General features: G+C 41.3%; 5 protein-coding genes and 2 pseudogenes across 5 annotated transcripts; 5 read left to right on the top strand and 2 right to left on the bottom strand.

Annotated features, from left to right (window-relative positions):
* Positions 1 to 2,384: 2,384 nt before the first annotated feature.
* On the top strand, positions 2,385 to 11,481 carry LOC114582577 (vomeronasal type-2 receptor 26-like). The gene is made up of 6 exons (XM_077917988.1): positions 2,385 to 2,880; positions 4,991 to 5,168; positions 6,083 to 6,943; positions 8,204 to 8,431; positions 9,052 to 9,178; positions 10,517 to 11,481. Exons 1-6 carry the CDS (start codon positions 2,660 to 2,662, stop codon positions 11,416 to 11,418), a joined length of 2,517 nt encoding a protein of 838 aa, XP_077774114.1. The 5' UTR covers positions 2,385 to 2,659; the 3' UTR covers positions 11,419 to 11,481.
* Positions 11,482 to 15,655: 4,174 nt separating this feature from the next.
* Positions 15,656 to 24,669, top strand: LOC114583295 (vomeronasal type-2 receptor 26-like; annotated as a pseudogene).
* A 4,436-nt stretch (positions 24,670 to 29,105) lies between these two features.
* Positions 29,106 to 35,967, top strand: LOC114583294 (vomeronasal type-2 receptor 26-like; annotated as a pseudogene).
* Positions 35,968 to 38,234: 2,267 nt separating this feature from the next.
* Positions 38,235 to 48,056, top strand: LOC114583293 (vomeronasal type-2 receptor 26-like). The gene is made up of 6 exons (XM_077918097.1): positions 38,235 to 38,254; positions 39,621 to 39,912; positions 41,721 to 42,581; positions 44,277 to 44,504; positions 46,170 to 46,296; positions 47,143 to 48,056. The coding sequence occupies exons 1-6, from the start codon at positions 38,235 to 38,237 to the stop codon at positions 48,054 to 48,056; spliced, it is 2,442 nt and encodes an 813-aa protein (XP_077774223.1).
* A 2,663-nt stretch (positions 48,057 to 50,719) lies between these two features.
* LOC114583290 (vomeronasal type-2 receptor 26-like) lies at positions 50,720 to 58,146 on the top strand. The gene is made up of 5 exons (XM_077918098.1): positions 50,720 to 51,046; positions 51,330 to 52,190; positions 54,321 to 54,548; positions 56,090 to 56,216; positions 57,233 to 58,146. The coding sequence occupies exons 1-5, from the start codon at positions 50,720 to 50,722 to the stop codon at positions 58,144 to 58,146; spliced, it is 2,457 nt and encodes an 818-aa protein (XP_077774224.1).
* A 1,623-nt stretch (positions 58,147 to 59,769) lies between these two features.
* Positions 59,770 to 60,720, bottom strand: LOC114583289 (olfactory receptor 11H6-like). The gene has a single exon (XM_028704625.2). It carries the CDS (start codon positions 60,718 to 60,720, stop codon positions 59,770 to 59,772), a length of 951 nt encoding a protein of 316 aa, XP_028560458.2.
* A 5,385-nt stretch (positions 60,721 to 66,105) lies between these two features.
* LOC144325302 (olfactory receptor 11H6-like) lies at positions 66,106 to 67,077 on the bottom strand. The gene has a single exon (XM_077918099.1). The coding sequence runs from the start codon at positions 67,066 to 67,068 to the stop codon at positions 66,106 to 66,108; it is 963 nt and encodes a 320-aa protein (XP_077774225.1). The 5' UTR covers positions 67,069 to 67,077.
* Between the last annotated feature and the right edge of the window lie 4,369 nt (positions 67,078 to 71,446).

Genomic DNA, 71,446 nt, shown 5'->3' on the forward strand with positions numbered 1-71,446 from the left:
CTCCTCCTCCTCCTCCTCCTCCTCCTCCTCCTCCTCCTCCTTCTTCTTCTTCTTCTTCTTCTTCTTCTTCTTCTTCTTCTTCTTCTTCTTCTTCTTCTTCTTCTTCTGTGAAAGTGTTGCCAATAAATTGAAAGTAACTTTTCCACTTCATGATTCCACTGTGTGAAATAGATGTGTTTAATTTTGTTAAGAGTTAACGCTGTGAAAATCTTAAGGTGGAGAAGGGAGATTTAATCAATTTTTATTCACCATTTTATACATCTCAGCACTGATGTCGGCAGACAAATGGGGAGTAGGGTCTGACTACGAGAATGAGAGAACAGAGGCACAGCCAGAGTGGGCGAATTTGGACACACACCCCCCGTTGCACTGTTAAAGCAACAGACACAGGAAACGAGCAATCTGGGAACGAAGGAGGAGATTACCTTGAGCGTGTTGCTAGGCAACCAGAGGGAAGGCAGTGAACAGCGTATACTTCGGTAGATAGTACAGATGAAGTCTGTCCTATTTCTCTTTGAAGCAGACAAGAGGAAAGGGTTAAGAGTCATCAGAAGGACAGGCGGGGAAGGACCGGATATTGTCGGGCTCCGTGTTGCTTGTGAGGCGGGGACTCAGATTGAGCACCTCGTAGCCAAGAAATGGCAGGCTTTTGCCGCTCTCTGAATATTAATTGTAAATAAACATACCATAAATCTGCAGAGTCTAATTACTTCTTATTGGAGCTTGTTGCCTGCCTGAGATCATTACATCTGAGCTCTTTCTGTTGCTCATCCAGTAATTGCTGCATGATACCAACACGCAATGGAGTGTTCAACAACATTTTTGCCACCCTAACAGTCTCTGCCTTGAACACTTGTGTCTCTCTTCTTAGGGAGGAGCACATTCGCCCTGTGGAATGCTCTACCATCAGATGTCAAAGAAATAAACAACTATCTGACTTTTAGAAGACACCTGAAGGCAGCCCTGTTTAGGGAAGCTTTTAATATTTGATGAATTATTGTATTTTGCTGGAAGCCGCCGAAAGTGGCTGGGGCAACCCAGTCAGATGGGTGGAGTACTTTGAATTATTTTGAGTTTTGTGTAAGGAATTAAGTGGTGGAATGGGAAAGGGAAAGGGAAGAGAGAGAAAGGAAATGGGCAGCTTCTGACTAGGCACTGGGCCTTGATGTTTGAAGAAGCCATCCACATTAACCTAGAATAGTGGTTGTGCTGTGGGTGGATGTGTTTAAACTATCTCTTCAAGCCTAAAAACCAGGACAAACTCAAAGCTTCCTCTCCTCATTTTAGTGAACCCCCTTTTATTTCAGTGATTATGGGGTAAGTGGGTAGGTGGAGTCTTCAATTTTTTTCTAGGGCAGAAATTACTGGAAATACAGAGGCAAAAGCACATTTTCATAGATGTCACATTATCTCCACTGTGCTGTACTTGGAACAAGGGAGCGGGTGGGGCTGTCGTCTAAACCACCGGTTCTCTTGGGTTTGCCAATTGTAAGGACAGCAGTTTGAATCCGTGTAATGGGTGAGCTCCTGTTCCTCAGTCCCAGCTCCTGCCAACCTAGCAGTTCAAAAGCATACCAGCGCAAGTAGAACAGCATTTCCATGAGCCCTATCACTCATCCCGGCGTCCAGTTGTGCCAGAAGCACTTTAGTCATGCTGGCCACGACCCAAAAAGCTGTCTGTGGACAAACACCGGCTCCCTTGGCCTGAAGCAAGATGAGCGCCGCACCACATAGTCAAGTTTTACTTAACCATCCAGGTGTCCTTTACCTTTGCCTTTACTTGGAAGGGCATATGTCAAAATCAAGCACTATCTCAGGGGCATTGTGGGAAAGGATAGGTGGGGTATAAATAAGTTGTTGTTGTTTCCCACAGTTTCCCACAGATTTTGGTTTCATTTTGCAGCCAGCACTTCCACAAAAGGGACAAAGAGTTAAAAGTAATATAAAATGAAAATTCTTAACAATCTAATTTCCAATTAGCAGACAAATCACATCAGTTGTAATTTGTCACAGTCTCAAAAGAAAATTAAAGAATGCAGATTTAGCTGACCAACGCTCTGTTAATCTTTGGGGCTATTACATGGCGTTTGGGCACAATGGAGGTTCCATGCACTACATCATTCACCCCATTTGAAAATCCATAACTCCCTTGATTTTAATGGGCCTTCTCTGGTTATGACTTGGATTAGACGTCACCATTTTAGAAACATGTGAGTATAATTAATCATTTTTATTGATTTAAAGTCCTTCTGTTTCCTGTTTTCTTTCTAAAATCTAGTTGTTCATGAAAGACAAGAAAGGAAGAAGGGACTTAGAAAAGGCTTTGGCTGAGATAAACATGTTTGCCTTAAAATATTACACAGAATCTGTAATTCAAAGCAAGTGATTACCTCTCCTGTAATTATTCAGAATTACATCTTCTCCCCTTCCCTAGGGACCTCCTCTGCCCACATGAAAAACAATGAAACTAAGACTGGAAGGTCTTATTAATAACTATCAACTATACAGAGTTGGGTCTATAGACATACGGAGATTGATCAGTCTGACTTTGAATCAGCTGTGTGAGTGACCATACAAGTTAGCCTTTGCTGCTCAGGATATCAGGAATGGCAGTAACAGATGAGGTGAACTTGTGCCTAAATGAAGAATCCCTTTCAAGATGGTAGTGTTTCAGTTGCTAGTGCTCTTACTGTTGGTGCAGGGGATGTACACGTTTCTGGATATTTCTCAATGTTCCATCAGAGAACCTGTCCCTGTTCTTCACAAATATTATCAGTCAGGAGATCTCATCATTGCCGGCATTATTTCTCAGATCTACATATTTTCAGATACCTTAACCTTTGAAAAACACCCATCTCAGGAATTTTCAGATGACCATATGTAAGTAGCTGGATTTGGAGGGAGGCGGGGACATAGTATATCATAAATAAATTTACAGCCAACCCAGCCTGCCTGTTGGGATTTGCCTTCACCTGGATTTGCCTCCAATGGAATGAGAAATAGTTGGACCTCATTTCTTAACATCCACCACATTTGATCTTACATTTATACAGGCAGGAACCTGATATCTAAACCCATTCTCTGGAGGTTATGTAAACACAAAATGGCAATAAACAGTGTACTGGGAAAGACAATATTTGTGCACTCTCTCCATTTCACTTTGTAAAATACATTTATTTGCTGTGAAATGAAGGTATATCCTGACTAATTGGCATTGCTTACTCAAATTCGTGAAGGAATAAATCAGATTTTATCTTGCAAGATTTACTGTATTTCACAGAACACAGCAGTCAAAACTGCTAAACTATTGGCCAAGTTCAACCATTATTATTTTTTAGCCTTCCCCCTTTACTAAAGCCTAAGCAGTTGATTAAGAAAGCACGTTCACTGCTGGGGATAATAATCATTTGAAGAATAGACAGAGAGTGATTTTCCTACTCATAGCAATGCTGGCTTGGTCACACATTAGTCTATATAGGTCAGTCGAAGAATTTAAATTCATATTTTGATTTACCCATTTCAAATACTCATTTTTCTATTACAAGCTTTATTTAATTTTTTTAAACATTTACCAAGGATAAATATTGGCTTCCAGAACAAATGCTTATACAGATGTTGAGTCTTGCACGCAGACATCCACATGGCATCAAAACAGTCTTGAAAAATAATTTACATTAGAAAGTAAACACACCCACAGGGTATACTTAAAACTAGAGCATGAAGATAATTTCTCCATAGTGGCTGCTGTGAGCCTATGTATTTTTTAACCCATTCTTAGAAAAACCCAAACAAAAATGCTACATTGGTATTTGCTTATTAGGCTGTGTATTCTGTGTGAATGAAGAACATGCAGACTAGAAGAGGAGGTTAAGGGGTGATATGATAGCCATGTTCAAATATATAAAAGGATGTCACATAGAGGAGGGAGAAAGGTTGTTTTCTGCTGCTCCAGAGAAGCGGACACGGAGCAATGGATCCAAACTACAAGAAAGAAGATTCCTCCTAAACATTAGGAAGAACTTCCTGACAGTAAGAGCTGTTCGACAGTGGAATTTGCTGCCAAGGAGTGTGGTGGAGTCTCCTTCTTTGGAGGTCTTTAAGCAGAGGCTTGACAACCATATGTCAGGAGTGCTCTGATGGTGTTTCCTGCTTGGCAGGGGGTTGGACTTGATGGCCCTTGTGGTCTATTCCAACTCTATGATTCTATTCTATTCTATTCTATTCTATTCTATTCTAGAAGCAAAGTTTATAGTTTTACCCACACCAACCACACCCATAATCCTCCATCTTTTTGAGGGAAGGGAAGCTTGCAAAGTTTCAGGGATCTTCTTCCTCTCCAACATGTTATCCCTCCCCTGTAAAGGCCCACAGAGCTTCCTGCGAATCAGAAGAGAGGAAGCGTACACATACAAGAGGACTTTAAACACAAATTTGAGCACCTTGAATTGGAACTGGAAACGAACTGGCAACCAATGCAGCTGCTTTAAAATGTAGTGGCCCTTGTGGTCTCTTCCAACTCTATGATTCTATGATTCTATGATTCTATGATTCTAAGACTACAAGTAACTTTTGACCAGCAGATATTAAACATACAAAACACCTCATCCAGATTCCCTAGAGGCCAGAATAAATAAAAACACCTTATTGAATTATGTCTTCTATAGATATACTAAGAGACTCTCTAAGAAGTCCTGGAAGTTGAGATGGTTTTAAGAGACGTCATAGATTCGTGAGCCAGTTTACTTTTACACGCCTGTGAAATGTTAGATTACAACCTGCTTTTGTACAATATCTGAACTGATACTGAACTGAAAAGTAATCAATGTTACAATCTGAAGCAGATGAACCTTGATGCAGCATGTAACTCTCAATACAGGGTGCTGACTCACCTCTACCAGCACATCCTGGCCTTGGCATTTGCTGTAAAGGAGATCAATGAAACTCCCCAGATCTTGCCCAACGTCACCCTGGGCTTCCACATTTATAACAGCCATTTCAGTGCAAGCTGGACCTATGAAGCCTCAATGGAGCTTCTCTCAAGAAGGGCCAAGGCCATCCCTAACTATAAATGTGATGCTGAGAGCCCTCCAATAGCAGTCATTGGGGGACCTAACTCTAATGTCTGCCTTCACATGACACCCATCCTGTCTACCTACAAGATACCGCAAGTAAGATCTAAATACATTCACACCTGAATTTCACTGAATGCACGCTTTCAGAAGCAATACATGCAATGCAGCCATTCTTTGAAATTCCCACTTCTCTTGATTTTGCAAAGCAGTTCTCCAGTCAAATAATGTGTCCAAAAAAGCACAGATTAAGGTAAATTGTGCATAAAAAAATCACATTTGTAAAAATATCCTTCAAATGCATTGTATTCATGAAATTGCTTTGCAGAAATGTGCATGTTAGGTAAAATTTGCATCCAGGTTTTGTATTTTGGGTGAAATTTAATCCTGCAGTCTGTAGGGTCTACTTAACCAGCATGGTGCCTGTCAGAAATGAACAGAATAGGGAGACTAGCATGATGGTATCATGGTATCATCTACTCCTCACTGGAGAATTCACTCCTGCAGAGTCCAGGGGTCTGCTAAGCAACTAGTTCTGAGATTTTGAATCACTTGAGTTTGCACTGAAATAGTGATTGCAATATTTTTAAAAAAAATTAATGCTGTCATTATTGTGAGCAGTTTTGAGGTCAGTTTTGTTGTTTGGAAAGCAAATGTAAATATTACTTAGAAATCACAACTCAAATAAAATATGTTCCCTCCAGGGAATGTACTGGCAAAAAAGTATCCTACAAGATTGAATCTACTCATCTCTGCAGTATTATGGTAGTGATTCAGCCATACGTTTATGTTATATTGCCTCCCACTGATAGAAGAAATTGGCCTTCATTCACATTAATGCCTCCTAATATAAACATTGAAGGATGGATTGGGTTTCTGATGATGTTTGAGTATAATCACCACAATATGGCAAGCCTCTCACTAAAAATTCACAGAGAACACAAATACACACAAGCAAATGTTTTATATTGATAATAACTTTTCCTCTCCCACTTCTTTTTTAAAACCTTTAGGTCATATATGGTTCTTCACCAGTCATGAATAAACAATCTCAAGGAGTTTTCTTCCACCAGATGTTTCCAAATGGGGACCATCAATATAGAGGAATCATCAAGTTACTGCTGCATTTCCAGTGGACGTGGATTGGAGTGGTTTCTCAAGATGGGGAAAATACAGAAGGTTTTATAGAGAATGTACTTCCACTGTTTTCCCAGAGTGGCATCTGCTTTGACTTCATTGAAACTTTCCCAAAGCTAACATCTTCCAGTGGTGTCACGGACATGGTGGGGGAGGGCTTTCACGGTGTCAGTGTTATTATGGGAAGCACTACGAATGTTGTGGTTGTACATGGAGAAATTCAGACAATGATGGTAATGAAAATGATGCCCCAGGTTGTAAAATTTGAGCATATACCAATGAGGACCAAGGGTAAAGTCTGGTTCCTGACAGCCCAGATGGATATCACATCATTTCCATTCCAAAGAAATTGGGACATAAGTTTCCTTCATGGTTCTCTTTCCCTTGCCATTCACTCAGTGGATCTGTTAGCTTTCCAGAAGTTCCTTCAGATCAAGAACCCAAGCACAGAAAAAGAAGATGGTTTTATCAAGGACTTCTGGGAAGAGTCATTTAACTGTTCATTCTCCAGTTCTGTTACAGATAATATAGGTAGGCAAATTTGCACTGGGGAGGAGAAGATGGAGGCACTTCCTGTGTCTGTTTTTGAAATGAGAATGACTGCCCATAGCTACAACATCTACAATGCAGTCTATGCGGTGGCACATGCTTTGCACATCAGACATTCATCCCAATTCAAGCTCAGGGGAATGGCAGAGGGAGTAAGATGGGAGCTTGCAAATCAACAACCGTGGCAGGTAATGTCCTGAAGATACTTCCATATATTTGGGGGTGGGGAAATGGGCAAGCTCTCTCAACCTTCTATGGGATTAACAAGTTGTTGGACTTTTATTGTTTTATTCAGCTATATAATTTAGGTCTGATTGTGTATTGCAATTCACTCTGGGATTTATTAGCGTAGAGTGAGTTTTTTTAAAAAAAAAGATTTTGTTTTTTAAAAAACATATAACCACATTGGGGTTAGGATATCCAAAATTTCTCAAGCATTTCTGTCATTGCATAGAAACCTGTGTTATATCAAATACAGAGCACTGGTCCATGTTGATCAGTATTGTCTACACTGACTGACAGAAACTCCCCAGGATTTCAGGCAAAAACCATTCCTGGGCCTACTTGGAGATGCCTGGGATTGAACCTGGAACCTTCTGCATTCAAGCATATAAAGATAAAGGTAAAGTGACCCCTGACCATTAGGTCCAGTCGTGACCGACTCTGGGGTTGCAGCGCTCATCTCGCTTTTTTGGCCGAGGGAGCCGGCGTATAGCTTCCGGGTCATGTGCCCTGCATGACTAAGCCACTTCTGGCGAACCAGAGCAGAGCATGGAAACGCCGTTTACCTTACCTTATCTACTTGCACTTTGATGTGCTTTCGAACTGCTAGGTTGGCAGGAGCAGGGCCCGAGCAACGGGAGCTCACCCCATCGCAGAGATTTGAACTGCTGACCTTCCGATCATCAAGTCCTAGGCTATGTGGTTTGACCCACAGCGCCACCCAAGTCCCATTCAAGCATGTACTCTACTGCTAAATCAAAGCCCTTCTCCAGGGTCCTTACTGGGAAAAGCAGAGGAGGGTATAACTCCTCATTTTTGCCCATACTAGAAACAGCAACAGGACTGCCATCAGTAGCATTACCAGCCATGATATCTCACCCCATAATAGTTGCATCCATACCACAGACTTAAATCATGGGCACTGCAGTCTAAAGGTAGTAGAGGTATTTTGATAGAGAGACCTAAAGCTCTCTTGATAAGCCTACAATGTGCAAGGCTCTTTAGTGTAAGCCAAAACAGTGGAAGTTAAAGTAGTGGTGCAGTTGTGGCCAATATTCCATGATGTAGGATTTTATGTGACCTTTTCCTGTTTCTAACATTAGCTTGCACAAAGCTTTCAAGAGATCGTACTCCCAAGCCTTCCTGCTGCATGTATTTTTACCACATGGTATGATAGCATAGTTTGAACTTTTATATGTATCTTCCTTCTTATTTTCATTATTTAGCTCCATCACATTCTCAGAAGTATTTCATTTAACAACACTGCAGGAGAAAAGGTGCATTTTGACCCAAATGGTGAATTAATTGCTGGCTTTGACATTATAAACTGGCTCACGTTTCCAAATCAGTCCTTTCTTAGAGTAAAAATTGGGAAGATAGACTCCCTGGGTACCCAGGAGAAATCATTCACCATTCATGAGGATGCCATTGTATGGCCCAACCAATTTAACCAGGTGGGTTCTCTGCACTATTCAGGGTTCATTCCATCACTTGACCAATGATCAGGAAGAAGATAGTTCCCTATGTGGCTGTTTCTCAATATTCTGTAAATATAGTGAGCCCTATTCAAACTACAGCTTTCAATCTGAACATTCATGTTGTAGTTACATATTAATGTGCCACATAATGTTCATTTTGCACTTTCAAGGAATCATTCATTCAGAGTGGTAGCACTCTGAAACTCCTTTACCATTATATTAGGCATCTTCTTTCACTGTTATTTGGGGGTTGGTTGGTTGGTTGGTTGGTTGGTTGGTTAGCTAAAACCCATTTTTCATTTGTGAAACCTACTCAGCAATGCCAATGATGGCAGGACAAGTAAGTACCATTATCTCTCCACATCAACCATTACCACCATTTGGTTCGAGAACTGATGTGATAGATGATAGATGATAGATAGATAGATTAGATAGATAGATAGATAGATAGATAGATAGATAGATAGATAGATAGATAGAGATATAGATATAAATATATATGTTATGGTGGAGGATCTAAAAGCCCACTGCATTTGCAATACTCTCTAGCGTTCACGATATTACCTAAAACATTATATTCTGCCATTTATGAACAGACCCAGCCCATTTCTATATGTAATGATCATTGCCGTTCAGGTTATAGTCGGACAAAGAAGGAAGGGAAGCCATTTTGTTGCTATGATTGCTTCCCATGTCCAGAAGGAAAGATTTCCAACCAGAAAGGTAAGAAAGGTTAAAACATGTTATATATTGACGTATGTATGCCACCTATTTCATAGTTGATTTTGATCTGGTTATGTATATCAATGTGTCTGTTTTTTTTACATTGATTTCCTTGATGTTCAAAACATTGCCCCAATTCACTGGTAATTGATTAGAAATACATTATAATTTAACTACAAACCTGCTTTTTATACACTGCTGTATCACTATTTAGTTATGTTTCCAGAGATCCATTTGAATACATAGGAATTCACGTAAACAAGTACCACTGATTTCAATGGATCTTCACTAAGCTTGACTAAATCTAAGTCTGATCCATTGGCAATTGACTGAAACAAATACTACAGCCTCAGTGGAGAGAAGGGAAATAATGTTAAGTGACATTGTGTAATATCTAGGAAGAAAAGACAACTTCACAATGTGGCTATCTTTACCCACAGAAAATGGCACAAGACCTAATTTTTTTGTGAAACTGCTGTTATTAGCTACATGGTGAGGCTGTTGAAAATGAGTTTCTTAATTTGCCTGTATGGGTGAGATGGTAGTGACCAAACAGGGGTGGTGAGATTAAAATGTGTTTGGGAAAGTGTATTTTAAAACATCAGCAGAACGATGAATATATTTCAGCTTATTATTAAAGTGTGGACATTTTAATAACAAAAAGAAGTCAACAACATTAGTTCTGTAGTAATAAATTATGGGTTAAGCACCTGAAGAAAATGTTTTCCATTGTTTTGGGGGTTAATGTGATCCCAAGTCTCCTAGGGTATAGGGAGATACAAGAAAGTCACTCAGAGCTGCTAAAGAGTCTTGAATTCTTTTATCTGTACATGCTCTCATCTCAGCTAAAGCACCAAGCACCAGGCCCAGGAAACAGAGCCTTTCTATCATTAAAACAAATGTTTCGGTCTGCTTATACCATGAGCCAGAACTTTCTTGTCAAAATCTTTCTTCTATTCCACTCCACAGCTGATCACCTTTACCATGCACATAGATTCACTGTTAAAATGAGCTGAGTAACAGCTGCAGATTCAGAAAGTTTGGAACCACCAATTCTAGACTGCTGAGATTTAATTTGATTCCAACTACTGAAATAGTCTGCAAAGTACACAGTTATTTCCATTATTTCCACAGATAAGACATTGAGTCAGGAATGGTCAGTTGTGGGGGATACAGGGTGGGGGCAGCGGGGCCTAGTCTGTGTGGGCCAACAGACACTTTGATGAGTCAAGTAGAAAAGTAGGATATAAAGCAAAAGGACTGTGAAAACCTTTCCTCCTACCACCACTAACTCTTAAGAGTGTACAATGAATATGTTTTCTTTATTTCTTTTTCCAGACATGGATGACTGTGTTCAATGTCCTGAAGATCAGTACCCAAACATTGGCCAGGATATATGTCTTCCAAAAGATATTAGCTTCCTGTCTCACGGTGAACCTCTGGGGATCAGTTTAGTCACATTTGCTCTTTTATTGACTTTCATTACAGCTTTGGTGCTTAGGATCTTCATCAAGCACAGAGAGACTCCTATCGTGAAAGCCAACAATCGGACCCTCACCTATGTTCTCCTCCTAGCCCTCATTCTCTCCTTCCTTTGTCCTTTGCTATTCATTGGCCAGCCCATAAGAATAACCTGCCTCCTTCGACAAACTGCTTTTGGAGTCATCTTCTCAGTAGCAGTGTCTTGCATCTTAGCAAAAACAACTATAGTGGTTCTAGCTTTCATGGCTACCAAGCCAGGCTCCAGAATGAGGAGATGGGTGGGGGGAAATCTGGCCATCTCCATTGTTCTTTTCAGTTTCCTCATTCAAGTGATGATTTGTAGTGCCTGGCTGATAGTTGCTCCCCCACTCCCTGATTTAGACAAGCACTCAATGACTAAAGAAATTGTACTGCAATGTAACGAAGGATCAGTCACCATGTTCTACTGTGTCCTAGGCTTCATGGGAATGCTGGCCCTTGTCAGTTTCACTGTGGCTTTCCTAGCTAGAAAGTTACCAGACAGTTTTAATGAAGCCAAGTTTATCACCTTCAGCATGTTGGTCTTTTGTAGTGTATGGCTGTCCTTTGTTCCGACCTACTTGAGTACCAAAGGAAAGTACATGGTGGCTGTGGAAATCTTTTCTATTTTGGCCTCTAGTTTTGGGTTACTCGGCTGCATCTTCTTCCCCAAATGTTATATCATTTTGGTGAGGCCAGAGTTAAACAGCAGGGGACAGCTTATTATAAGAAAGAATTAAAGCATGAACAAGTCTATTTGATGCAGCAAATCATAGCTGGACTAAATCTCCTTGTATTCATTTCATCTTCTTCTCAGAATGCCTGAACTCAACAAAACTGTTCCCCAAAGCCAATACAGCAGCCCATGTAGCTGGTCTGCCCAAAAAGTACTCTGATTAAGGGAAACAGTGTCATAAGAGTTCTGGTCTGGTGGTTGCCAAGATGTGTTTAGTCCTCTTGTGCTATGGTCACTTCCAGATTATTCTGAGAATGACCAAAAGGGTCAATTTCTTATTTGGGATCCTGTTAATCCATTAGTTCATAGATGAGGTCCCTGTTGCTGCTGGAATCCTCCACCCTATCTATCATACAAAACACTGAGCAATGAATGGTCAATCAGAAGGTCACCTGTGCTTGAAAAAAATCCAGGATGTTTTAAATAATACAATCTCAGAAAGTACTTGCAGCGATTCCCCAAGAGTGTCATTCCATCAGCATGGGTTAGTGGAATAAGGAGCTTGATCCTAGGCCCAGCACCATGCCAACCCCACCTTTCACAGTAGTCAATAAAGAGTTGGACTGATTTCACCCAACCCCAGCATCTGTCTTTTTTTCACCACTGTCACTGCACTAGAGAATGTGTCTGCCTGGGCAATTTTATTTGATTCATTAACAGAGTCTAAATCTCATTTCTTTGGCCACATTGACTGTAATGGGGAAATCTAAAAATAAAAATAAAAATTCATTTCTGCATAATTGGATGGAATTTGCAGGGAAACAAGCTTTCAGTCAGGCTAAGCGCTAACCTGAGTTTTGGTGTGCTATAGCTAGCCCTCCATCCCAATCCCCTTATAGCCCCACTTTTATGCTTATCTTGCCCAATGCCATTTCCGGGGAAACCAATTCAATAACTAATTGAGGTTTTGTCAGAGACTAGAATGAAGATGAATGGTGGAGACCATCCCCCCCTCCTGAATCTTCCTGAGAAGAGGAGGACAGTATAGATTTACAAGAGTAGTTTGCAGAAGCTCATAGTTCAGAGGCCGCAGAGGGGAGAAGCTGGGAAATATTGGGAGAGCAGCAGGAGGAAGCAGAAGCACCAGTGGAGAGACAGCTGACAGATTCACTGTCTTTAGAAAGCATTCCTGACCCCCCCCCCCAGGACCCAGCAGGCATTGAGAGTAGGAGAACAGAAAGCTCAGAGGCAGAAAGCACAGGGATGACATATAATACGAGAGAAGGAGGGTGTGGGACTTTACTCAGAGCAACACCATTACTGAAATAGAGGCACCTTTACTAAGCCTTCCGCTGTGAATATTGAATAAAAGACTTGTTAAGAGCTCTTCTTGTTTATTTGCTTCTTGGCTGCCACCATGGAAGGATCGGATTCCCTGAAGCTTGACAGGTTTGGAGGGAGGGAATCCTTTGTGGCCCTGTTAATCAGAAATCAAGTATCTCAGTGAGACTTTAACATGGAGACTGGGTGGGCAGCTAACCAGGGGCAAAAAGTAAACTGTATACATTCGTTCCCCTTCCTTAATTTATTTCCTGCCTGAAATGAAGGCGCTGGTTCTGACCTTCAAAGGGACAAGGTTCAAATGCATATGTGGAAGGTCATTCTTGTTCAATTGAAGCACCTTGTCAACATCATGCCTCCACAACTGGAACTAATCTACCCAATGGTGCTCTTGACACTTCCATGAATCAGATGTGTTACCCCCAAATGATGTATTATTTCATTGAAACCCAAGTTAATCAGCAAAGTGCCAACTATTACTACTACTACTACTACTACTACTAAAAATATGATACAATACTAACCACACATACCTGGGAGTCACCCCCACGTAATTCAGTAGCACTTATTTCTAAGTAGACATGGTCTGGATTCGCAGTTAATATCACAAACCATACAACAGCACATACAATGCAGCACTCTCTGTTATAGATCGTGCAGGCTCTATTCCTATCTCTATTCCCCTATCAAATGAGGGATCCTGGATGGAGCACTGTTGTGAAAAATCCCACCAACAGTTTCATAGGTTTCATTCATAAGACCTCACCACTGTTTGATTGTTTTGAACACAGTTAGAACTGTCCATTTTTTTCTTTGAGGCTTTTTGAAGACAATGCCTCTTGAACTGCTGAAGTTCTATAACCTTCCCTGATATCACCTCATCCCCTAGGATTGGAACAGCAACTGGGCAGATTCCAACCATTATCAGAGGGGAGAAGTGAAAAGTGAAACTGGGAGATGATTTTTTTGAAAATTTGGAAAGAGGGAAGGCTTGTACAGTGGTACCTCAAGTTACAAATGCTTCAGGTTACAAACTCTGCTAACCTGGAAGAGTTACCTCGAGTTGAGAACTTTGCCCCAGGATGAGAACAGAAATCAGGGGCTGGCGACACAGCAGCAGCAAGAGGCCGCCCTAGTGAAAGCATGCCTCTAGTTAAGAACAGCTTCAGGTTAAGAATGGACCTCCAGAATGAATTAAGTTCGTAACTAGAGATATCACTGTACTTTACCAGGAAAGCAATCATGAATAGTCTCTCCCCCACCTCCCTTTTCAATAGTTCCATTTATGTAAAATCGGTGACCAATGAAGTTTTCCATCTGGGTTCCTTCGGGGATTTCTTTTTTATTATTTATTAAAGATTTCTTAGTTTACAAAAATACATGCATTCTCTCTTTTTTCAAGTTGTGTTTGTTAGGGTGTGAAACCTAAGACGCTGGCAAGTTAGCAATGTCATGTGACTTTAAGTAGTCAAGCTCGTTAAGTTGTTAAGTTGCTCAGTATATAAAGAGTGTTTGTTTTCTCTGCCTGTGGGGCGTGAAGCAAAAATGTCTGAAAAACTCCGGAGGTGTTTCTGTTATCTTTCTGCAATAAACCTGTCTTTGGAAAGACAGGCTTCCCTGTGTCGTTATTTCTTTGCTGCTGAGACTTTGAAGTTTGTACTGCAACAAGAATCTCTGCACTGGACTTAATTAATGCTCTGCAAATGCGCTGGTGGCGCAGCGGAAGCGTTTACTGGACCAGTACACAGACTCTCTTAGTGTTTTCTACAGATCAGTTTCATTTGTTGTGAGACATTAATGTGGCTTTCTGAGTTCCTTTCAGCCACATTCTTCTTCCTATTCCAGATTACTATACGAACAATGCTACGTAGAAATAAATATTCATGATATTACGTATACATTGATCTTTCCTCTAAGAGATTTCACATTCTTGCTTTTCATCTGAGTAGGACAAGAAGAGACTTTGGCTGAGATGTGATAAACTTGTTTTCTTTTGCAGCATTCCAGAGAATCTGCAAGCCACAACAGGAGATTACCTCTCATATAATTATCAAATTAGTCATTATATTTCCCCCCCACCCCTAAGGAGTTCCAGTGGCCATATGCAAAACTATGAATCATGTTATTAATAACCCTTGAGCCATTCAGAGCCATTCATTGCTATAGGAACAGAGAGCTCTGTCAGTCTGATCACTGATTCTTTGCAATGCACTGTTCCAGATTTGCATCAGCTGAGCAAAGCTTGAACGATGGTGCTTGAAAGATGAACTGTTGTGTGCTGTGATTTGCTTGCAAGATGGTATTATCTATGGTGCTGGTGTTAGTGTTGCTGCCCCAGCTGTCATGCAAGGTTTCTATTGTTCAGTGTTCACTTAGGGACCCCCTTCCAATTCTTCACCAATATTATCAGTCTGGAGACTATATAATTGCTGCCATTATGTCACAGATCTATATATTTCCAAATACCATAAACTTTGATATGCATCCATCCCAAGACATCTCTGATGCTGACTTGATGTATGTAAGCAGTTTTGTGTTTCTTTAACCATATCATACACATGTAAGGAATATATTCGCCTTTGACCTCCTCCCCAGCCTCCTCTCTCATAAGTTTTGGGGCAGATATCAGTTCTATTATTTTTTTAGGAAAAAGGGGTGCTGGAACTCACCATGAACACTCCCTTGTTCTCTTATAATGGTAATAGCACCCACCTGAGAGGTGCTGGAACTGAGTTCTGGTGAGTTCCAGCTGGGGGGGGGGGGAGCCCTGGCAGATCTGATATCTCACCACTGCTTTTGCAGGGTAGTCCAGGTTTGTATCCTTTCGTTTCCACAAACTTCCCTGGGCAGTGGCCATATGGTCTATTTTTGCACAATTTCATAGGTAGACATAGAAAGATAGATATCCTGATCTGTTGAATATGTCCTTTGATGCAGTTTGTAGCTCTCATTGCAGGCTAATGACACAGCTCTATCAACACATCCTGGCCTTGGTATTTGCTATAAAGGAGATAAACGAAAATCCCCAGATCTTACCTAATGCCACATTGGGATTCCACATCTATAATAGCCATTTCAGAGCATGCCGGACCTATCAAGCCTCATTGGAACTACTCTCTAGAAGGGGCAGATTCATCCCAAATTACAAGTGTGATGTTGAGAACATTCCAGTAGCAATCATTGGGGGACCTAACTATGAATTCTCTTTCCACATGGCAAATATACTGTGCATGTACAAGATGCCACAAGTAAGATGCATGCATGGAGCATGGATTATTGTTCTCCTGGACTTTGTATCTTTTGGCTTCAATGTGGTGTTTGAACACATATGTGATCCAAAATTCATTTCATAAAATGAAAATAAATCAATCAATCTCCCTGAACATAACACACTAGAATGTCAGTTCATTTTTGTATCCAGCCTGACATGTTTTCTTTGTAGCCACAAAGTTGATCTCTAAGGTGCTACTGGAAGGAATTTTTTTAATTTGTTTTGACTACGGCAGACCAACACGGCTACCTACCTATAACTAGATCTTTGTAGCCACAGTTCCATATAGGTCTTTGCACGGACCAAAAAATTGCCTTGTATCTGCACATTTTATTTTATTTTTTTAAAGCTGATCCATTTCTGAGTCACTCTGTGCTCTCATTTCCAAGTTGCTCTCTGTAAAGAAAAACTGTAGTTATTCTATTAATTATAATAGGGAATCTAAAAATAGCTAAAAAAATATTGTTTTCCACTTTTGCTGAAAGTGGATGAAATTTGCATATACAGGAGCCCTTTTAGAGTGGATTAAGCCTGTCACATTATAGGCAGGGAAATCTGAGATGGGGGTGAGGTGATGCAGGACACCTTTAAATAATGTTTTTTTTTTAAAGAACAAATGAAAAGTCTGTGGCTTTTAAATTTTCTGCCAGAATTTGATGCAATGTCAGAGTGGCCATTCAGAGGAGATGGAGCCTGCCCAGTTTCATAGTAATAGGTGCAGTGTGGCAACCTTCCCTGAATCACCCTATTTCATCCCACAAGTTGGGATATCAGTAAAGCCGATGTACATTCCTAGCTCCAAATATCCTTAAAAGGTCTCCTGGTCTGTATTTTGGCATTAAAAAAGAGGAGAAATCTCTCATTGGGTTTTACACTTTAAATTAATATAGATTATGCAAAGATTCCATAAACTAAAATATGCCAGTCTTGAAATGAAGTTGCAATTTTTCCTTCTCAACCCTTCCTAAATTTAAATTCACCCACTCAATGCCACCTGGGAAAATGCTGAACCTGGTGCAATTTTAAATTTAAATCTATTGTTGCCTAATACAAAATGTATTTAAGTTACTTTCAAGCACAGTTCAAATAAGAAACTATTACGTTTAACAGAAAGAAAGAAAGAAAGAAAGAAAGAAAGAAAGAAAGAAAGAAAGAAAGAAAGAAAGAAAGAAGAAAGAAAGATCCCCTGACTGTATGTAATACAGAAACAACAGTAAGCAAGAGAACTATATTCCCTCAAATGTCTTGGAGAAGACAAACACAATAAAATGAGACCAAAAGGATCCTAATGTTGGTGCCAAGCAGGCATCTCTATGGAAAAGGGACTAAAACCAAAACAACCTTTTTCTTGTCAGCACCCTCTAAACCTCCAGGCCACCTGGGTAAGGGCTTCAGGAGACGACTATAGGGGACAAGTAAGCTAAAATCAGGAGAAGTGTACCATTAGGTCTTGAGGATATAGCTGTATGCCTTTCATATATGTATTTTTTTCAAAAAAATGCACATTTATAAATAATTGTTCAATGCCCTTGGTTAACAAGAATCGAAGCTAATTGAAATCTGGATTCAATTTTATTTAGTGTTTGCTTCACACCAACTCTTCCTTCCTTCCTTCCTTCCTTCCTTCCTTTTTTTCAAAAAAAACTGCACCTTAAGCTCCTCTATGGCTCTTCTCCTGTGATGAATAACAAAGCGCAAAACGTCTTCTTCCATCGAATGTTTCCTGTTGTGGCTCTTCAGTATCAGGGTATTCTCCAGTTACTGCTACATTTCAGCTGGATGTGGATTGGGCTGATTTCGCAAGATGACGACAGCTCAGAGAGATTTGTCCAAAACATTCTCCCCATGTTTGCCGAACGAGGTATCTGCTTTGACTTTATAGAAAGATTCCCCAAACTTACATTTTCTGCTCACTTTTCTGAGATGGTGGATGAGGGTTCTGAAGTTATCAGTGTTGTTGTGGGGAGCACTGCGAATGTTGTGGTTGTAGATGGTGAAGTTCATGCCATTATGGCAATGAGAATGATGCCTGCGCTTGCAGAAATCGAGGGCATACGAGTGCAATTCAAGGCAAAAGTCTGGATTATGACAGCCCAGATGGATTTCGCTTCATTCTCTTTCCAAAGGGATCGAGACATAAATTTACTACATGGTGCTCTGTCCTTTGCAACTCAAGGGATCTTCTAGCATTCCAGAAATTTCTTCAGAGGAGAAACCCCATTACAGAAAAAGAAGGTGGCTTTATCAGGGTCTTCTGGGAAGAGGCATTTATCTGTTCTTTTCCCCAGAGACATTTAGATGATGAACGTGGGGAAACCTGTACTGGCAAAGAGAAGCTGGAGACTCTTCCTGGATCTGTTTTTGAAATGAGCATGACTGCCCATAGTTACAGCATCTACAATGCCCTATATGCAGTCGCACATGCTTTGCATTCCACCCATTCATCCAAACACAGAGCAATGGTCGGTGATGAGAAATGGGAGATTCTATGTCAAGAGCCATGGCAGGTGAACTCTCCCTCATTATTAACATTCAGGGCACCCAGGCATTTGATGGCTGAAATTTACTGTTCCCAGCATCCTTGATATTATTAGCTGTGAGGATATGTGGCTGCTTTTGTTTTTTAAATAAATGTTGTTATTATTTTAAATCTGAATTGTTTTAAAATGTTTTAAATATGACTTTATTTTCTTTTTAATTGTATTTTTTCTTACCTCTTTGGTTTTTCCCCTACCCTGGTTTCTTTTGAGAGCAAGGATTTGAAAAACTTTTAATTTTAATAATAAGAAGAATGATTTGTTACTGCATGGCATGATCCATCTAGAATATTCTTTTATGCCTTATGCTTATGTGCTTTTTGTTTTTTTTTAAAAAAATGTTCCATACAGGGTTTCCTATTTTGGGGTGCAATTCTTTCATCTCTGGTGGTGGTTGTTATATATTTATTTTATGTCAGTTCGTTTTATGACTTTGTATTATGTACTGTAAACTGCATTGGGTGTCCTGCACTGACTGGCTAGGTTGGAATCAAAAATAATATGCAATAAACAAACAAACAAACAAACAAACAAACAAACAAACAGTTTTTACAGTTACTAAGATTCTTCTCCATGAATAAATTTAAAGGGACAATTACTCAGTGTGAAACATATCACCCTACTGTTTATTTATGTATGTTCATGCATCCTCATGAATTCCTTCCCTCAATTTAGCTCCACCACTTACTGAGAGGTGCCTCATTTAACAATGGTGCTGGGGAAGAGTTTTCCTTTGACCAAAATGGTGAACTAGCAGATGGCTTTGATATTATCAACTGGGTCACATTCCCAAATCAATCATTTCTTAGAGTCAAAGTTGGTACAATGCACCCACAGATTACCCCAGACAACAGGTTCAACATTCATGATTATGTCATTGTATGGCCCAGCACGTTCAACCAGGTAAGGCCAATTTCTGGGTGTCTCCAGACTTTTCTTCCATGCTAAAAAATTGATTCACTGTGATACGTTGAAATACATTCCTCTAGGTAAAACTAGATGTGACAGGGAAGGTGTGATATTATTGCACTGATCTAAATAATATATTTGTGGGACGCGGGTGGCGCTGTGGGTAAAACCTCAGCGCCTAGGACTTGCCGATCGTCAGGTCGGCGGTTCGAATCCCCGCGGCGGGGTGCGCTCCCGTTGCTCGGTCCCAGCGCCTGCCAACCTAGCAGTTCGAAAGCACCCCTGGGTGCAAGTAGATAAATAGGGACCGCTTACTAGCGGGAAGGTAAACGGCGTTTCCGTGTGCGGCTCTGGTCTGGCTCGCCAGAGCAGCGATGTCACGCTGGCTACGTGACCCGGAAGAGTCTCCGGACAGCGCTGGCCCCCGGCCTCTTAAGTGAGATGGGCGCACAACCCTAGAGTCTGGCAAGACTGGCCCGTACGGGCAGGGGTACCTTTACCTTTAAATAATATATTTAAGGAGCTATAACCAGAAGCAGCTCATCAGGTGGGACCAAGCTGCTATCCTAGCTTCTCAGAAGGTGGTTTGCTGTTCCTTATCTGGATGGAGAGAGGCAGGGTCAGCTGCATTATCAAAAGCACTGGATTGGCTCCACTGCTATATTTGCACTGCACATGTTACTCCACGGTTTTGTCTGGGGTGAACTGTAGTTTAGCAGTACAGCATTTGCTACACATGCAGAAGGACCCAGGTTCAATCCGCAGCATATCCAGGTCAGGTACAGAAGGAACTCTACCTGAAATTTTGCAAAGTTGCTGCCATAAGTGCAGACAATACAGATCTAGATGTCTCCTCCTTCTTCTTCTTCTTCTTTGGTGATCACTCATAGCCAACTAAGATTGTCTTCCATAAACACAGTTTTAACAGTGAGTCCAGAAGTGACTGTGGAGGCCAATTCTGGATCCTCACGCCCTTCCACAGTGGGGACATAGGTTTCCAGACAGGAGTTGATCACGGTGAGGGTTTCCCAAGCATGCCTTCCTCTTGGCACATTTCTCCCTTTCGTCCAGAGTTTAAGCATCTTCAAAACCCATGACACCTTTGGTAAAGGCTGTTCTCCAGTTGGAGCACTCGCAGGCCAGTGTTTCCCAGTTGTTGGTGTTTATGCTACATTTTTAAAGATTTGCCTTGAGAGAGTCTTTAAACCTCTTTTGTTGACCATCAGCATTACACTTACCATTTTTAAGTTCAGAATAGAGTAGTTGCTTTGGAAGATGATAATCAGGCATCCGCACATGACCAGTCCAACGAAACTGATGTTGAAGAATCATTGCTTTGACACTGGTGATCTTTGCTTCTTCCAGTACACTGGTATTAGTTCACCTGTCTTCCCAAGTGAATTGTACCAATCTAGATGTACCAATGATCTCACTCAGCATAAGGCAACATTCTCAAATTCCATGTTCCTCCCCCTCCTGGTAAGCAACAGTGACCCTCCCACTGGGAAGTTAGCATCGTGGTTCTGACTCTCCCAACAAGTCATTTGGCTATAACTTCTGGGAAGCATAAGAGAACTGACACTGGACTAAAAACACCTTGTGTGTGAGAGAGGACTAAACTAGAAAAGATGCCCATTGTGAAGTATAACAATAGTGATCTAGACCATGGTATAAGGGGGTAGAGTCTTTAATCCTTCAATCATCTAATCCTTTAAACCCACCTGCAGTATCAATAATCCATCTTTATGTCTAATGTGGGAACTTGATCTGGATTGTCACTGCAGTCCAGGGGAAAGAATTAAATTGTCATGATCCCAGTCCAGAACATCCCCCCCCCCATGCAACTTCAATTGACTTTAAAAAGTCAGTCATAAAATTGATAATGTTTTCTGCGGCTGGCACCCTGTTAAGTGCACAGTCTGATGAGACCCCACGCTTCCCTTATATTTAAGGAAGCCAAACAGATTTGCTTTTTTATATATAAAAAAGAGAGAGGTGATGTTTACTGATCCCCCATCTTGTAGAACCTCAGTTATCCAGGTTCTATGTGCATTGCAGAAAACAAAGTTACATTTTAAGACAAAAAGAAGCAAAGTAGAAAATAACACTGTCAGATTTCAAAATTATGTCAAACAACACTTGAATGTGTTTAAAATTGATAATCAACTGGATTAAGTTTTGAAGCAGTCGATATATTTTTCGGCATCTTTATCATGAAGAAGTAGTAGTTGCAAAATGGAGGAGGAGGAGGTTGTAGCCAGTTAAGTTCTACTCAAAGTAGACCCATGAAAATTAACTAAATTAAGTTAGTCATGTCCACTAACTCGATGTGTCTACTCTAAGGATGACAAGCATTGGACACAACCCAACACATTCTCTGTAAAGAATGTCATTGAGTCACACCAGCATTAAACTATTTCTTGAATATCAATTTTTTAGATGGCCCAGTGACATAAAACTCCCAAACGGTTCTCTTCTCTTATTTATGGACAGGCACAACCCCTCTCTGTGTGTAATGAGAATTGCCATGTAGGCTATAGAAGGGCTAAAAAGGAAGGAAAGCCATTTTGCTGCTATGATTGCCTCCCATGCACAGAAGGGAAGATATCAAACAAGAAGGGTAAGAAGTGTTGCATACATTATTCACAAACTATAACAGGCAACATGCAGTGTATATTAGGGCAGTGCTGTCAAAAGACCTTAGTCAGGTCACAAGGAGAGTGGGGGAGCCCCCAACTGCTTATTTAATCCAGGTTTTAAACCCTAATTCCGACCTACCTAATACATGCTTAATCAGGGTTTAAAACCCTGATTAAGCATAAGGTAAAGGTAAAGGGACCCCTGACCATTAGGTCCAGTCGTGGCCGACTCTGGGGTTGTGACGCTCATCTCGCTTTATTGGCCGAGGGAGCCGGCGTACAGCTTCCGGGTCATGTGGCCAGCATGACTAAGCCGCTTCTGGCAAACCAGAGCAGCGCACGGAAACGCCGTTTACCTTCCCGACGGAGCGGTACCTATTTATCTTGTTGCACTTTGACGTGCTTTCGAACTGCTAGGTTGGCAGGAGCAGGGACCAAGCAACGGGAGCACACCCCGTCGCGGGGATTCGAACAGCCAACCTTCTGATCAGCAAGCCCTAGGCTCTGTGGTTTAACCCACAGCGCCACCCGCGTCCCTCTCTGATTAAGCATAGTGCAAAGCTATTGATTTGGTTCAGGACCTGGCTGCAGCTCAGGATGGCCTTGCATCATCCCTGGATGGATCAGTACCACTCCAAAGCACCACTCTTTTTTCTCTCTTTGGCAATCACTTGTAGCTGAGTAAGATTGTCTTCCATGAATACAGTCTTAACAGTGTATCCGTAAGTGACTGTGGAGGCCAGTTCTGGATTTGCACATCCTTCTACATTGGGGACATAGGTTTCCGGGCAGGAGTTGATCACGGTGAGGATTTGCCAAATGTGCCTCCCCCTTAGCTTGTTTCCTTTTGCCCTGAGTTTTTGCTTCTTCAAAGTCCATGACACCTTTGGTAGAGGCTATTCTCCAACTGGAGATTGGTATGCACAGCAGAAGAGCATAACAACACTCTATTGGGAGGTGTGGCATCATACCCAGGCACATTGAACTAATAGGGTCTTTTAACAAACTGTATAAGTCTCGTGACCAGCCAGCCCAATCACAAGCTTACACACAACGAACCTCATTAAAAGTGCCTGGGTTTGCTAGTTAATCAAATCAGCACAAGTCGACTGGCACCTCAACACTACTGAGACATATGTATTCTTGAGCATAGCACCTAATTTCAAGTTGTAGCAGAACAGGGCTTTGAGGAGGAATTTCAGCAAATACAAAACAAAACAAAAATTCCTTCCAGTAGCACCTTATAGACCAACTAAGTTAGTTCTTGGTATGAGCTTTCGTGTGCATGCACACTTCTTCAGATACGTATCTGAAGAAGTGTGCATGCACACGAAAGCTCATACCAAGAACTAACTTAGTTGGTCTATAAGGTGCTACTGGAAGGAATTTTTTTTGTTTTGACTATGGCAGACCAACACGGCTACCTATCTGTAACTTCAGCAAATACAGACATTGTGGAGGACGCGAGAACTCCTGCTTGGTGGCATCCAGGGACAGAAAATGTCTTCATTGCAAGACATAGGTTTCTTCATATTGGGTCCAATACCTACATTACTTAGCTGGCCATATATGGTTTCTTGTGCAAGTAATTACTGATCAGTCTTTCTGACATTGGCAGGAGATACATATTTAAAATTCCTTTTATAAATATAGTCCTGTTTGATTACAGAGTACACAGCATAGTACACAGTGTTCATGCTACCTTTTATTTTTCAGACATGGATGACTGTTTTGAATGCCCAGGAGATCAGTATCCAAACAATGAACAGGATGGATGCCTTCCAAAGCAAATAACTTTCTTGTCTTATGGAGACTATTTGGGGGTCATTTTGGCCACTTTTGCTCTATTATTTGCTTTTATCACAGTTTTTGTGTTTTGCATCTTTGTGAAGAACAAGGAGACTCCGGTAGTTAAAGCCAACAACAGGAGCCTATCCTATGCTCTCCTCATCTCCCTCATTCTCTCTTTCCTCTGTGCTCTGCTATTCATTGGCAAACCTCATAAAGTGACATGCCTCCTTCGACAAACCACTTTTGGCATGATCTTCTCAGTGGCAGTTTCTTGCATATTAGCCAAAACCACCACTGTGGTTCTAGCTTTCATGGCCACCAAGCCAGGGTCAAGGATAAGGAAATGGGTAGGGAAAAGGTTGTCAAATTCTATTGTGCTTTCCTGCTTCCTTATCCAAGCCACAATTTGTACTGGATGGGTGGCAACTTCTCCTCCATTCCTGCACTTTGACATCCATTCAATGGCTGAAGAAATTGTATTGGAATGTAATGAAGGATCAGTCACCATGTTCTACTGTGTCCTAGGCTTCATGGGAATGCTGGCCCTTGTCAGCTTCACTGTGGCTTTCCTAGCTAGGAAATTGCCAGACAGTTTCAATGAAGCCAAGTTTATCACCTTCAGCATGCTGGTCTTTTGCAGTGTGTGGTTGTCCTTTGTTCCAACCTACCTGAGCACCAAGGGGAAATACATGGTGGCTGTGGAGATTTTCTCTATCTTGTCCTCCAGTTTTGGGTTACTTGGCTGCATCTTTTTGCCAAAATGTTATGCTATTTTGCTGAGACCTGACTTGAACAGCAGGGTGCAGCTAATAAGAAGAAAGAACTAAAGAACTGGTGTCCACCTAGTCTAGTTAAATTTACCACTGATTAAACCTCCTCATTTTCCAATGTATCCAGTTAGCAATTAGATAGGATCCCTTCCAGAATATCATCAAGGTGAACTAAATTAGTTGAGATGGTGGGGTAACCTGGAACCTGTCTAGAATCATAAATTCTCCCATCTCTGAAAACAGCAAGTCATTAGAAGCCGAGCCCCAAGTTTTCTAAAGTTTGTTTCCAGCTTGTAATATCTCCACCTACACACCTAATATAGACCTCATTGTTGATGAGCCCTAAACTGATGAGCCCTAAACTAAACTACTCTGACAAAGGAAGAATGTAATTGAATATGGTATGGAAGACGTTATTAGTGTGGTCATCATTAAGACCTGGTTATATATTTAAATTTGTCTTTATGTGAACCAGCAGTTATGTTTCACTTAGTATCAAGGTTACATTGAATTTACTGTTCTGTTGTCTTTTACTAGTTTTTCATAGTGTATTTGTTAATGAATAAAAGGGCTTAGTTGTGAACCCAGTCCCTTCTCTGTGTATGCATGTAGAGTTATTATTAACAACAACAACAACAACAAAAATTGCACTGGTCACTTCTGAATCATTCTGAGCTTCAGCTAAAGTGTCCATTTCATGTTGCGGTGTGTGTGATTATGTGAGTGATCAGTCTTTAAACATAATGTCATTGACCACATTGACGAGGAATGCCTTTGGAGGGGCTTCTCCCAAGCGATGTGGGCGAAGGTGTCTGCGGAGGCACGCCCAAGGTGGTGGTGGTGCAGCTGGGTGAAATTGCCGGAAGGCCCCGGCTGAGATTGTGATCCCGCATGCAGGAGGACTATGAAGATTTGAAGGCAGCTCTTCCTGGACTCAAAATTGGGTCACTGATGGCAATGACATGTGTGGCGAGGTAGCCAATGCCCAGCTGCCAACGATAGGGCCCAGATGAGCGCCCAGAGTGCGGTGGCCAAGAAGGTTCTGGCCTTGGGCAGGGACGGTGAGCCGTCACCTGGGCATTATCTTCCGTGATGCGTCCCTTTACAGGCTTGATGGAGTTTATCTGTTGGGGAATGATTTATGACTGACCTTCATGTCAGCGGGGTTAAGGGATTGGTTACAGGTGTGAGTGGTTGGTGGCGAGTGTGGTGCTCGTGTGGCGGATAGGCTCTGGTTCAGGTGATAGGGATGGGGGAGCGCTCTCACCATCCCTATGTGAGGGGTATTCCATTAAAGGAATCCAGGGACTCAATGGTTTGGTCAACCGTGTGAGGGGATTGTTCCTGTGCCAGAGTCCAAGGGGACATCTGGGTGGTGGACATAGCCTGTCCTGGCTTTCCACCTATCCAGGTGTTTACCCTAGGTCAGCGCTACCTGCAACGGTGCAGGGAGCTAGTCGAACCAGAGCCTATGCAATTACTCACTTCCTGTAATCAATAAAGTTGTGGCCTAAATTCTGCCAAAAACAAAACCAAATTTTGAGGGGGAGGTTTAAAGGTCTAATCACGCAACTAGTTCTCACACCAAACTCTTCTGAGCTTCCTTATTGAGCTGCTTTTCATGTGATGCCCACTGCAATCTTGGGAGGCCCCTATAACAAGGTATCATTTGCAGACAGACTTTGTATTTGTGGTTAACCTTTGGGGGAAGACATCACTCATTATCTGTTAGCCTATCTCTTATATAGAGAACAAAGATTGCACTTTCTGAAACCTTTGTTCACTCAAGCAAGCAGGTATACCCCATCAGACGTGGTCTGGTTTCTTTATTTAGAGTGACAACAATAGCTTTGTAACATGGAAGATGGCTGGAAAGAAAGAAAGAAAGAAAGAAAGAAAGAAAGAAAGAAAGAAAGAAAGAAAGAGATAAATTAGATAAAAGCTCTATAAATTATGGTGGTGAACTGGAGGTTTAATTTTGTGTCAATGTTGTGTCCGTTTGTCAGCCAAATAGACAAAATGTGTCATACAATCTCCAAACATCCAAGAGGCTGAAACTTTCCAGAAGTCCACAATGACACTTCTGCTCATATTGGGGAGTTTCCTTTTTTGAGGGCCTTACTGTGTAGACATCTGTACCTGAAAATGAATATTGGAAAACTTTGATTAATCCCCAAAAATGGATTCCTGTCTTAAATAAAGCTATATCCAAATTTAAGTTGTGCAAAGATTATTCCACATATAAGAACAATTGCCTACAAAATAGTTACAAAATATATAGTGATATATTTTCTTTTTATCAACTCAGATTTTAGATTGACTTCATTTTTCTACTTTCCCCCGCCTTTGCAAAGACCCATTATAACTCTCCCTACTAAGCAGAACCAGCTGAGACTTTGGCTCATCATTATCTCTGTTGACAGACTGTTAGCAGGAGATGTTTAGTCCACCCTCTTCTTCCTTGGAAATCCTGCTAAGACCCAGTATAACTCTTCCTCCCTACTAAGTAAGACCAGCTGAGACTTTGGCTATGATAAGGAAAACATGATTTTCTTTTGAAATCTGATAGAAAACCTACAATTCAGAACTGATCATTATCTCCCATCTGATTAAAATTAATCATAATCACTGCTGCTGCTTCTCCTCATCCCAGGTGTGTTTCAGAAGCCACATAAACACTATGAACTAAAAGTGGAGGACGCAATGAACAGCCCTTGTGCCATTAAGAGCTCATGCTAGATCCAAGGCTCTCTCAGACTGGTTGCAGATTTCCTTACCCTGAGAAGATCAATTTTTGGGAACGGGCATTCCAGTGAGAGCTTTTGAAGCAAAAACATTTGAATGACAATGTGCAGGGTTCCTATTGCTCCATGTTCTATTAGATATCCACTTCCAATTCTTCACCAATACTATCTATCTGGGGATTTTATCATTGGTGGCATCATGTCTCAAATCTATATAGCTTCAAGTATATTAACCTTCCACAAACCTCCCTCTCCTGAATTATTTGATGACATGTTGTAAGGAATTGTGCGTTTTTAAAAATTTACATATACATATATATTTTAAATGGTTTTTTAAAATCCTTCATGAGCATATGTCTGCATTTGATATGTGGTGATTTAAGAAGATGGTGATGATTCTGACTTCTCCTTCTCTGTACTTCAGATGTTTATGATGGGCTGGGGAAGTTCTCAAAATGCTTTGTGCAAGATCTGCTAACCTTAAATTCATAATTTCAATATATAAGGCAGGTCTAAAACTAGCATTTATCCATTATAAGATTGCAACAGGATTGTTCACTTTCATTTCATTTAGGTTTTCAGGATATTTCCCATGGAATACTTTGGACATAGAAATTCCATTTTTGGCTTTTCTCAAACCTGCCACAAATGGTTAATCACTCATATTTGGAAGTGACCTTCTTATACGTTTTGGACAGTACTTGTATGATTGAGTGATCAGACACTGTCAATTCATTTAAGCAGACTAATACTATCGCCATCATTATCATCAGTTGCAGTATGGTTGGCAGGAATACCTGCTTACTTTCTGCAAAAAAAGTACATTCCTACTTGAAATATGGCCCTAGGTCACATTCTGTTGTCGTATATCCACCAAAGGTCCACATACCAATATGACATTGCACTGGTAGACTTGTTTTCTCATTTCCAAATGATTAGAGTATCAGAGCCATAATAGAGTCATAAAACAGTATCAAAAAAACCTTCGGTGTTTGAGATTTTTCTCATGCCTTCTAATTATTTCAATGGATTAAATCCATATTCATTCAGTGGAGTTTGAATCCACATTCATTCATTCATGCAAGTTTTGTGTGAATGTTGACATGCACATAATATGAACACTTTTACTTTCTGAGATATTCAGAAAACAATAGCAAGGGGAAAGGTGAGTGTTTCGCAAGCATCTGAATAGAATAGAATAGAATAGAATAGAATAGAATAGATTCTTTATTGTCATTACACAAGTGCAACATTGCACAAGTGCAACGAAATTGGATGCCATCCCTTAAAAACAACAAAAGCAAAACAACAACAACAACCAAACAAACCACATTCCAGCCACACCCACACCAACACCCATCAAACTCCCAGGTCACACTATCGATTTACAGCATTCAAAAAGGCCACAGCTCTTGGATAGAAACTGTTTTTCAGTCTATTTGTCCTTGACTTGATGTTTCTATATCTCCTGCCAGAAGGCAGTAGTGCAAACAGACTGTGTCCCGGGTGAGATGAATCCTGCAGGATGTTGTTTGCTTTCCTAAGACAACGGGAACCGTACAACGGGAATCTGCTCATAGAGGATGTAAATTAACAGCATTCAAAGCCATGCCAAGAGTTGACTGTAGAGGGTATCGTGTCCCTACCTACCTGCCTACCTATCTACAAAATTTTTCTTGAACTGTGGGCATGCCATCGATTTTTCTAAACATACACAGTTATACAATATGTAACTCTCCTCACAGGCCAATGACACAACTCTACCAGCATATTCTGGCCTTGGCATTTGCTGTGAGGGAGATCAATGAAAACCCACATCTCCTTCCCAATATCACACTGGGCTTCCACATCTATAACAGCCATTTCATTGCCAGATGGATCTATCAAGCCTCACTAGCAGTTCTCTCCAGGAAAGGAAGATTCATCCCTAATTACAAGTGTGATGTTGAGGACACTCCCATAGCTGTCATTGGGGGATCGAACTCAGATTCATGTCTCCAGATGGCCACCATCCTTCATATGTACAAGATGCCCCAGGTAAGATGTGTGCATGGAGCATGGGCAGAGATGAAAACATGTACGCTTGGATTTGATGATATGCGTTCAGCTTGAACGTTGTTACTTGATCAGTTGAGGACTTAGCCATCTTTAAAAATCGGAGGTGCATCATAGACCTCAAGGACAAAAGAATTATGGCCTCAAGAAAATAGAGATTTTTGATACTGCCTGAAGCAGTTTTTTAAGAAGTGGTGATAAGTCATAACACAATTCGTTACCACTTTTCTTTTCCATTTGTCCATACTTTTAGCTCATCTATGGCTCTTCTCCCATGATGGAAAACAATGTACAAACTCTTTTCTCCCACTGGATGTTCCCAGATGGGACCCATCAGTACAATGGGATACTCCAACTTCTCCTGCATTTCAGCTGGTTGTGGATTGGGGTGGTTTCACAGAATGATGATACTGGAGAGCAATTTGTACAAAATATTCTTCCCCTGTTTGCCCAGAGGGGTATCTGCTTTGATTTTATAGGAAGATTTCCTAAACTGAAGTTTTCTGGAGAGTTCAATGAAATGGTGGCTGATGGTTCTGAAACAATCCGTGTTATTATGGAAAGCACTGCTAATGCTGTGGTTGTTAATGGTGAGATTGACAGCATTATGGTATTGAGAATGATGCCAATGGTTGCAGAAATACATGCTATACCAATGCATGCCGCATCGAAAGTCTGGATAATGACTGCGCAGATGGAATTCACATCCATCCCCTTTCAAAGAGGCTGGGAAATTGATTTTATCCATGGTGCTCTCTCCTTGGCAGTTTCCTCAAAGGAACTTGCAGGATTCCAGAAATTTGTTCAGATGAGAAACCCTGCCTCTGAAAGAGATGACAGCTTTCTCCAGGTTTTTTGGGAACAGGCATTCATCTGTTCTTTTTCCAATGCTCCTTTAGATAAGGAACATGAGGAATCATGCACTGGGGAGGAGAAGGTTGACAGCCTTCCTGGTTCCGTTTTTGAAATGAGCATGACTGCCCAAAGCTACAGTGTCTATAATGCTCTATATACTGTGGCACATGCTTTGCATGCCATGCAATGCTCCACGTTCAAAATTAGAGCAATGACAAATGGAATAACATTGGACTATCTGAAACAACATCCATGGCAGGTATAATTTTTATCCTATTAATGCAAATGTTATATATCATATTCTAGCACTAAGCTAAAGGTGGCCTCTAGTTTGCAGATCTTTTGTGGATGAGAAAATATAATTCCATCCAACTTAATGGATGGAATATTGTTTTTATTCTGAAGTGTGATTCCTATTCTCATTGCCACTTTGTCTGATTAGGTTGTTATGAATTCAGCAGGTAATTTTTCACATGCAACCCTTACACCCCTTTTTTTGAAGTTTTGCTACTGACCCTAGCTGATTCCAAAATTTGACCTCCCAGTATTAAAATTGACAAAGATTTGAATTCCTTAAATTGTATCCTCTGAGGCTGAGCACATTTATTACTACTGAGGGCAGTCATCGTATATGCAAGGACCGAAAGGTTTGTCTCACTATAAGTGTACCAGAACGACTCTTAATTTTTGCACTTTCTGGTTTGACACTGGGTGCCATGTCCAGTTTTCCTTGAAGAGAATTTTACTGATTGTCCCCAGTACCTCCAGTATGAGTCACTTGTTCCTTCATTTCTCTCCACTGCCCTCTCCATGCAACTTTCTCAGACTTTACTTATTACAAACAATCCTGAAATGGCTATTTGTCGTCTGCTAACTTCCAAGCCCATGCTTTAGGAATCCAAGCTGATCTCATCCCTACATAGCAACACAAACTTTTCGTGTGAGTTCTGTGCATCCCTACAATGTCTTCCAGACCCAAACCATGTATCCCCCTGTCAGCTTTCCCAAGACACATTCCTTAAGGAGGAGATTAAGGTAGGTGCCTCCATTCCCTGCACTTCCCTCTTCACCTAGCTGAAACAATATCCAACACCACAAACCAGAAGATAAATCAAACGACACATCAGTACCCGTCCCACAGTGCACATCACATTGGAGATCAGGTTTTGGCACATAGGTATTTACATTAGACCACTTGGTCAGCTGATATAGTTTAAATAAATTATGAATCAAACGTCTCAGAGGTGAACTATGATCTCAATAAGGAATCCTTTTGTAGATCTTCACTATAATTCCCTACCCCAAATTTAGCTCCAACACTTTCTGAGAAGTGTCTCCTTCAACAATAGTGCTGGAGAAGAAATTTACTTTGACCAAAAGGGAGCATTAGTAGCTGGCTTTGATATTATCAACTGGGTCACATTCCCAAATGAGTCCTTTCTTAGAGTCAAAGTTGGAAAAATGGACCCACAGATTCTCCAAGAAAGGGGGCTCAGAATTCATGATGATGCCATTATATGACCCAGCAGCTTCAACCAGGTATATCACGTTTTATAGTATCTTCCATCCTTTCTTCAATGTTAAAACTGATATCTCCTCAGGTCTTGTCTAGATTTAGTAGAACATCCATATAGACTTGGTTAGAAGACCCATTGCCATTGCACTTATCTGGAGCGATTTCAACAAACCTAAATAACCCTCCAAAGCAGTTATTGCAAACATGGCAGGGAACACTGGGAGATGAACAAACAGCTGAAAACCTCTGGGAACATGAATTTATGCACTGAAATGCATACTTGAAGCAAAATAATTAAGCCGAATAATGACTGAATCATTACTATATTAGTAATATAAAAAGTCATCTTTAAAAAAAGCAGGCATGGAGGATGCCTATAACTGGAGGACCTCCAGTGTTCTGGAAAAAGTTCAAGAAATATTGCTTCATGATTCTGGTCTCTAAGGTAGTGATATTCCAAGATAATGCTCACAGGAACGTAGCATGTAAACTAATATGTTTAGAACCTGACCAAGCAAAGGTCACCATCCAAAACAAATATTAATGCTGAAACATATAACCATGGGGGGGGGGGGAGTTAACACTGCAAGCAAGAAATATTGAATGATTGTATGAAACACAGACAATTAGAACAATTAACACCTGACAGTGTTCTAACATATTTTAGTTACTTCATGTCCAAATTATACCAATTTGTTACTTACCCTCTGTGTTATTTATATGTTGTTGTTGTTGCTGCTGCTGCTGCTGCTGCTGTTTTCATTGTACATTGTTTACATTAACCCTGCTACTGCAGTGGCGTAGTGTGGGGGGTGCAGGGGGGGCCGGGCGCACCGGGCGCAACATCTGGGGTTAGGGCAAATCCACAGGTTAGGGGGCGCAAATCCACGGGTTAGGGAGCGCAAATTACTTGCCTTGCCCCGGGTGCTGACAACCCACGCTACGCCACTGTGCTACTGTCTTAATTTGTTTACAATAACTTTGTAAATATACTATAAATGAATTTCATTGTGTCTTAAAAACTTGATCTTTCCGATTCCTTATTCTTCCTGTGAGTTTTGCCATTTCTGCATAGTCCATTAGTTTCCGTAACCCTTCTTCTTTTATTGGGACATTTCCTTCTTTCCATCTTTGGTCATACAACATTCTGGCAGCAGTGGTCTCATACATAAATACATTAGGTAACTTTAATCCCATTATTCCCAAAAGAAATGTCTCTGGTATCTTAATAAAGGTTAACTTAAACATTTTTTTTAACTCATTATACAGTGGCACCTCCGGTTGCGCATGGGATCCGTTCTGGAGCTCCGGTCGGATCCCAAGGAATTTGCAACCGGAGGTGCCTGTTCTCCGCATGCACATGGCGTGTTGAGTGCTTCTGCGCATGCATGCATGGTGAAGCCCAGAAGAATATTTCCGGGTCTGCTACGTGTGTAACCCACAGGATACGCAAGCAGAGGTGTGCATATCCAGAGGTACCACTGTATATCATTTCCCTGTAGGCTTTTGATTTATTACAAGTCCATCACATATGGAAAAAGGTATCTTCTTGTTCTTTACATTTCCATCAGATACTAAATTCTGATTTGTACATTTTGGCAAACAAATTGAGTGTTAAGTACCATCTATACATCATTTTAATATGATTTCCACTCTAATTATAAAATGCTGCAAACTTTATATCATTATTCACAATCGCTTAGTCATGCTGCCCACACGACCTGGAAAGCTGTATGGGGACAAACGCCGGCTCCCTTGGCCTAAAAACGAGATTAGCGCCACAACCCCATAGTTGCCTTTGACTGGACTTAACTGTCCAGGGGTCCTTTACCTTTTACCTCATTATGACCAATATCCATTGCCCAATGTATTATTGAAGATTTCACGTGTTCATCTTTTGTTTCCCATTCTAATAGCATCTTATACATTTTTGACAAAACATTAACATTACATTCTAGGAGGTTTCTCTCTAATTCTCTCAACATAAAAGGTGCTCTCTGCGTGGGGGAGCATTTTCCTATATTATTGTCATATTTCTAAACTGTGGATTTCACCACCTTTGCTGTGCCAGGGAGATACAATCCCTGAAACTATTATCTTCTTTTATTTATGTACAGACACCACCTCCTTCTGTGTGCAATGAGAATTGTCATTTAGGTTACAGTCGGACCAAGAAGGAAGGGAAGCCTTCTTGCTGCTATGATTGCCTTCCATGTCCAGAAGGGAAGATCACAAACCAGAAGGGTAGGAGATAAACTGTGAACTCTTCAAAAGCTATATCATGATCTTTCTTGATATCACCACTGAGATTTGTATTTGGTGTACAAATCTGAATAACATTGGAGAGATGCGATTGGGTAGGAGTTTTATAAGAGCCAGGCATATTATTTATGTGTTTATTCATAAAAACCACTTGCATAGTACAATTTCATTAAAAATATGAAAGTAGTTTACAACAACAACAAAAATTCACAGAGGCAGACAAACATACACATATAGACACAAAAAACATGCAAGTATATATACAATGGCACAAATCTCCAGTCTTTTAGTTAACAGCCAAATACATTAACCCAGAGGAGGGTTTAAAAAGCAACAAAAGGGCAGATCACCAACTAATTCCTAAAGGATATATTTTCTTAATTTTCTCCATATGCTTGGCAGAAAAGAAAAGTTTTCAGATATCTAAAGTTTACTATAGAAGATGCCTTCTGATTCACTATTGAAAGCATTTTCCAAAAGACTGGGTCCAATGACAATAAAGACATAGTCCCAAAACCTCAAGCTAAGCAATTCTCCTATGGATTATCTCAATCATCAAGCTGGAATAGAAGGGTTCAGGCTGCTCCTTTAATAATCTTGACCTGAGTTGAGGGGTCTGTAAATTAGCACAGGGACCTTGAATCTGGCTTGGTAATAGAGTGTTGGCATGCTAACAAAGGTCTCATGTGTTGTCAGCTATGTACCACCATTAAAAGGATTCAAGCTATCACACTGCCTAGGAATGGAAGGAGCTGGCAAACCAGCTGGCAAAGCTAGCCACATAGTGGATGTTAGGAATAAAACCTCAGACCTGTACACTGCTACCTTCTTGACATTGACCCAGGATGTAGATTGCTTGGCAATGAACGCTGAATATTACCTCTAAATATAAGGATGTGTTTTTTACAACTGTTCTAGGCATCCTAATTCAAGGCTCCAAAATATATAATTTCCACCAAGCATGGCAGAATGGATTTCCATGTAGATAACTCTTTCTTTTCTTTTTCAGACATGGATGATTGTTTTGAATGCCCTGGGGACCAGTATCCAAACCATGACCAGGATGGATGCCTTCCAAAACAAATAACTTTCTTGTCTTATGGAGAACCTTTGGGCATAATTTTGTCCTCTTTGGCTCTCTCCTTTTCTCTCCTCACTGCTTTGGTCCTTGGAATATTCCTGAAGCACATGGATACTCCCATAGTCAAGGCCAACAACCGGAACCTCACCTACACTCTCCTCGTCTCCCTCTTGCTTTCCTTCCTTTGTGTTTTGCTATTCATTGGCCAGCCTGGAGCACTGACATGCCTCCTGCGACAAAGTGCTTTTGGTATGATCTTCTCTGTGGCAGTTTCTTGCATACTGGCTAAAACCACCATTGTGGTTCTGGCTTTCATGGCCACCAAGCCAGCCTCTAAGTTGAGGAGATGGGTAGGGAAACCATTGTCCAACACCATTGTCCTTTCCTGCTTTCTTATTCAAGCCACCATTTGTACTGTGTGGTTGGCAACTTCTCCCCCGTTCCCTGATTTAGACATGCATACAATGATCCAAGAAATGGTTCTGCTCTGTAATGAGGGGTCAGTCCTTATGTTTTACTTTGTGTTGGGCTACATGGGCTTCTTGGCTTCTGTCAGCTTTATTGTGGCTTTTCTTGCTCGGAGGTTGCCTGACAGCTTTAATGAAGCCAAGTTCATTACATTCAGCATGCTGGTCTTTTGCAGTGTTTGGCTGTCCTTTGTCCCAACCTACCTGAGCACAAAAGGAAAATTCATGGTGGCTGTGGAGATCTTCTCCATCTTGGCCTCCAGTTTGGGCTTACTGGGGTGCATCTTTTTCCCCAAATGCTATATCATTTTACTGAGGCCTGAACTGAATACCAAGGGACAGTTAATTAGAACAACAAAGAATCAGCCTAGCTGACCTAACTGACGCCCATTGCATTCAAATATCTTTTATTAGTAATGAGTGATATACCCTCCAAGATCACAGAAAGCCTCTGTGCAAGAATGAGCCATGTTTCCATGTACTCACTTAGGATGATCCCATTAAAGTATTTCATTTCATTATTTCAGCTCTTTATTTAATTTTTATTCCACCCTTCAGCCAAAGTTTACAGAAAAATGCACAACAGAAAAATACAAAATGAGAACACAAAGTATATAATAAACATCAGTCAATAGCCTGGTGATAGAGAAACATCTTTTTCTCGTGCGTAAAAATATGTAACGACAGATAACCAAAAGCCACTTGAGCTGCTGTTAAGTGAATGAGCCATACTTCCATGGAAGTCAGCTCTGATGATCCCATGAAAGCATGAAAATAATGCATCAAAGTAATGCATCAAATAATGCATCAAAAATAATGCATCAATCCACACCCAATTCTGTATATTCTGATCCCATTTCCTGTTTGCCGTGATTTTCCATCCTAATTTAGAAAAAAAAGAAGTTCCTTCCATTTCTTCTTCTTCCATTCTTTCTCCGGGGAAATTGCCAGAAGCTCAATAGCTTTTGCATCTAATTTCACTCCAAATTTCACTCCAAATCCTTTCTCTCTCAGCTCTAGAATGCTTTTTAATCTCCCCGTCCATGTTTTCATTCCACTTCTCCAACATCATGACTACACCACTTGCCTGTTTCACTCCTCCAGTCACCTATTTGAAGATTCTCTCCATTTCATTGTTTACTGCCTCCAGCTTTACCATTCCACTCTGCTGTTCTGGCAGTGCTTTATCAATTCTCCAAATGTTTTGTGTCTTCTTTAACCTCATCATTCTCTGGTCCATTTTCATTCACCATCTTATCCATCTCAGCTCTGATCTCTTTTAGTTGCTGATCCAGTAATTGATGCAAGATGCCAACAGTCAATGGGGTGTCCAACAGTGTTTTTACAATACTGACTGTTCTTGGTCTTACTAACAGCTCACTCTCCACCTTAAGATCTTACAATCTCTACCTTAAGCTTGATTCTCCAATCTCCCGTCACCATGTCAGACTTCATTCCTCGCCCCCCCACCTGTGCCACAGAATAAAACATAGCTTCACATTGCAGTCAGCACTTGCTTCAAAAGGACAGCAAGTTAAAAATAAAATGAAAATTTCTGTCCCATCACCCCTTGCATGTTTTGAATCTTTCTCAGTTGCAATAAAATAAAACATTTTTATTTATTTTTTTGCTTTCAGCCTTTTAATATTGCAGACAGCTCACATTCCAGATTTTAATTTCAACCAGCAAATAAATCACTTCATTTGTAATCTATAACAGTCTCAAAAGTATTTAAAGAAAGGGAGGTTTTACCTATGGGTGACCCCCAGTACTATTATGTACTGTTTGGGCGTGATGAAGCTTCCTCTGCTCCGGGTCACCCACCCTTATCTGGTTCCCCAATACACCTTGTTCTACCTTCATGGAAAGCTGCTTTCTGAGGGAATCAAAGGTGAATCCTTGTTCTCTCTTTTTTTCTCAAACAGAATGTGATAACCAAGTTGTCCTGGCCATCATTTTTCACCACATTATTATCTCTGTTGAAAGGCTGTTGACAGTAGATGTTTAGTCCACCCTCTTCTTCCCAGTATATCTTTTCCTCCCTACAAAGTAAGACCAGCTGAGACTTTGGCTATGATAAGAAAAACATGATTTTCTTTTGAAATCTGATAGAAAACCTACAATTCAGAACTGATCATTATCTCCCATCCCATCTGATTATCAAGTTAATCATAATCACTGCTGCTGCTTCTCCTCATCCCAGGGGCGTTTCAGAAGCCACATAAACACGATAAACTAAAAGTGGATGACACAATGAACAGCCCCTGTGCCCTTCAGAGCGCATGCTAGATCCAAGGCTCTCTCAGACTGGTCACTGATTTCTTTACACAGAGCAAATCCATTTTGTGTGCGCATTCCAGTGAGACTTTCTGAAGCAAGAACATTTGAATGATAATGTGCAGGGTTCCTATTGCTCTATGTTCTATTAGAGATCCACTTCCAATTCTTCACCAATACTATCAATCTGGGGACTTCATCATTGGTGGCATTATGTCTCAAATCTATATAGCTTCAAGTATATTAACCTTCCACAAACCTCCCTCTCCTGAATTATTTGATGACATATTGTAAAGAATTGTGGATTTTTAAAATTTTATATATACATAGATATTTTAAATGTTTTTTAAATCCTTCATGAGTATATGTCTGCATTTGATATGTGGTAATTTAAGAAGATGGTGATGATTCCGACTTTTCCTTCTCTGTACTTCAGATGTTTATGATGGGCTGGGGAAGTTCTCAAAATGCTTTGTGCAAGATCTGCCAACCTTAGGTTCATAATTTCAATATATAAGGCAGGTCTAAAACTAGCATTTATCCATTATAAGATTACAAGAGAGTAAAAACAGGATTGTTCACTTTCATTGCATTTAGGTTTTCAAGCTATTTCCCATGGAATACTTTGGATATAGAAAATCCATATTTGGCTTTTCTCAAACCTGCCACAAATGGTTAATCACTCATATTTGGAAGTGATCTTCTTATACGTTTTGGACAGTACTTGTATGATTGGGTGATCAGGCACTGTCAACTCATTTAAGCAGACTACTACTATCACCATCATTATCATCAGTTGCAGTATGGTTATAGCTGCTTACTTTCTGCAAACAAAAAGTACATTCCTACATGAGATATGGCCCTAGGTCATATTCTGTTGTGGTATATCCACCAAGGGTCCACAGACCAATATGACATTGCACTGATAGATTTGTTTTCTCATTTCCAAACGGTTAGAGCAGGGGTCTGCAACCTTTAAGACAAAAAGAGCCACTTGGACCCGTTTCCGAAGGGGGAAAAAACTTGGAGCCGCAAAACCATTGCGACATTTAAAACAAATATAACTCTGCATATATTGTTTCTTACCTTAATGTCCGATCTGACAGTGGGCGGGAAGGTGACGTTGGGACGGTGCGTGACTAATGCACGCACCACCCCCATGTGACGTCACAGCCAGTACAGCGCCCGCCACAGTGGGGAGTGTCGGGGCGCACAATGCGCCTCCTCCCCTCGCTAGTATCCGCCCCGGAGCCGCAGCAAAGGTGTAAAAGAGCCACATGCGGCTCTGGAGCCGCAGGTTGCAGACCCCTGGGTTAGAGTATAATAGTCATAATAGAGTCATAAAACAGTAACAAAAAACCTTCGGTGTTTGAGATTTCTCTCATGCATGCTACATATTTCAATGGATTAAATCCATAATCATTCAATGGAGTTTGAATCCACATTCATTCATTCATTCATTCATTCATTCATTCATGCAAGTTTTGTGTGAATGTTGACATGTACATAATATAAACCCTTTTACTTTCTGAGATTTTCAGAAAACAATAGCAAGGGGAAAGGTGAGTGTTTTGCAAGCCTCTACTCATAAAGGTTGTAATTTGACAGCATTCAAAGCCATGCCAAGAGATGACTCTACAGGGAGTCACATCCCTACCTACCTGCCTACCTATCTGAAAAAACTTCCTTGGACTGTGGGCATATAATCTATTTCTCTAATCATGTTATACAATATGTTCCTCTCCTTACAGGCCAATGACACAACTCTACCAGCATATTCTGGCCTTGGCATTTGCTGTGAGGGAGATCAATGAAAACCCACATCTCCTTCCCAATATCACACTGGGCTTCCACATCTATAATAGCCATTTCATTGCCAGATGGATCTATCAAGCCTCACTAGCAGTTCTCTCCAGGAAAGGAAGATTCATCCCTAATTACAAGTGTGATGTTGAGGACACTCCCATAGCTGTCATTGGGGGATCAAACTCAGATTCATGTCTCCAGATGACCACCATCCTTTGTATGTACAAGATGCCCCAGGTAAGATGTGTTCATGGAGAATGGGCAGAGATGAGAATGTGTACACTCTTTTTTTTATATATAATTTTTTATTGGTTTTCCAAACACAAAATAAACACAAACAATACACAATACACAAACATACAAACATATAAACATGTATAATTTCATAACCTTTTTTTCATACTCCTTACTTCCCGGACTTCCCCATACCTCCCCTTTTCTGCATCCTTGTTTCACATTTCCTCAGCAACTCCTCCAATTAACTAATTATTGAATTCACTTTCATTAAATTCTTTTTTCTTTAACTTATTGATTACAGCTGCAGTTCTCTATTTCTTAGTTCCTTAACATCTTAACACACCTCAATTTTACAACAATTTTTAAGATATATTTTAAATTTCTTCCAGTCTTCTTCCACTGTCTCTTTCCCCTGGTCACGGATTCTGCCGGTCATCTCTGCCAGTCCCATATAGTCAATCACCTTCGTCTGCCATTCTTCCAGAGTGGGTAGTTCTTGTGTCTTCCAATACTTTGCCAGAAGAATTCTTGCTGCTGTAGTGGCATACATAAAAAACGTCCTATCCTTCCTTGACACCAATTGGCCGACCATGCCCAGGAGAAAAGCCTCTGGTTTCTTATGAAAGGTACATTTAAGGACCTTCTTAATTTCATTGTAGATCATTTCCCAAAAGGCTTTAATCTTCGGGCAGGTCCACCAAAGGTGATAAAAGGTACCTTCAGTCTCATTGCATTTCCAGCATTTATTATTGGGCAAATGGTAAATTTTTGCAAGCTTGACTGGGGTCATGTACCACCTGTAAATCATTTTCATTATGTTTTCTCTTAAGGCATTACATGCCGTAAACTTAACACCGGTGGTCCATAACTGTTCCCAGTCAGCAAACATGATGTCATGACCAATGTCTTGTGCCCATTTAATCATAGCTGATTTCACCGTTTCATCCTGTGTATTCCATTTCAACAGCAAATTATACATTCTTGACAAGTTCTTAGTATTGGGTTCTAACAGTTCTGTTTCTAATTTTGACCTCTCCATCTGGAAGCCTATTTTCCTGTCCTGTTTAAATATCTCATTTATCTGAAGGTAATGCAACCAGTCTCGTACTTTGGACTTTAATTTCTCATAACTCTGTAATTTAACTTTTTCACCATCTTGTTCTAAAATTTCACAGTATTTTGGCCATTTAGGCTCCATATTAAGTTTTTTCACCTCTTTGGCTTCCATTGGTGACAACCACCTGGGAGTTTTACTTTCCAATAAATCTTTATACCGTATCCAAACATTATATAATGCTTTCCTAACAATATGGTTTTTGAAACCTTTATGCAATTTTACCTTGTCATACCATATATATGCATGCCAGCCAAATCTATTGTCAAACCCTTCCAGATCCAAAATGTCTGTATTCTCAAGAAGCAGCCAATGTTTCAACCAGCAGAAAGCTGCCGATTCATAGTAGAGTCTTAAGTCCGGCAGGGCAAACCCCCCTCTATCTTTTGCATCAGTTAAAATCTTAAATTTAATTCTGGGCTTTTTGCCCTGCCAGACAAATTTAGATATGTACACTCGTCTTTGATGACATCCTTTCAGCTTGAATGTTGGTATTTAAACAGTTGTGTACTTAAAAAATGGAGGTGTGCCATAGACCTCAAGGACAAAACAATTGTGGCCTCAAGAAAATGGAGATTTTTGATATTGCCTGGAGCAGTTTTTGATACTGCCTGAAGTGGTGATAGGTCATAGCACAATTTGTTACCACTTTTCTTTTCCATTTTATCTCACCATTTGCTGCCCTTACTTTTAGCTCATCTACGGCTCTTCTCCCATGATGGAAAACAATGTACAAACTCTTTTCTCCCACTGGATGTTCCCAGATGGGACTCATCAGTACAATGGGATACTCCAACTTCTCCTGCATTTCAGTTGGATGTGGATTGGGGTGGTTTCACAGAATGATGATGCTGGAGAGCGATTTGTACAAAATGTCCTTCCCCTGTTTGCCCAGAGGGGTATCTGCTTTGATTTTATAGGAAGATTTCCTAAACTTAAGTTTTCTGGAGAGCTCAGTGAAATGGTGGCTGATGGTTCTGAAACAATACGTGTTGTTATGGGAAGCACTGCCAATGTTGTGGTTGTTCATGGTGAGATTCATACCATTTTGATAATGAGAACGATGCCAAAGGTTGCAGAAACGGATGATATACCAATGCATGCCACATCAAAAGTCTGGATAATGACTGCGCAGATGGAATTCACCTCATTCCCCATTCAGAGGGGCTGGGAAATTGATTTCCTCCATGGTGCTCTCTCCTTGGCAGTTTCCTCAAAGGAACTTGCAGGATTCCAGAAATTTGTTCAAATGAGAAACCCTGCCTCAGAAAGAGAAGACAGCTTTCTCCAGCTTTTTTGGGAACAGGCATTCATCTGTTCTTTCTCCAATGCTTCATTAAATAAGGAACTTGAGGAATCGTGCACTGGGGAAGAGAAGGTTGACAGCCTTCCTGGTTCTGTTTTTGAAATGAGCATGACTGCCCAAAGCTACAGTGTCTACAATGCTCTATATACTGTGGCACATGCTTTGCATGCCATGCAATGCTCCACGTTCAAAATTAGAGCAATGGCAAATGGAATGAAATTGGACTGTCTGAAGCAACAAATATGGCCGGTAAAATTCTGATCCCATTAATGCAAATGTCATACAGTGGTGCCTCGCAAGACGGAATTAATTCGTTCCGCGAGTTTTGTCGTCTTGCGATTTTTTTTGTCTTGTGAAGCACGGTGTCGGGAAAGTTTTGGAAAAGCTTCAAAAATCACCAAAGTCTTTTAAAAACCTCAAAAAAGGCTACCACACCGCGTTCTATGAGTTGCTCCTCGAAGTCAAGTCGCAACTGTGTTAACGGTGTTAAGAAAAAGGAAACAAACTTGCAAGACGTTTCCGTCTTGCGAAGCAAGCCCATAGGGAAAATCGTCTTGCGAAGCAGCTCAAAAAACAAAAAACCCTTTCGTCTAGCGAGTTTTTTGTCTTGCGAGGTATTTGTCTTGCGAGGTACCACTGTATTCTAGCAGTCTGCTAAAAGTGGCCCCTAGTTTTGCAGTTCTTTTGTTGCTGAGAAAATTTAATTGCATCTAACTTAATGGATGGAATATTGTATTTATTCTGAAGTGCGATTCCTATTCTTATTGCCACTTTGTCTGATTAGGTTGTTATGAATTCAGCAGGTAATTTTTCACATGCAACCCTTACACCCCTTTTTTGGAAGTTTTGCTACTGACCCTAGTTGATTTCAGAATTTGAACCCCCAGTATTAAAATTGACAAAGTTTTGCATTCCCTAGATTGTATCCTCTGAGGCTGAGCACATTTATTACTACTGAGGGCAGTCATCATATATGCTAGGAACTAAAGGTTTGTCTCACTGTGAATGCCCCAGAATGACTCCTTTAATTTTTGTACATTCCAGTTTGTCCAAATCTACTTAAACGGTTTTCTAGTTCCTCCAGTATGAGTCACTTGTTCCTTCATTTCTCTCCACTGCCTTTCTCAGTGTCCCACAACAGGAAGGACACCAGACTACTGCCTTTCCCCTTTTGCTCTTCTGTTGCCTTCTGATTTTATCCAAACACCTGGATCAAGGCCTGAGAGGTTGACCTCCCTCCTCCTCCTCACTCTCACCGAACCCAGACTCAGACCACTGCTTATCTGCTGATTGCCTAGCAATGCTTTGACTGCCTTCCAACTCTTCCTCTCCTTGATAGCTAATAGAGTCTTCTCTAAAAAGGGGGGTCAAACTGCCCTTTTTTGATTCTGACAGGCAGTTCTCATCTGCAAAGTTGGTCCCTAAGTCAATCTTTGAGTCTAACTCATCCCCGACACTCTGGGGGGCCACGTTCCTAACACCTCTTCACTGAGCTGAAACACTATCCAACATCACAAACCAGCAGATAAATCAAAAGACACATCAGTACCTGCCCCACAGTGCACATCACATTGGAAATTAGTTTTGGGCCCATAGGTATGCTTTAGGAGAACTGGCCTAGGGTAAAGTGGCCTGGAGAGAACATATGTTAACAAACACCTCTGTATTTGTTGATGGCAGTGGATTCGAAGCGAGTTGGCAGACTGAAACTTAATTGGGACAAGACCAATGCAAGGCATGAAACTATTATCTTCTTTTATTTATGTACAGATGCCATCTCTTTGTGTGTTTAATGAGAATTGCCATTTAGGTTAGCCCAATTGGTCAGTTGATATAGTTTAAATAAATTATAAACCAAAGGTCTCAGAGGTCAACTGTAATCTTAATTATCTAATAAGGAATCCTTTTGTAGATCTTCATTATGGTTCCCCACCCGCAATTTAGCTCCAACACTTTCTGAGAAGTATCTCCTTCAACAATAGTGCCGGAGAAGAGATTTCCTTTGACCGAAAGGGAGCATTAGTAGCTGGCTTTGATATTATCAACTGGGTCACATTCCCAAATGAGTCCTTTCTTAGAGTCAAAGTTGGAAAAATGTACCCACAGATTCCTCAAGAAAAGGGGCTCAGAATTCATAATGAGGCCATCGTATGGCCCAGCAACTTCAACCAGGTAAATTCCATTTTATAGTATCTTCCTTCCTTTGCTCAGTGTTAAATCTGATGTCTCCTCAGGTCTTGGCTAGACATGGTTAGATGATCCATTGCCATTGCACTTATCTGGAGCCATTTCACCAACCTAAATAACTCTCCAAAGCAGTTATTGCAAACATGGCAGGGAACATTGGGAGATGAACACACAGCTGAAAACCTCTGGGAACATGAACTTATGCACTGAAATGCATATTGAATCAGAATAATTAAGTCAAATAATGATGGAATCACTACTATGTTTGTAATATCCTTCAAAGAGTAATCCTTAAAAATTAGCAGACATAGAGCATGCCTATAATTGGAGGACCTCCAGTGTTCTGGAAAAAGTTCAAGAAATATTACTTGAAGACAATGCTATTACATAAGACAATGCTCACAGGAACGCAACATCCAAACTAATATGTTTAGAACCTGACCAAGCAAAGGTCACCATTGAAAACAAATATTAATGCAATACACAAAATAAAAATAAATTGAAATCACAGAAAGTCATTGGGCGACCTGGCAGCGACAGCTCCAGCCCCCAGGGATCTCCAGGAAGGAATAAAGACTCTGTTAACCTGTTATGGAATTAAAATTTGGCCACAACTTTATTAAACTTTCAAATGTAGGAAGACCTTGGCTTAAGTATTGTGCGTGTATCCCTCCCAGCCCCGCAGCAGGGGGAACTGGGGCTCGTTAGGGTAAATGGGATATGGGGGTGCACTGCGAGACGTATGTGCACGCAGGCAGCCCATGCCATATCCCCACACACAGGGTAGTTCATTGACAACCTTTCAGTGTATGGCCAGTGAAGAAGGGACCCTGGAATCACCGCCACGGGGGGGGGGGGCTGAGTCACCACTTCACACCCGCCCCCCATTATAGGGAAGAAAAGACTAAAGGATTCCACCCAAGGCCTTAAACCGCCAAAGTTGTGACAAATTGCTACGGGGAAGGGAAAAACCTGTCAATATAGGAAAATTTCTTCCCAGTTTGTCAACAACAACCAGTCAATAGACTGTAGCAGTGCCCGCTAAACAGGATGAAAAATGGTTAACCGGCAAACAAGAAACATTAAACAAAGGGAGGGTAGGGAAGGTAAATCTCTTGGCTGGCTGCAGCCGGCTCCACCCCCTATTTATAAAACTGGCCCCACCTCCCAGCAGTGTAACTTGACTACTGAGGCTTGGCGTGAGCCTCCAAAGAATAACACTGAGAGGCAGGCCAGTCCCTAGTTGCCAGTAAGTTCCCTGGTAACAGAAGCACCGTGTGTGATCTCGCAAAGGGCACCCACAATGTAAAGTGTGAGCGCTCAGTCTCTCATTTCAGCTCCCCTCTCCCTGCCTTAGAAAACTTCCTATCCAGACTCTATTTTGATTGACCAGTTCAGTTTGATTTGCAGATCCTCTGGGCTGTTATATTTGATAGATATGACCTTCCTCTCAAAATATGGTGTTCTCTGTCTTCTTTGAGCTGTATTGGTAAAGGCAGTGTTCCCATTGATAATTCATTCTGACCTGCAGCTACATAAAATGAATTTTCAAATATGATTGTCCTATTTCTAAACTGTGTATTTCACCACCTTTGCTGTGCCAGGGAGATGCACTCCCTGAAACTATTATCTTCTTTTATTTATGTACAGACACCACCTCCTTCTGTGTGCAATGAGAATTGTCATTTAGGTTACAGTCGGACCAAGAAGGAAGGGAAGCCTTCTTGCTGCTACGATTGTCTTCCATGTCCAGAAGGGAAGATCACAAACCAGAAGGGTAGGATATAAACTGTGAACCCTTCAAAAGCTATATCAGGATCTTGTTTGATATCACCACTGAGATTTGTATTTGGTGTATAAATCTGAATAGCATGGGAGGGATATATACAATGACTCAATCCTCCAACCGTTTAGTTAACAGCCATATGCATTAACCCATTGCGCCAGAGGAGGGTTTTTTAAATAAAGCCAATTTCCAGATAATTCCTACACAATATATTTTTCTTAATTGTCTCTATAAGCTTGGCAGGAAAAAAGAGTTTTCCGATGTCTAAGTTTACTATAGAAGATGCCTTCTGGTTCATTATTGAAAAAAATATTCCAAAGGAGTGGGTCCATTAACAATAAAGACTTGGTCCCAATACCTCAAGAAAAGCAAACCACCTATAGATTACCTCAAACATCATGCTAGAAAAGAAGCGTAAGGGCTGTTCCTTTAATATCCTTGACCCAGTTGAGGGCTCTGCAAATTAGTACAGGGACCGTGAATCTGGCTTGGTGATAGAGGACTACCCAGTGTTGGCATGCTATCAAAGGTCTCATGTGTTGCCAACTATGTACCACCATTAACAGAGGTCAGGCTATCACACTCCCTCAGAATGGAAATAGTTGGCAAACCAGCTAGCCAGATAGTGGATGTTAGGAATAAAACCTCAGACCTGTAGACTGCTACCCTCTTGACAATGGCCCAGGATGTGGATTGCTTGGCAATCAAAGCTGAATATGAGGATATCTCTTTTACAACTGTTGTCGTCATCATAATTCAAGGCTCTACAGTACATAAATTCTGCCAAGCATCGCCGAATGGATTTCCATGTATTTAATTCTGTCTTGTCTTTTTCAGACATGGATGTTTGCTTTGAATGTCCTGGGAACCAATATCCAAACCATTTCCGGGATGGATGCCTTCCAAAACGAATAACTTTCTTGTCTTATGGAGAACCTTTGGGCATAATTTTGTCCTCTTTGGCTCTCTCCTTTTCTCTCCTCACTGCTTTGGTTCTTGGAATATTCCTGAAGTACATGGATACTCCCATAGTCAAGGCCAACAACCGGAACCTCACCTACACTCTCCTCATCTCCCTCTTGCTTTCCTTCCTTTGTGTTTTGCTATTCATTGGCCAGCCTGGAGCACTGACATGCCTCCTGCGACAAAGTGCTTTTGGTATGATCTTCTCTGTGGCAGTTTCTTGCATATTGGCCAAAACCATCATTGTGGTTCTGGCTTTTGTGGCCACCAAGCCAGGATCCAAGATGAGGAGATGGGTAGGGAAACCATTGTCCAACACCATTGTCCTTTCCTGCTTTCTTATTCAAGCCACCATTTGTACTGTGTGGTTGGCAACTTCTCCCCCGTTCCCTGATTTAGACATGCATACAATGATCCAAGAAATGGTTCTGCTCTGTAATGAGGGGTCAGTCCTTATGTTTTATTTTGTGTTGGGCTACATGGGCTTCTTGGCTTCTGTCAGCTTTATTGTGGCTTTTCTTGCTCGAAGGTTGCCTGACAGCTTTAATGAAGCCAAGTTCATTACATTCAGCATGCTGGTCTTTTGCAGTGTTTGGCTGTCCTTTGTCCCAACCTACCTGAGCACAAAAGGAAAATACATGGTGGCTGTGGAGATCTTCTCCATCTTGGCCTCCAGTTTGGGCTTACTGGGGTGCATCTTTTCCCCCAAATGCTATATCATTTTACTGAGGCCTGAACTGAATACCAAGGGACAGTTAATTAGAAAAACAAAGAATCAGTCTAGCTGACAGAAAAATACAAAATGAGAACACAAAGATCACCCCTTACACATTTTTAATCTTTCTCAGTTGCAATATAATAAAGCATGTTTTTATTTCTTTGCTTTCAGCCTTTTAATATTGCACACAGGTCACATTCTAGATTTAAATTTCCACCAGCAAATAAATCACTTCAGTTGTAATCTATAACAGTCTCAAAAGTAATTAATGAAAGGGAGGTTTTACCTATGGCTGACCCCCAGTACTTTTATGTACTGTTTGGGCGTGATGGAGGTTCCTCTGCTGTGGGTCAGTCACCCCCATCTGGTTCACCCAATATAGCTTTCCCAGGGAATGAAAGGTGCATCCCTGTTCTCTCTGTTTTCCCAGACAGAATGTGATAACCAACATGGCCTGGCTATCATTTTTCACCACATTATTATCTCTGTTGAAAGACTGTTGACAGGAGATGTTTAGTCCACCCTCTTCTTCTTTGGAAATCCTGCTAAGACCCAGTATAACTTTTCCTCCCTACTAAGTAAGACCAGCTGAGACTTTGGCTATGATAAGAAAAACATGATTTTCTTATGAAATCTGATAGAAAACCTACAATTCAGAACTGATCATTAGCTCCCGTCCCATCTGATTATCAAATTAATCATAATCACTGCTGCTGCTTCTCCTCATCCCAGGTGTGTTTCAGAAGCCACATAAACCCGATGAACTAAAAGTGGAGGACACAATGAACAGCCCCTGTGCCCTTCAGAGCACATGCTAGATCCAAGGCTCTCTCAGACTGGTCACTGATTTCTTTACACAGAGCAGATCCATTTTTTGTGAGCATTCCAGTGAGACTTTCTGAAGCAAGAACATTTGAATGATAATGTGCAGGTTTCCTATTGCTCTATGTTCTATTAGGGATCCACTTCCAATTCTTCACCAATACTATCAATCTGGGGACTTCATCATTGGTGGCATTATGTCTCAAATCTATATAGCTTCAAGTATCTTAAACTTCCGCAAACTTCCCTCTCCTGAACTATTTGATGACATATTGTAAGGAATTGTGGATTTTTAAAAATTTATATATACATAGATATTTTAAATGTTTTTTAAATCCTTCATGAGTATATGTCTGCATTTGATATGTGGTGATTTAAGAAGATGGTATGATTCCAACTTCTCCTTCTCTGTACTTCAGATGTTTATGATGGGCTGGGGAAGTTCTCAAAATGCTTTGTGCTTTGTTATGTAATATGAAAAGAAAGCTTAAAAACTTAACCAAATTAAGGGAAGGATTTGTTGAAGAGAATTAATTAGAGAATGGAATGCAGTAGGAGAGGTATGAGGAGGTCGGGAAAGTTATTTTCACGAATATAAGGGAATGAAGGTATACATGTGGGGTTTTTTTGTTTTCTGATTTTTTGTATGTATCTTTGATTTTTGTTTTTTGTGTCTTTTTTGTGTGATTTTTATGTTTTATAAAACTTGTGAAAATGCTAATAAATATCTTATTTAAAAAATGCTTTGTGCAAGATCTGCCAACCAATAAACAGGATTATTCACTTTCACTTCACTTAGGTTTTCAGGCTATTTCCCATGGAATACTTTGGACATAGAAATTCCATTTTTGGCTTGTCTCAAACCTGCCACAAATGGTTAATCACTCATATTCGGAAGTGATCTTCTTATACGTTTTGGACAGTACTTGTATGATTGGGTGATCAGGCACTGTCAACTCATTTAAGCAGACTACTACTATCACCACCATCATCATCAGTTGCAGTATGGTTATAGCTGCTTACTTTCTGCAAAAAAAAAAAAAGTACATTCCTACATGAGATATGACCCTAGGTCACATTCTGTTGTGGTATATCCACCAAGGGTCCACAGACCAATATGACATTGCACTGATAGATTTGTTTTCTCATTTCCAAACGATTAGAGTATAATAGTCATAATAGAGTCATAAGACAGTAACAAAAAACCTTCGGTGTTTGAGATTTCTCTCATGCATGCTACATATTTCAATGGATTAAATCCTTATTCATTCAATGGAGTTTGAATCCACATTCATTCATTCATTCATTCATGTAAGTTTTGTGTGATTTTTTGAAATGCACATAATATAAACACTTTTCCCTTTCTGAGTTTTTCAGAAAGCAATAGTAAGGGGAAAGATGAGTGTTTTGCAAGCATCTGTACAAAGAGATGTTACTGAAGCTCATTCAAAGCCCTACCCACATGCCAACCTATCTGGACAAATTTCACTGGTAGATTTGTTTTCTCATTTCCAAACTATTTGGGTATTAGAGTCATGTTTGACCAACAAAGTAGTAAAAAAACCTAACCCTTAGGTGTTTGAGATTTCTCTCATGCATGCTTCATTTTTCAGTGGATTAAATTCACATTCATTCAATGGAATTTGAATTCATATTCATTCATTCATGCCAGTTTTGTGTGATTTTTGACATGTACAAAATATAAACACTTTTCCCTTTCTGAGCTTTTCAGACAACAATAGTAAGGGGAAAGGTGAGTGTTTTGCAGGCATATGTACAAAGAGATGCTACTTAACAGCATTCAAAGCCATGCCAAGAGATGACTCTAGAGGGAGTCACATCCCTACCTACATGCCAACCTATCTGGACAAATTTCCTTGGTCTGTGGGTATGCAATTGATTTCTCGAAACATGCACTGTTATACAATATGTTACTCTCCTTACAGGCCAATGACACAACTCTACCAGCATATCCTGGCCTTGGCATTTGCTGTGAGGGAGATCAATGAAAACCCACATATCCTTCCCAATATCACACTGGGCTTCCACATCTATAATAGCCATTTCATTGCCAGATGGACCTATCAAGCCTCACTAGCAGTTCTCTCCAGGAAAAGCAGATTTGTTCCTAATTACAATTATGAAGCTGAGAACATTCCCATAGCTGTCATTGGGGGACCGAACTCAGATTTACGTCTCCAGATGGCCACCATCCTTCATATGTACAAGATGCCCCAGGTAATAACAAATTTGCATTGAGCATGGGCAAAGGTGAAAATGTGTACACTCGTCTTTGATGATATCTTTCAGCTTGAATGTTGATACGTGAAATGTTGTCTACTTCACCAACTTTAAAAATTGGAGGTGCATCATAGATCTCAAGGACAAAACAATTATGGCCTCAAGAGAATAGGGATTCCTGATACTGCCTGAAGCAGTTTTTTAAGAAGTGGTGATAGGTCATAGCACAATTCGCTACCACTTTCCATTTTATCTCACCATTTGCTGCCCTTACTTTTAGCTCATCTATGGCTCTTCTCCCATGATTGGAAACAATGTACAAACTCTTTTCTCCCACTGGATGTTCCCAGATGGGACTCATCAGTACAATGGGATACTCCAGCTTTTGCTGCATTTCAGCTGGTTGTGGATTGGGGTACTTTCTAAGAATGATGATACTGGAGAGCAATTTGTACAAAATATACTTCCCTTGTTTGCCCAGAAGGGTATCTGCTTTGATTTTATAGGAAGATTTCCTAAACTTAAGTTTTCTGGAGAGCTCAGTGAAATGGTGGCTGATGGTTCTGAAACAATCCGTGTTATTATGGGAAGCACTGCCAATGTTGTGGTTGTTAATGGTGAAATTGATACCATTATGGTATTGAGAATGATGCCAAAGGTTGCAGAAATACATGATATACCAATGAATGCCACATCAAAAGTCTGGATAATGACTGCACAGATGGAATTCACCTCATTCCCCTTTCAGAGGAGTTGGGAAATTGATTTCCTCCATGGTGCTCTCTCCTTGGCAGTTTCCTCAAAGGAACCTGCAGGATTCCAGAAATTTGTTCAAATGAGAAACCCTGCCTCAGAAGGAGATGACAGCTTTCTCCGGGTTTTTTGGGAACAGGCATTCATCTGTTCTTTCTCCAATGCTTCATTAAATAAGGAACTTGAGGAATCATGCACTGGGGAAGAGAAGGTTGACAGCCTTCCTGGTTCCGTTTTTGAAATGAGCATGACTGCCCAAAGCTACAGTGTCTACAATGCTCTATATACTGTGGCACATGCTTTGCATGCCATGCAATGCTCCAGGTTCAAAATTGGAGCAATGGCAAGTGGAATGACATTGGACTATCTGAACCAAGACACATGGCAGGTACAATTCTGATCCCATTAATGAAAAAGTTTTACCTTATTTTTCCATGTATAAGAGCCCCCCATGTATAAGACTACCCTTACTTTATTGAATCCCAAATTAAGAAAACCAAACCCAAAATAGAAGTGAAAATCTGGATGGTCTGTGGTCGCCAATTTGTCCTTTGGGTGCCAATTGCCTTCAAAGTTTCCAGCATGAGGCGCATGCAGTGCAACGTGGTGCAGAAGCAACGGCAGCAGCTGGGGCACCTCATGTTCCCCCTCAGTGGCAGCTGCTCCTGCGGGGAAGCAAGAAGAAGGACAACTCCCAAGCAGGATACTGAGGAAGAGCTGGAGGAAGGCAGCGCCCAAATGCGCCAGGCCATGCCATTGAGCAAACTGAGCTGAGAAAGGTGTTCAGCGGACTGGGGACAGGGTGGGGGTTTGAGAGAGGAAGAGGGGGGGAAGAAAAAAGGCAAGGAGAGGTAACTGAAGCAGCTCTCAGCAGCAGTGCTGGCAGCTGCTCTTGCTCTGGTGGTCGAGCCAGTGGGAGCTTCAGGAGGTGAGCCAGTCGCTAGCATGCAACCCGGAGGGGGAAGAGAACGGGGGGACGGCAGCAGGAGGGACTGCCTCAGCCCGCCCAAGCCAAAATCCAGGACGTATGCCTAAATATTTTTTAAAAAATCCCCCGGATGCCCATGTTCCATGTACAAGATGACCCCCAATTTTTATTTTTTTAAATCAAAAGACCTCCTATTATACAGGGGAAAATATGGAATATTGTTTTCTTGCACTCAGCTAAAGGTGGCCTCTAATTTAGCAGATCTTTTGCTGCTGAGAAAATATAATTCCATCCAACTTAATGGATGGAATATTGTTTTTATTCTACAGTGCCATTCCTATCCTTGGTGCCACTATGTCTGATTAGGTTGTTATGAATTCTGCAAGTTATTGTTCTCATGCTACACTTACACCCCTTTTAGGAAGTTTTGCTACTGACCCTAGCTGATTCCAGAATTTGGCACCCCAATATTAAAACTGGCAATTCCCTAAATTGTATCCTCACTGAGCACATTTATTACTAGTGAGGTCAGTCGTCATATATGCAAGGAACTAAAGGTTTCTCTCTCTATGAATGTTCCAGAATGACTCTCTCAATTTTTGTACATTCCAGTTTGACACTGGGGGTCATGTCCAATTCACCTTAAAGGGGTTTCTACTGGTTGTCTCCAGTTCCTCCTATATGTGTCACTGGTTCCTTCATTTCTCTCCACTCTTTCCTCAGTCTCCCTCTCCACACAAAATTCTCAGATTTTGCTTTTCCCAAACAATCCTGAAATGGCCATTTGTGGGCCCCTAACTTCTAAGCCCGTGTTTAGGATTACAAGCTGATCTCATTCCTACTTAGCAACACAAACTCTTCATGTGGGTTCTGTGCATCTAAAAATGCCTTCCAGACCCCAACCATGTTTCCCCTTGTCAGCTTGCCTGAGACACATTCCTTAAGGAAGAGATTAAGGTAGGTGTCTACATTCTCTGCACTTCCCTCTTCACCTAGCTGAAACACTATCCCACATCACAAACCAGCAGTGCACATCACATTGGACATCAGTTTTGAGCACATAGGTATGGTTTAGGAGAAGCAGCCTAGAGCAGAGAGGCCTGGAGAGAACATATATTCACAGACATCTCTGCGTTTGGTGTTGACAATGGTGTGGAAGTGAGTTGGCAGACTGAACTTAATTGGGACAAGACCAATGCAAAGCCTGAAACTATTATTTTCTTGTATTTATGTGCAGACACCTTTGTGTGTTTAATGAGCACTTACAGTTCCCAACCCTAACCCTGCGGGAAGCCATCCAATTAGACTTTAATTTGATTCTGACCTGTTTTTAATTAATTATTGTTTGATTTTATACCTATGTTATATATTTGATGTTAGCCACCCTGAGCCCAACTTTGGCCAGGGAGGGCAGGATATAAATTAAAGTTTTTTATTATTATTTATTATTATTTAGGATAGCCCTATTGGTCAGTTGATAAAGTTTAAATAAATTATAAACCAAAGGTCTCAGAAGTGAACTGTAATCTCAATTATCTAGTAAGGAATCCTTTTGTAGATCTTCACTATAGTTCCCTACCCCAAATTTAGCTCCAACACTTTCTGAGAAGTGTCTCCTTCAACAATAGTGCAGGAGAAGAAATTTCCTTTGACCAAAAGGGAGCATTAGTAGCTGGCTTTGATATTATCAACTGGGTCACATTCCCAAATGAGTCCTTTCTTAGAATCAAAGTTGGAAAAGTGGACCCACAGATTCAGCAAGAAAAGGGGCTCAGGATTCATGATGATGCCATCATATGGCCCAGCAACTTCAACCAGGTAAGTCCCATTTTATAGTATCTTCCGTCCTTTCCTCAATGTTAAATCTGATGTTTCCTCAAGTCTTGTCTAGATTTGGTAGAACATCCATATAGACTTGGTTAGAAGACCCATTGCCATTGCACTTATCTGGAGCCATTTCACCAGCCTAAATAACCCTCCAAAGCAGTTATTGAAAACATGGCAGGGAACATTGGGAGATGAACACACAGCTGAAAACCCCTGGGAACATGAACTTATGCACTGAAATGCATACTTAATAATTAAGCCAAATAATGACTGAATCATTACTATATTAGTAATATAATTTTAAAAAGTAATCTTTTAAAAAAAGCAGGCATGGAGGATGCCTATAACTGGAGGACCTCCAGTGTTCTGGAAAAAGTTCAAGAAATATTGCTTCATGATTTTGGTCTCTAAGGTAGTGATATTGTAAGATAATGCTCACAGGAATGCAACATGCAAACTAATATGTTTAGAACCTGACAAATATTAAAGCTGAAGCTGAAACATATAATGGGGGGGGGGGAGTTAACACTGGAAGCAAGATATATTTAAATATTGTATGAATCACAGAGAATTAGGACAATCAACACCTGACAGTGTTTTAAACAGACAGGCCATTGAAGCAAGGGACTAAGGTTATGTTTCTCTCCCTCTCTCCCTCTCTCTCTCTCTCTTTATATATAATTTTATTTCTAAATTTTTACAATAGACAAAATAAAAATAAAAATACATCACAGACAGTCACTCTCTTATTTCAACTCCACTTCCCTTTTTCTGTGGTACCTTGTTTATATTTTAGTTTATTGCATATGCAAATTATACCAATCTGTTATTTATCCACTATGTTTTTTTTTCTTCTTCTTCTTCTTCTTCTTCTTCTTCTTCTTCTTCTTCTTCTTCTTCATGTTTTTATTGCACATTGTTTACATTAACCCTGCTACTGTCTTAATTTGTTTACAATAACTTTGTAAATATACTATAAATAACTTCCATCCTGTCTTAAGAACTTAATCTTCTTGATTTCTTATTCTTCCTGTAAATTTTGCCATTTCTGCATAGTCTTTTGCCTTACTACGAATCCACCACATATGGAAAAAGGTGTCTTCTTTTTCTTTACATTTCCAACAGCTACTAGATTCAGATTTGTACATTTTTGAAGGTCTATTGGGTGTTAAGTACTATCTATACATCATTTTAATATAATCTTCCCTCACATTATAAATAGCTGTAAACTTTGTATCATTATTCACAATCACTCCCATGCCTCTATCTCAATATTATAACCAAAATCCATTGCCCAGTATATCATTGAAGATTTCACTTGTTCATCTTTTGTTTCCCATTCTTATACATTTCCAACAAAACATTAACATTACATTATAGGTTTCTCTCTAATTCTCTCTACATAAAAGGTGCGCTCTGGGGAAAAATGCATTTTCCTAGATTATTGTTGTATTTCTAAACTGTGGATTTCACCACCTTTGCTGTGCCAGGGAGATACAATCCCTGAAACTATTATCTTCTTTTATGTACAGACACCACCTCCTTCTGTGTGCAATGAGAATTGTCATTTAGGTTACAGTCGGACCAAGAAGGAAGGAAAGCCTTCTTGCTGCTACGATTGTCTTCCGTGTCCAGAAGGAAAGATCTCAAACCAGAAGGGTAGGAGATAAACTGTGAACCCTTCAAAAGCTATATCAGGATATTGCTTGTTATCACCACTGAGATTTGTATTTGGTGTACAAATCTGAATAACATGGGAGAGGTGGGATTGGGTAGGAATTTTATCAGAACCAGGCATATTATTTCTGTATTTATTCATAAAAACCACTTGCATAGCACAAATTCATTAAAAATTTCAAATTAGTTTACAACAACAACAAAAAGGCACAGAGACAGACATGCACATACAGACACACAAAAATATGCAAGTATACAAACAATGGCTCAAATTTCCAATCTTTTAGTTAACAGCCAAATGCACTAATCCATTGTGCCAGGGAAGGGTTTAAAAAGCAACATAAGAGCAGATCTCCAGCTAATTCCTATGGAATATATTTTCTTAATTTTCTTAATTGTCTCCATATGCTTAGCATTAAAAAAAGGTTTCAGGTGCCTAAAGTTTACTATAGAAGATGCCTACTGTTTCACTATGGAAAGAATATTCCAAAGGACTAGGTCCAATAAAAATAAAGATATGGTCCCAATAACTCAGGATAAGCAATCCTCCTATGGATGACCTCAATCATCAAGCTGGAATAGAAGGGTTCGGGCTGTTCCTTTAATAATCTTGACCTGTGTTGAGGGGTCTGTAAATTAGTAATCTGGAATGGTAATAGAGGACTACCCAGTGTTGGCATGCTAACAAAGGTCTCATGTGTTGTCAGCTATGTACCACCATTAACAGAGGTCAGGCTATCACACTCCCTCGGAATGGAAATCGCTGGCAAACCAGCTAGCCAGATAGTGGATGTTCGAAATAAAAACTCAGACCTGTAGACTGCTACCCTCTTAACATTGGCCCAGGATGTGGATTGCTTGGCAATCAAAGCTGAATATGAGGATATCTCTTTTACAACTGTTGTCGTCATCATAATTCAAGGCTCTACAGTACATAAATTCTGCCAAGCATCGCCGAATGGATTTCCACGTATTTAATTCTGTCTTGTCTTTTTCAGACATGGATGTTTGCTTTGAATGCCCTGGGGACCAATATCCAAACCATTTCCGGGATGGATGCCTTCCAAAACGAATAACTTTCTTGTCTTATGGAGAACCTTTGGGCATAATTTTGTCCTCTTTGGCTCTCTCCTTTTCTCTCCTCACTGCTTTGGTTCTTGGAATATTCCTGAAGTACATGGATACTCCCATAGTCAAGGCCAACAACCGGGACCTCACCTACACTCTCCTCATCTCCCTCTTGCTTTCCTTCCTTTGTGTTTTGCTATTCATTGGCCAGCCTGGAGCACTGACATGCCTCCTGCGACAAACTGCTTTTGGCATGATCTTCTCTGTAGCAGTTTCTTGCATATTGGCCAAAACCATCATTGTGGTTCTGGCTTTCATGGCCACCAAGCCAGGCTCCAAGATGAGAAGGTGGGTGGGAAAACCATTGTCCAACTCCATTGTCCTTTCCTGCTTTCTTATTCAAGCCACCATTTGTACTGTGTGGTTGGCAACTTCTCCCCCGTTCCCTGATTTAGACACGCATACAATGATCCAAGAAATGGTTCTGCTCTGTAATGAGGGGTCAGTCCTTATGTTTTATTTTGTGTTGGGCTACATGGGCTTCTTGGCTTCTGTCAGCTTTATTGTGGCTTTTCTTGCTCGGAGGTTGCCTGACAGCTTTAATGAAGCCAAGTTCATTACATTCAGCATGCTGGTCTTTTGCAGTGTTTGGCTGTCCTTTGTCCCAACCTACCTGAGCACAAAAGGAAAATACATGGTGGCTGTGGAGATCTTCTCCATCTTGGCCTCCAGTTCGGGGTTACTGGGGTGCATCTTTTTTCCCAAATGCTATATCATTTTACTGAGGCCTGAACTGAATACCAAGGGACAGTTAATTAGGACAACAAAGAATCAGTCTAGCTGACCTAACTCAATTCAAAAGTCTTTTATTAGTAATGAGTGACATACCCTCCAAGTTCACAGAAAGCTTCTGTTAGAGAATGTGCCATGATTTCCATGTACTCACTTAGGATAATCCCATTAAAGTATTTCATTTTATTATTACAGCTCTTTAATTTTTATACCGCCCTTCATCCAAAGATTACAGAAAAATGCAGAACAGAAAAACACAAAATGAGAACACAAAGTATATAATAAACATCAGTCAATAACCTGGTTATAGAGAAACATCTTTTTCTTGTGCCTAAAGATATGTAACGAAGTTGCCAGGCAGGCTTCCCTGGGGAGAGCATTTCACAAAAGGAGAGTCATTGCAGTCTTGCACTGTCACTTTCTCAAGGGAAAAGCCTCAGATGATGATAGCAGGGTCCAGATTGGTTCATATGGAGAGATGCGATCCTTGAGGTATTACTATCCTGAGTCATTTAAGGCTTTATAGGTCAAACGGCACTTTTCCCCAAAGTATCTTAATTGAAAGTTTTCAACATAAAGTACAATAAAAACCAATCTAATCTAAAAAAGAAAGAAAGAAGAGTAAAAATAAGAGAATAAAAAGCAAGAAATAAAAAGTTGTCAAGAGTTATAGGTCATTTTTTAATCTAAGTAATCAATCACTCATGCTTCCTGTAAGATTAATCTACTTTACAACCATCAAAAAATAAATTATCACCTTTGTGGTGTTTAATTGCCAGATAATTTGTCCAATTAACATTTATTTCCCTATTTCTATAATAATTAAAAGACTGAGGGTGCAGACCTGAAGCTTTTTAATTAAAAAGTGGTTTATGCAATGTCAAGCTGATGAAACAATCCTTGTTCTGGGTTCCTTCACATCCCTCAGAAATATTCTCTTTTCCCCAGGACAAATGACAGGTGCCTCTTCAGAACATCTGAGGGAATGCTAATTCTGAGGGGGTGGGGATTAGATAGTCAGACTGACAATCTCTTATCACTCTTCACTAGCAGGGAACTAGTGGGGGGGCACCTCGGTCAGACATTCCTCAAACCAGAATCCCCTGCCCTTTTGTGGAGGGAGAGTTTCTCCTCTACCCGCCACCCCCAATGAATTTTACTTACGGTACTTCTACATGTCCCAAATATGCAGATTCCTCTCTTTTGTTTGTTGAGGTGTGTGTGATTTGGATACAAAATAATTAGAATGGCCCATCCCAAGTTCAGCATTAGAGGGAAAGATGCATAATACATTCTCTCACAGTTTCTGCCTAGTTAACATTTGTGTCTGAAATTCAGATGCTGACAGCAGATGTCCTTGTAGTTCCACTCAGCTACCAGGTAAACATCAGACTCTGCTCTACCTCTGTCCCCACTTTGAGTCCTGGTCTCTTCCTGCAGGAAAATGAGGTGATAAAATTTCAGGTGGCAGGATGGATTATGCCACTTCAGAATGAAGGTAGGGTATACCATTTATGAATGCTCCCTGATGTAAAACAAACAAAGCAATGCAAGTGATAAACCTCCCAATGCATCGTGGTTCTAGGCTTGCCCTCTCTCTGATACGCAGGTTTTGCACCAGTAGGAAGACTCATTTCTGTTTTTGCTTTGCAACATTTTCATGCTATCCGTGTTTTCAAATACACCTCCATTTCTCCAATCTCTTCAACAACCTCCCTGCAGTCTCTTTCATCTGATCATTCCTCAGAGAATAGATCAGAGGATTGAGGAAAGGTGTGATAGCAGTGTAGAAGAGTGTTGCTGCCTTTGTCACATCTGAGTGGCTTTCTCCACCTGGAGCAGCTAAGTATACTCCTGCCACAGAACCATAGAAAATACTCACCACTACTAGATGGAACGATACGGTGGAAAAAGCCTTCCTACGACTGCCTTGGTTAGAGGTTTTCATCAGTGTGAAAACCACAGTGCCATAGGACAACAGAATGCAAAGTAAGTTGCCTAAAACCATAACATTCACAAAAACCTGGTGGATGAGAGGAGCATTTCCAAGTGGGGGGCAGGCAAGAGACATGAGTGGCCCAGGATCACACAACAAATGGTTGATGGTGTTGGATCCACAGAAGGACATCCTGGAGATCACAGTTACTGGGACAATGTTCCACAGGAAGCCAAGGATCCAGCAAGCAGCCATCAGAGCACAGCAGGCATCCTGGGACATAATTTGTGGGTAGCGCAGTGGGTGGCATATGGCCAAGTACCTGTCCAATGCCATGGCTGAGAGGAATAAACATTCTGTTGCACCAAGAGAGAAAAAGATGTAGAACTGGAAGAAGCAAGCCTGGAAAGAGATCGTCCCATGAGGGGACACCAGATCAAAGAGCATGCGAGGTACAGTGGCACTCATGTAGCACATCTCCAGCCAGGAGAAGGTGCTTAGAAGGAGATACATGGGAAGTCGTGACAAGTGCGAGTCTAGAACCACCAGTGTGATAATGGTCAGATGCTCAGCCAAAGTGAGCACATAAAGAACAGTCAAAAAAAGGAGCAGCAGCAAACGCTTCACCTGTCCACCTCCAAATCCCAGCAAAATGAATTCTGTTACTTCAGTTTCATTGGCCAGTTCCATCTTCAATTGAATAATCTGACTGGGCTTCCCCAGCCACTCTAGGCAGCTCCCAAAAGAATATTAAAAACACAATGAAACATCAAACATTCAAAGCTTCCCTAAACAGGGCTGCTTTCAGACGTCTTCTAAAAGTTGCATAGTTCTTTATCTCCTTAACATCTGGTGGGAGAACAATCCACAGGGAGGGCACCACTGCTGAGAAGGCATTCTGCCTGGTTCCCTGTAACCTCACTTCTTGCAGTGAGGGAACCACCAGAAGGCCCTTGGAGCTGGGCCTCAGTGTCCGGGCTAAATGATGGGGGTGGAGATGCTCCTTCAAGTATACTGGGCCGATGCCGGTGAGGGCTTTAAAGTTCAGCACCAACACTTTGAATTGTGCTCGGAAACATACTGGGAGTCAATGAAGGTCTTCCAGGACCAGCGTTATATGGTCTCGGCAGCCACTCTGTCACCAGTCTAGCTGCCGCATTCTGGATTAGTTGTAGTTTCCAGGTCACCTTCAAAGATAGCCCCACGTAGAGCGCATTGCAGTAGTCCAAGCAGGAGATAACCAGAGTAAGCACCACTCTGGAAAGACAGTCTCACCCTAACAGAAAGATTTACATAACATGACAGAGAGATTTACATATACCAAAAAGAAGTAACATCTGCCTTCCTGCCTATCACAGCTGTGAGTCTTTGCCTGTTTAAGAGTCATTCTTAACAAAGTACGACGCTGCTGCCTGATGTGCAATGTAAAACTATGCATGCTTTTGCAAAACTAAGTCCTGCTGTATTGATTTGTGTCACTTCCAAGTAACAACTGATCCACACCCTACATAAAACATAATTAAACTGTGGAACTCACTCCCATAGCTGTCAACTTTTCCCTTTTCTTGTGAGGAATCCTATTCGGAATAAGGGAATTTCCCTTTTAAAAAGGGAAACGTTGACAGCTATGGTCACTCCTACAGAAGGCAATGATGGCCACCAAGCTATACCCCTTTGAAAGAAAATTAGACCAATTAGTGGAGGACAAGGCTATCAACAAGGCTATCCATTCTTAAGGAAATCAGCCCTGAGTGCTCAGTGGAAGGACAGATCCTGAAGCTGAGGCTCTAATACTTTGGCCACCTCATGAGAAGAGAAGACGCCCTGGAAAAGACCCTGATGTTGGGAAAGATGGAGGGCACAAGGAGAAGGGGACGACAGAGGACGAGATGGTTGGACAGTGTTCTCGAAGCTACCAGCATGAGTTTGACCAAACTGTGGGAGGCAGTGGAAGACAGGAATGCCTGGCGTGCTCTGGTCCATGGGGTCACGAAGAGTCAGACACGACTAAACGACTAAACAACAACAAGGCTATCAACAGCTACCAGCCACAATAGCTGCATTCTACTTCCATTGTCAAAGGCATTATGACTGTGAATGCCGGTTTCTGGCAGCTGCAGGTGGGCAGAGTGCTGCTGCACTCATGTCCAGCTTACAGGCTTCCCACAGGAGTCTTCTCAGCCACTGTGGGAAAATGGTGCTGCACCAGAGAGGCCATGGCCTTATCCAGCAGGCTTGTCTTGTGTTCTTATCCTTTTATGCTTGATAATAACATGTTCCCCTTGTACCCTGCACTCTTCTAAGCATCTTGGACAAACGGTTTCAAAAATACACAGGTATGGAACAGCCTTTGCTTGGAAGCAAGCACAGATGATTACAGTAGGACTTATTTTTTTCTCCACGACACAATACAGAAACAGCTACCAAGTTTCCCATACTGGAACAAACTCATGAAAAACAAACAGTTGCAAAATCAGATCGGAGGAAGATCAAAGGAACAGTGAGTGAAGAGGTTTGCTATGCTGAATCAAATCCTTACTGGCCCAATCTGGCCAATGGCTGCATCTATTCAGATCCATCCTTCTAATATTCTTACCTCTTCCCCCATTTGACTTATTTGGCACCTCAGTAGCATTCCATGTGAAGATCCACCACCCTGAAGGCATCTCATATATGCTGTGTCACAAACCAAGAGGAGTATGTTGTTCTACGTGTTTTACAGTGGGACTTGGCAAGAAGAATGAACGGGCCTGTGCACAGAACAAAGGTTGAATGCATCTGATATATATATATATGGTGGCTCATGGAAATGAGTCCTTCAAGAACAATGTCATTAGTATCCACCAAAACAACAGCTCTTTGGAGACTGATTGCCTCCCTCTGAAGCACTAGAGAGCCTCCTCGGGTAATGGTGTTTTCCTGGGTTATGCAAAGGGATTTATTAGAACAACCAAATGGATATAGTGTGTTATGGAGTCTCAAGCTGATAGAGGCACTTGATTGACTTTCTTTTACAGTGGTACCTCAGGTTAAAGATGCTTCAGGTTGCAGACGCTTCAGGTTACAGATTCCGCTAACCCAGAAATAGTACCTCGGGTTAAGAACTTTGCTTCAGGTTGAGAACAGAAATCGCACAACGGTGGCGCGGCAGCAGCGGGAGGCCCCAGTAGCTAAAGTGGTGCTTCAGGTTAAGAACAGTTTCAGGTTAAGAACGGACCTCCAGAACAAATTAAGTTCTTAACCCAAGGTACCACTGTTTTTCCTTCTCTTACTGCAAGGTTGGCTAAACTGTGGGCCTCCAGCTGTTCCTGGACTCCCATCATCCCTGGACTTTGGCCATGCTGGTTGGGGTTGATGGGAGCTGGAGGCTAGCAGCATCAGGAATATGGCAGTCCTGCTATCCCCGTCCAACTGCATCAGGAATCTTCCGGTTGGTTGGTTGGTTGGTTGGTTGGTTGGTTGGTTGGTTGGTTGGTTGGTTTGTTTGTTTGTTTGTTTGTTTGTTTGTTTGTTTGTTTGTTTGTTTTAAAAGCATGATCATCACCCAGTGGGAAAACACTTTGTGCTTTAGTGTGGATATTGGGGAGAAGTGAACTTTACACAGAAACAGCAAATAATAAGAGATGGTCTATTACTGATGTGAGCCAGAATTTTTGGGGAGGGAGGTGGGGTTGAGATAAACAAGGCAATGGTTTTGAAAAGGAAGGGCAAGTTGATGGAGGGAGAGCTAATATTCTTCTACTCTTCCCTCCTCCCTTTGGAAAGGACTACATGTAAGGATGGACAAATTTGTCATGTTTGGTTTGTCATTTTTCCAATCTTAAATTCAGTTAACATTTCCAAAGCTTTTTGTGGTTTTCCTTTTTAAAGAAAAGGGGAAACAAAGAAATTCTGTTAAAAGTAATCATTTTGGGAGTATTTTTGGGAGTATTTCTCCTAATACACCCTAATTGGGGAGGGGGGTTCCCCAAAATAGCCACATGATTCCTGAACATGCCCAGTGCCCACAGGATGCTGTGAGGAAAGAAAAAGGAAAAAAGGAAAGTGTTACGGTAACTGGGAGAGGGAGAAATGGAGAGCTGGATATGGAAGAAGTGAGTGTGAAGGGCGTTATATCCAATGCTATTCCTAGTCAGGGAAAATGCATTGAAATGGATGAACATGATGATGGACTCACCGGTACTTTCATTGGCCCATGTCTAGAAAGCTCAGGTCCATGAGGTTTTCTGCTTGTCTTCTGCTTTTTAGGTATGGATCCGAGCATTTTCCCACTTGTCTCACTGCTTACCACAGGGAATCCAGCTCCTCCCCACTGAATCAGAGTGTACGTCAATCTGCGGAAAACCTGACCGACGTTTTCTCTGATTCAGTGGAAAAAAGCAGGTTTTCCCAAGGGAAAGAAGTGGGACAACCGCTCACCCACTCACTGTTTTCAGCTGGCACCGACCCCTTGATTTGCACCCCTGCCAAGCCAAACCCCCCCCCCCTCACTCACTCTGGGATACTTGCTAACTGATAAGGGAGAGCTTTGAAGGCTTCCACCATCATCTACATGTCACATTTTTGTGACCGCCCCCCACATTACTTCCAGTCATGGCTGCTTCTGCTGCTTATACAACCAACATGGAATGGATCATGCAGAGGAGGGACGCAGGTGGAGCTGTGGTCTAAACCACTGAGCCTCTCTTGGGCTTGTGATCAGAAGGTCGGCAGTTCGAATCCATGTGACGGAGTGTGCTCCTGTTGCTTTGTCCCAGCTTCTGACAACCTAGCTGTTTGAAAGCACTCCAGTGCAAGTAGATAAAAAGGTACCACTGTGGCATTTGCGTGTGTTCTGGCTTCCATCATGGTGTTCCATTGCACCAGAAGTGGTTTAGTCATGCTGGTCCCATGACCTAGAAAGCTGTGTGTAGACAAACGCCACCTCCCGCAGCCTGAAAAGCAAGATGAGTACCGTATCCCATAGTCGCCTTTGACTGGACTTAAATGTATAGGGGCTCATGCATAACAGGGGGTATTGGTAGGCCTGAGGAAGTATAAAACCTTTAGAAATCAAACAAAATGTTAAGGCACCCTCTGTAGGGTTTTGGTGGTTGTGTATATGTATATGTAGCAATATTAGAGTAATCAAGGTAAAGTATAATATGTGAATTAGAGTATGTGTCAGGTTGGGAGGTGGTGAACATGTGCTTGGAATAGTGAAAGTGATAGGATAGGAGAAGAGTTTAGAGTTTGGCAGTGGAGAGAAGTGAAAGAATGTGGTCAATAGGCATGAAATGTTGACCAGTTGTTGCAGTGGAATAGAGATAGGGAATGGAATAGACCATTCTAGTCCAAATTGTAAACATCTGATCATTATCTCTCTCATTGCAGGTCTGGATATCTTGGTTTGTTGTTTGTTTTCAATATTCCTTCTCTCCTTTTTCTTGCAAAAAGTCAATGTGTCTGTCAGGATGCTGTCAGTGGCTCCCAGCTGCTTGCCCAAGAAAGTATAAAGACAAGGAAAAGTTTCTTACCGTCCTTTTTTATTTAAATATTACAGAGAGAGGCTACATAATCCAGCCACTTGGACAATGGCATTGTCCACCCCCACTCCACCCCCGTCTCTCCCACTTCCTCATTTGTCACTTCTACTGGTGCTGCTAGGTGCCCTCTGTCTTTGAGCTCTTTGGTCTCCAACTTTAAGGCTCGCCAGGTTATGGGAGATGAGGGGTCTGGAATGGTTTCTAAATACACCATGTCAGCCAGCTGCCATTACAGTCCTGTCTCCTCCTCTTCCATTATTTCCCAACTTTCCCCCTAATCTGCCTCTGGCGGGGTCAGGATAGGGAGGCAGTCTCCACCATTCCTCCTCTACCCAGTCCCTGACAATATCCATGCTGACCTATAAAAAAATCCCAAGTTCACATTAAATCCATACCTTTTGTTAAGCTTCACATTGATCTCACAAAACAGCATGCAAGCTTTTGAGAGACAGAAGAGCAGTAGGTTGGGGTGGGAAGAGTGAAAGGTTGGCTGACGTTGGAGCCATAGAGTCTTCCCTTAATCATAGTCCTAAAACGGCTAAGGATGCTTTTACACAATCAGCTTTCTCTTCACCAGTCCCATCTTCCTCCTCTGCAACCTGCCCACTGCCTCCTTCACCTGATCATTCCTCAGACAATAGATCAAAGGATTCAGAGATGGTGTAATTGCAGTAAAGAACAGTGTTACTACTTTAGTAACATGTGATTGGCTTTCTCCACTTGGAACTACATACATCCCAGCCACCGTGCCATAGAAAAGGGTGACCACCACTAGGTGGAAGGATATGGTGGAGAAGGCTTTCATCCGACTGCCTCGTCTAGAAGACTTGGTCAGCGTGAGAATCACAGCACCATAGGATAGCACAACAAAGAACAGGTTGCCTAGAACAATGAGACCATCCACAGAAAACTGGCAGATAATGGGAATATTTCCGACAGGAGGGCAAGCCAGTGAGAGAATTGGCCCCGGATCACACACAAAGTGGTCAATGATGTTGGGGCCACAGAAGGACAACTTGGAGATCAAAATAACTGGACCAATGTGCCATAGAAAGCCAGAACCCCAACAAGTGGCCACCAGGACATAGCAGGACTTGTGGGACATAATTTGTGGGTAACGCAGTGGGTGGCAGATAGCCAAGTACCGATCCAAAGCCATGGCTGACAGGAAGAAGCACTCTGTGTGCCCAAGAGAGAAGAAGATGTAGAACTGAAGGAAGCACTCATGGAAGGAGATGACTCCACATGGGAATGCCAGGTCAAAGAGCATACGGGGCACAGTGGTGGAGACGTAGCATATCTCTAGCCAGGAGAAATTGCTCAACAGGATGTACATGGGTAGCCGGGCCAACTGGACATCTGCATGGACCAGCATGATTATGGTGATGTTCTCAGCCAAAGTCAGAATGTAGAGCACAGCAAAAATGGCAAGGAGCAAGTGCCGCTTCTGCTGCCCAATTTGAAAGCCCAGCAAAATGAATTCCTCAACTGTGCTGCCATTGGCCAACTCCATCTGGAATGAGAGAAGTGCTATCACAAACACTCACTAAGTGGTGTACATGATACCGTTGTCAATAACACAAGGATAAACACAGTGAAACTTAAAAACAAATGTTGGTAGTCAAGATACCAACGTATTCTAGGCTGGGACCAAAATAGTGTTATTATGTAATCTTAAGGATTTGATTAATAACACTGATCTTGAATTATTAGGAATAAAATCATATGGAGAGATGCCTTCTACCAAGACAGACCACTGGTTCATCTTCCTCAGTACTGTCCACACTGTTTTGAAGCAGCTCTTGAGGTTTTCAGTCAGGGGTCTCTCTCTCCAAGTCCTAACTGAAGATTTTATGGCTTGAACCTGAGTCCCTCTGCATGGCAAGCAGCTGCTCTGTCATTGAGCCAAGGCACTTGCCAAGTATTCTAAACTCACCTACGTCTGCTAAAACGTGTATAGGTGGAAACTAGAAGAAAAGTTACTCCACTGTTATCAGAATGGTATGTCAGATTATGGAATAACTGAATACTTGTTACTTCTGTTCTGGCAGATCCTCTCTTGTAGTGGTGATGTTGATCTGTAAGCTTCTCTGGGACGCTCTGGGGTAGAAATGGTACAAATAGAAAGATAAGTAAATAATAGTAATTGTTTCTTCCTTCTCTCACACATGGGATATTTTATAACGGTGTATCAACATTCCCTCCCCATAATCTTATCTCTTGTGAAGAGATGCATCCCTCTGTGTTTCTCACTCCAATCTACTTTGCCTAAGTAAAGGTTTCCATTTCTTTACCTGAACAGCATGCAAGGGGTCAATCCATCCAGCAGAAGGCTCACCACAATGGTGAGTTTGCAGTGTGTGTTGTGTGTGAAAGAAGTACCTAATTGCTTCTGGTGCCTTTCAGTTGTGACACTGTGTGGGTTGGGTGGAAAGATATGGTTGTTCTGCCTGTGGACCAAAGCTTGGATGCTGATGTTATATATTCAACAGCCCTTGGGGACGTGCGTCTCAGGAATATTACCATTATCTACCAAAACAGACTGTCTTTGAGGACACGCCATCTTAATTTGCTGTGGTGAAACACAGGAAATTTCCACAGGTAGTTAATTGTCTGTTGTTTTGAGCTTAAGATGCCAAATTGTTCAGGGTGTTAAAATTGTGAGGAGTTCCCAAGGGGTCTCATAAAAACAAAGGAAAGTGTATTAAGAGAGAAAAGGTAAATAAGTGTAAAGTGAGGCATAACTTCACATACACACTAATTAGGTCTGGATTGGCAGGACCTGACCAGGAAAAAGATTTTGGTCTTGTAACAGGCAGATTCATGAAACTGCAGTATGTGGCAGTTGTGAAAAGGGAATTTCATGTTAGGGGTCATTAGGAAATGGATTGAAAGTAAATCTGTCCAAATCATGGCCATATTATTAGCATACAATTTTGAGTTTTCTGAAAGAAAATAACATCCCAATTGATACAAATGTAAAGATACGATGATACTGCCATTCCAGGCAATCAAAAGCTTTATTAAAGTCCAAAGAGAGTAAGGCGAAATGACGGTGATGTAAAGATAACATCAAACAATTTTTGAATAGTGTCGAAAATATGTCTGCAGGGGATAAACCCCATTTGGTCAGAATGGATGAGTCTCTAACAACCAAATTTTGTTGCAATGCCAAAAAAGAAGAAAACATTTTTTGATCTTGATTCAATAATGTAATAGGACAGAGGTTTCCAAGGTTTCTGAGTCCACAGCTCCCTTGACGAACAACATTCTTTCTGTGGCATCCCTGTGGGCCTCAGGAGCCCAGTTATGACACCCCTTGCCTGCAGAACTGGCAGCTTCTCACCCTTTTTAAACAACCTTCCTTGTGAAGTGTTCCCTCAGCCTCCTCTCCCCTGTCCTTGGGAGTCCTCCGGGCAGCCGCAGGTCTCTGGGCTGCCCCCTTCCCCAAAGAGAGGTGCTTCCTCACACTGACCCAAAAATTGGAAGGTGTGGGGAAAGTGGCAGAAAGTGATTTTCCCCATTTCCCCCCAGGCCTTCACATCTGATATTCAGAGGCATTCTGCTGCCAGCAGTGGAGGTGTCCCAGAGACCTCATAGGTAGTAACCATAGGTAGACTTATCCTCCATTAATACTTCTAACCTTCTTTTAAAGACTTCCATGTTGGCAACTATCAATGTAGTGGCTGCAAACTTTAAAGATTAACTAGATGCTATTTGTATCTTCCTACATTCAGCTTCTTTGGATGGCCACAAATATTATGAAAAGGGGAGAAAACCTTCACAGCAACTACCTTCACAGCAACTACTTTCTCTGCACCTTGCATAATCTTATAATACTTTATCATGTCCCACCATACCACTTTTTCCAAACTCAAAATCCCTAAATTTTGTAACCCTTCCTCATAGGGGTCTCTCCAGTTCCTTCCATCATTTCAGTTGCCCTTTTCTAAAGCTTTCCTAACTCTACTATATTCTCTTTTCTGTGTGGTGGCTCTACACACTATCTAAATGTGATCCAGGCATAAATTAGAATAATGGCACTATGATATTAGGCACTTAAAAACACCTCTGATGCATCTGGCACCACCAACCTGGTATCCCAGTGGCCAGACAAGATGCTTATAGGAAGCTGACAAGCAAAACCTGAAACAACACTCTTCCCATTCCCTAGCACCTGATATTCAAAGGCATACCACCTCTGACAGGGGAGAAAGAGCATAGCCATTGTGGCTAGAAGCCATTAAGAGACCTATCCTCAATTAATGTGTCTAATCCTGTTTTAAAGGTGCCCAAGTTGAGTGGGATAAATCCAGCCTCGTATAACCAATATGCTTAACTCTAATCAATGCAGGATGCGGGTGGCACTGTGGTCTAAACCACAGAGCCTAGGGCTTGCTGATCAGAAGGCTGGCAGTTCGAAACCCTGTGACGGGGTGAGCTCCTGTTGCTCGGTCCCTGCTCCTGCCAACCTAGCAGTTCAAAAGCACGTCAAAGTGCAAGTAGATAAATAGGTACCGCTCCGACAGGAAGGTAAACGGCATTTCCGTGCGCTGCTCTGGTTCGTCAGAAGTGGTTGAGTCATGCTGGTCACATGACCCAGAAAGCTGTCTGTGGACAAACGCCGCCTCCCTCAGCCTGAAAAGGAAGATGATCACCATATCCCATAGTCGCCTTTGACATAACTTAACCATATAGGGGCTCATGCATAACAGGGGGTATTGGTAGGCCTGAGGACGTATAAAACCTTTAGAAAATGAACAAAATGTAAAAGCACCCTCTGTAGTGTTTTTGTGGTTGTCTATATGATATTATATGTATATGTAGCTATATTAGAGTAATCAAGGTAAAGTTTAATATGTGGATTAAAGTATGTATCAGGTTGGGAGGGGGAGAAAATGTGCTTGGAATAGTGAAAGTGATAGGATAGGAGAAGAGTTTAGGTTTTGGCAGTGGAGAGAAGTGAAAGAATATGGTCAATAGGCATGAAATGTTGACCAATTGTTGCAGTGGAATAGTGACAGGGAATGGAATAGGATGGAGTATCCTGGAAAGGGAACTGTATGGCTGCATGGCATCCTGAAGAGGTAACCTTTTGTGTCAAGATAACATTTGTGCATTGTGCTACTGTTCTTAACTGAAGGAGGAAGCTGCCTTGATTTGGTCTCCCCTCTGACCTTTTTCGCCTGGTTAGTTCATTTTGCACATCCTGACAGAGCAAAACATTTTTTTTACGAAGAAGCACCATTCTTGTCCAAATGATAAACATCTTATCATTATCGCTCTCATTGCAGGGCTTGATATCTTGGTTTGTTGTTTGTTTTCAATATTCCTTCTCCCCTTTTTCTTGCATAATGTCAATGTATCTGTCAGGATGCTGTCAGAGGTTCCCAGCTGGTTGCCCAAGAAAGTATAAAGACAAGGAGAAGTTTCTTACTGTCCTTTTTTATTTAAATATTACAGAGAGAGGCTACATAACCCAGCCTCTTGGATAATGGCATTGTCCCGAGTGAATCTCCACCCCCACCCCACCCCCGTCTCTCCCACTTCCTCATTTGTCACTTCTACTGTTGCTGCTAGGTGCCCTCTGTCTTTGAGCTCTTTGCTCTCCTACTTTTAAGGCTCACCAGGTTATGGGAGATGAGGGGTCTGGAATGGTTTCTAAATACACCATGTCAGCCAGCTGCCGTTCCAGTCCTGTCTCCTCCCCTTCCATTATTTCCCAACTTTCCCCCTAATCTGCCTCTAGAGGTGTCGGGATAGGGAGGCAGTCTCCACTATTGCTCCTCTACCCAGTCCCTGACAGTATCCATGCTGACCTATAAAAAAATCCCAAGTTCACATTAAATCCATACCTTTTGTTAAGCTTCACATTGATCTCACAAAATAGC

This window comes from Podarcis muralis, chromosome 13 (genome assembly GCF_964188315.1).
Source record: "Podarcis muralis chromosome 13, rPodMur119.hap1.1, whole genome shotgun sequence".
In the NCBI taxonomy this organism is placed as follows: domain Eukaryota; kingdom Metazoa; phylum Chordata; class Lepidosauria; order Squamata; family Lacertidae; genus Podarcis; species Podarcis muralis.

Bases quoted from the DNA above. Each gene is read 5' to 3' on its own strand.
- LOC114583289 (XM_028704625.2), bottom strand. From the start codon at position 60,720: ATGGAACTGGCCAATGAAACTGAAGTAACAGAATTCATTTTGCTGGGA.
- LOC144325302 (XM_077918099.1), bottom strand. From the start codon at position 67,068: ATGGAGTTGGCCAATGGCAGCACAGTTGAGGAATTCATTTTGCTGGGC.
- LOC114583290 (XM_077918098.1), top strand. From the start codon at position 50,720: ATGCACTGTTATACAATATGTTACTCTCCTTACAGGCCAATGACACAA. The intron at 54,549-56,089 runs GTAAGTCCCATT...TTTTATGTACAG, and splicing joins GGCCCAGCAACTTCAACCAG to ACACCACCTCCTTCTGTGTG. The intron at 56,217-57,232 runs GTAGGAGATAAA...TGTCTTTTTCAG, and splicing joins AAAGATCTCAAACCAGAAGG to ACATGGATGTTTGCTTTGAA.
- LOC114582577 (XM_077917988.1), top strand. From the start codon at position 2,660: ATGGTAGTGTTTCAGTTGCTAGTGCTCTTACTGTTGGTGCAGGGGATG. The intron at 2,881-4,990 runs GTAAGTAGCTGG...CATTTATAACAG, and splicing joins GAATTTTCAGATGACCATAT to CCATTTCAGTGCAAGCTGGA. The intron at 5,169-6,082 runs GTAAGATCTAAA...TAAAACCTTTAG, and splicing joins CTACCTACAAGATACCGCAA to GTCATATATGGTTCTTCACC.
- LOC114583293 (XM_077918097.1), top strand. From the start codon at position 38,235: ATGTCTGCATTTGATATGTG. The intron at 42,582-44,276 runs GTAAAATTCTGA...CCCGCAATTTAG, and splicing joins TGAAGCAACAAATATGGCCG to CTCCAACACTTTCTGAGAAG. The intron at 44,505-46,169 runs GTAAATTCCATT...ATTTATGTACAG, and splicing joins GGCCCAGCAACTTCAACCAG to ACACCACCTCCTTCTGTGTG.